Here is a 70,114-nt window from a genome sequence, read left to right on the forward strand (position 1 = left end):
GCCCAGGCAGCGGGCTTGGCCCTGAGCCAGGTTGGGAGGTGGGGAGTGGGGGGACAGATCAGGCTCCATCTAGGGTGGCAGACCCCCGGGTGGCGGTGGGAAGCTGGCCTTAGTGTGGTCCTGCGGGCCGGGGCAGAGTGATGGCCCGCAGGTGTCCAGCAAGGGCCGGGGACCCTTGCAGCACCTGTCGCATCGACCAGGTCCCCCGGCCCCTTCTACAAGTGAGCACGTGTTCTGTGCAGGATCTGTCATTGGCTCCTGCTGGTCTGCCTAAGAAGGCTGCAACTTGCCGGTCCTGCTGATTGGCCCGGAGGCTTTCATGCATGACTCTGATTGGTCAGTGAGGCTCACGCCCTCTTTCCTTGGGTCATACCATAAGGAGAGGAGGCGAGGAGAAGAGGGTATCATTTCGGGACTTTCCTGCCGCGTTCCCTTGACCCGCAGCCCACAGTAGTATTTTTTTATATTAAATAAGTCTGATGTTTATTCACAAGGGGGGTACCCGCGGAGAGAACCAGGGGCAGGTGGACTGGTAGATGCTGCGCCTCCCGCCGAGGTGGTGCGCTCCGGGCTTGCCTAGTCCTGCGGTTCAGGGCTCACTCTGAGCTTCCCACAACCGCTCAAGACTCTTAGAACCTCTGTGATGCTGCCGCCGGCTTTGCTTCGCCGATCCCTGCTGTCCTACGCCTGGAGGGGCTCTGGGTGAGTGAACCCCTCTGCTGCCTGACCCCTAAATGCCGCGGGCAAATCCCGGTCTGCTCGGTCTGCAGCCATGCTCTCCAGGGTCCCCATGGTTCCCCTAAGCTCGGGGTCGCGTCCTGCAGAGCCACTCTCCCATGGAGACCCTGTGGCCCCTTACCAGGTCTCTTTAGAGCAGTGGTTCTCAACTTTCCTAATGCTGCGACCCTTTAATAGTGTTCCTCATGGTGTGGTGACCCCCCAACTGTAAAATTCTGCCACTTTATGACAGCATTTTGCTGTCATGAATCGTAATGTAAATATCTAATATGCAAAATAGCTGATTTGGAACCCCTGTGAAAGGGTCGCTCGAGGTAGTGTCCTTAAGGTTGAGAACCACTGTCCTAGATGGTCAGTTTTCCTTAGCCAAGGAACCCCTGGGTAGGGTGTGGCGCCCAGACTTGTGCCCACGCCCCCTTCCTCCACTCTTCTTCCTCCTAACCCTGGATATTCCAAATTTACCAATTCTCCCTGACCTTGGACAACCTCGCGTTCACATTCTGAAGCCTCCTGACAGCCCCAGGGACCTCTCTAGTCTTCTCCCTTTCTCTTCAATATTGGGCTTTTATGGGTGCCATAATGACTTTTATTACTTGTGATGCGGCTCTGTGAGGCATGGGGCTTGTTCTGAGATTAGCATAAGTTCATTCAGACAAGTTCCTTAAAAAGCACTCTGGAGGCAGAGGCAAGCAGATTGCTGACTGAGTTCAGGTCCAGCCTGGCCTACAGAGCAAGTTCTGGGAGGATCAGGGATACACGGAGAAACCCTATTTCAAACACACACACACACACACACACACACACACACACACACACACACACACACACACAGTGTTTTTTAGTACCTGGGAGGCAAGAGGCAGGCTGGGCTCTGAGGGTTCAAGGCCAGGCCAGCTTGGTCTGTGTAGTGAGTGCAAGGTCCGCCAGGGTTTCATGAGAGACCCTGTCTCCAAAGAGGTGTCTGGCTTCCACTGTATGGACTGCCAGTTTGGTTCAAACATCTCTCTGAGGTGTAGACACAGTCCTGACAAGCTCTAAGGCAGAGAGCGGCTTGCTGTTCAGCCAGAACCTTGGGCCCCTCAGGGATGTGTTCCAAGACTGCCCCATTCAAGCCCGCTGCTTGGGTATTAGTCCCCATTTCTGTCTGCCTTCCTTGTAGAGTTACACAGCACCCCGCACTCCTACTTTGGTTACTATTTGCCTGCTCTGTGGCCTGCGTCCGACCATGTCTACCTCCACTGATTTGTGACCTTTTTGAGTTAATCAGTGGCCCTTTCCCTGCCCCCATGGGATGGCGTGGATAAGTTTCAGCCCTTCTGCATGGTGTGTGAAACCGTTAGGCAAAGGGCATGCATGGGGCTGGGGAGGAGTGTGCTCCTCTTGGGAACTGAGCCTGCAGCTCTTCTGTTTCTTCCTGCTCTGAGACCACCCACTGCAGAGCCCGGATGGAAGGCCCGGATGGGCAGAGCCACCTTCTCATAGAGTCTCAAGTTTACCTTGTCCCTCTCTAGGTGTCAGTGTGCCACAAGGTGCACTTCAGTCAAGGGGATCTGGGTGGGGGTGGGGGGATGATCAGTGAGTGGAACTCAGGGCTCTCAGGAGTTTTTGGGTTTTTTTTTAGATTTTATTTATTCATTTTATATATGATGAGTACACTATCACTGTCTTCAGACACACCAGAAGAGGGCATCAGATCTCGTTACAGATGGTTGTGAACCCCCATGTGGTTGTTGGGATTTGAACTCATGACCTCTGGAAGAGCAGTCAGTGCTCTTTTTTTTTTTTTTTTTTCGGAGCTGGGGACCGAACCCAGGGCCTTGTGCTTGCCTAGGCAAGCGCTCTACCACTGAGCTAAATCCCCAACCCCTGCAGTCAGTGCTCTTAACTCTCTCCAGTCCTCGGGAGTTTTAACTGGGGAGAAAGGTGTGGACCCAAGCACCCTATCTTCTCTTTTGGAACAGTTCTTGTTCTGCAGTAGTTTCAAATATCAGTATCATTTAGCTCGCTAACGAGCATGAGGGACCCCACATTTAGCCTAAGAACTTGTTTTGGGGACCCCTCTGCCTACTGAGCAGATGTAACTAGAGTTACAGTTGGTCTGGATCCAGATCTCTTAACTCTACAGGCCCCCTGAGCTCGTGGGGAGAAGATTTTGCAACCAGTTCTCTGGGCCCTGGTTGCCTGGTTTTTGTACGGTGCGGCTGGCCTGGCAGGGTGCCCAGAGGGGTTTCTCAACATCCGTGGCATTCATTCACCTTTGTTTTTTCGAGACAGGGTTTCTCTGTGCAGCCTTGGCTGTCCTGGAGCTCCTTTCGTAGACCAGGCTGGCCTTGAACTCACAGATCCACCTGCCTCTGCCTCCTAAGTGCTGGGACTAAAAGCACACACCACCTAAACCTGGCTTCCTCTTGTGTTCTTAGTGGATTTGTGGGGTCACACTTAATCCCTGCTTTGATGCCAATTTTGGGGTTTTTAGTTCAAGAGAATGACTTATCAAAGGTAATTGTATTGGTGGGAGTTCTCTAGAGTCACAGGACTCATGGGTAGTCTCTGTACAGGAAGGGAATTGGTTGATGACTTACAGTCTGTAGTCCAACTCCCCAACAGTGGTCAGCAGCAGCTGAGAATGGAAGTCCAAGGATCTAGCAGTGGCTCAGTCCCACAAGGTAGGCAGGTGAAGAAGAGAGAGAGAATGCACAACTCTTTTTCTCAAACACAGACCCTAAAATTGACCCTGGCTTCTCCACTGCTCTTGTGTCCTGTGTCATTTGGGGGCAACTTTAGTTTTAATAGTGGTAGTAATTTGGCATTTTACCAACTGTGAATTCTGAACTCTGTACAAGCCATGCTACATTCACTCTATCAGCCTGGGAAAAGTGGGAGCCCCCCGGAACCCCCATGGTATGGCTTCGCAGCTCCCTGTGGGGGATGATTTGACATGAATTGGTGTGTCTGAGTTATATTCGAAATAAAGACTTGAGAAACGTTTTGTAAATCTCTTGATTTCCGGAACTGAGTGTGCGATATTCAAGTGTGTGTGTGTGTGTGTGTATGTGTGTGTATGTGTGTGCATGTGTGTGCGTGTGTGCTTACGTGTGCATGTGTGCACTCAGCTGGCATTCCTGTGAGTGTAGGTGCGTGCGTGTGTGTGTGCGTGTGTGTGTGTGTGTGTGTGTGTGTGTGTGTGTGTATGTGAGAGAGAGAGAGAGAGAGAGAGAGAGAGAGAGAGAGAGAGAGCGCCACTGCACAAGTGGAAGTCAGAGATACACAACCTTGGGTGCTGGCCATCTCCTTGATCTTGTTTGTGACACGGTGTCATATGTACTTTGCTTGTTCTTAGCTACCAGGTAGGCCAGGTCAGCTGGCCTGTGTGTTTCCTTCTGGGTTTGTACATGCGTGCTGCTCTAGCCAGCTTTACATTGGTTCTGGGGATTCAAACTCGGGTCCTCCTGCTCATGGCCAAGCACATTTTCACTGAGTCATCTGAGTATTCTTGGCTCAGCCACTTGTCCTGCACTGGCGCAGGCTGTGTTGTCAAGCTCTGCACCTTTCCACTATTCCGGGTACATCTCAGAGTCCTGCAGGTGGAAGGTTCCTGACCTCACCCAGCACCCTGCCTCAGTGTCGTCATCTGTAGAATGGGGATAATCCTGGCAGCCATGCTGCAGGCAATGACAAGGGTCAGATGCGAGGGTGTGGTGCTTGCTCTGCACTCTGTGAATACAGCGAAGGACCAGGTGGAGCCTGAGGTCCTCGTTATGTTTCTGACCAGGGTTTAAGTCCATCCTTATCAGCTGGCTCTGGCGCCCGGAAACACTCGGCACCTGGCACACAGTAGGTGTTGAGCTGTTGCTGTCAAAATGGCCTACAATGGAGTTGCAGCTTGGATGCTGGCTCCACTTCTAAGCAGCTCTTGCTCTGTGCAGGGGGTTTGGCTTCTCAGCTCAACCTCAGGTTGTTGTGTGGAAAGTACCAGTCGCTGACTCTCACACAGTTGTCTTGACTTCAGGATTATTTGTTCTTGCAATGCTGGGAGTCTGTGTGTGTAAGGCAGGTAGTTACCATGGGGCTGAATGTCCTGCCCTTTTTTTTTTTTTTCTTTTTTTCGGAGCTGGGGACTGAACCCAGGGCCTTGTGCTCGCTAGGCAAGCACTCTACCGCTGAGCTAAATCCCCAACTACCCCCCCCTTTTTTAAAAAACATTAATTTTGGGGGTCTTGCTGAGATGCCCAGGCTGGCCTTGAACTTGTAATCTCTCTGCCCCAGCCTTGGAGTAACTGGAATTACAAGCCTTCATCACTAGGCCTTGCTTAGCTTGGGGGTGAATGAGTTCATGGATGCTGAGTGGTTTGACACGTGCTTAGCACCCAGAAAATGGAGACTTACTGTAATAGGACGACCCATCTCTCTCCCACAGTCGGCTACCTTGAGTGGCCAGCCCTGACAGAAATACTGAGGAAACCTGGACAGCAGGAGAGTCCTCCAGGTTGGGTGTGGTGGCATATACCTTTAATTCTAGCACTTAGGGGGCAGAAGCAGGCAGATCTCTGAGTTTGAGGCCAGCCTGGTCTACATTGTGCAGGGTAGGCTGGGCTACAGTGTTGGTGACTGTTCATCTGAGGCGCTCTCCTCCTCCATATAGGAAGTGAGTGGTTCCTTTGCACTGTGTGGTCAAGGGATTGACCTGTCCCATCATCCAGGCTAGCCCAAGATAACCAAGATATCCTTTGACCACAGGCTATGTCTCCTGAATCTGTAAGCTTACACCACTCCAGATGAGCTGTGACCAGAAGGAACATTGGTTTACTTATCCATAAAATGGGGTCACAATACAATCTAGTGTGTTGGGAGGGTACCTGTGCCTGGGATGCTCAGGTATAACTGTCAACTTGACACAACCTAGAGACACCTGGGAAGAAAGTCCCATTGAGAGACTATCTGTCTAATTTGGGTTGGCCTGTGGGTACATCTATAGGGGGAATGTTTTACTTGAGTTAATTCTGAAAAGATCCAGCCCACTGTGGGTGGCATCATTCCCTAGGCATAAGCTTGCCCGAGCTGAGCCCAAGTACTTGAACATGTATGTGTTCTCTTCTCTCTGCTCTTGACTGTGGATGTGACCAGCTGTCTCAAGCTCCTGCCTCTGACATCCCCACAGTGACAGACTAACAGAAACCTTTTTGTCCCCAAGTTGCTTGTCGTCAGAGTATTTTATCACAGCGTTAGAAATGACACATGGACAGTACCCGTCCCTCATTCCACCCAGTGCTCAGGGGATGATCTGCGCTGTCTTCCAGGGCATCAGGGTGAAGTGGCTCGTGAAGGCTGCCCCTCCCTGGGCCTGTACTTTCCCCTCCCCAGGAGCCTCCACTGCTACCTTAATTACACCTAATTGAGTGATAAGGGGGATTTGCCTTATCAGGCTCCAGATTACAGGAAAACAGGAGGCTAAAGGGAGCAAGATAGCTTCTACTTTCTTCTCGACCTGGTACTTAGCTAGCAAGAGGTCCAATGCCACAAGCCCAGTCTTGGAGGTGTGCGGTAGGCTCTCACACCCTCACAGCCCGCGTGCATTCGTTGCTCCCTCCCAAGCTCTCTCTCTCTGCTGGTGCTTATGCGCTGAGGAGACCCAGGCTGCTCCCGGGAGCTTGCTGATTGCTTCAGGATCGCATGCTCAGGCTCTGACATGAATCCCCCTGCTTGGCTTTGAGATGATAGAAAGGAGCCCCCTCAGACCTGGGAATGGGGGGCCCACCTGTGAGGGGCATCAAAGTGTGATAGTAGGTCTGAGGAAAGGACGGGTCAGCCGTGCTTCTGCAAGGGATGTGTGATAAGGAATGAGCCTGAGGACTTGTGAGGATCTGAGTCTTTGTTGTAGAAGAAGTGGTTTTAAGTTGAGTCTCCCTCGACCCGGTTTTCATGTTAAAATCTGGGTCTTGGGCTTGCAAACTGGTTTTGCAGGTAAAGGCGCTTGCTGCCAAGTCTGACAACCTGAGTTTGGCTCTCAGGATCCATGTGGTAGGAGAGACCCGACTCCTACAAGTTGGCTTTTTTTGTTTTGTTTTGTTTTGTTTTTTGTTTTTGTTTTTGTTTTTGTTTTTTTTTTTTTGATCTTCACATGTATGCTGTGACACATTCGAAAGAGTCCACCATGCTGTATATACAATTACAACCACGGGCTCACCCACCCAGTGGCGGTCCTGTGCAATTGTAACGGAGTGTCAGGGATGTGGCTCATTGGATGGCGACTTGCGGAACACGCCTGGAGCCCTGACTTCCATCCATAGCACTGGATAAACCCGGTATGGAGAAGCACACCTGTAATCCCAGTTAGCACTTGGGGAGCTTCAAGGCCATTTTCCTCTACATAGTGAGTTTGGAGCTTATCTGGGTTCAGTGCCGTGAGACCCTGTCTCAAAAATAAAAAAGTTTGCTGTCTGCAAAGCAGCCTGTTGTCCTATCATGGTGTGACATTGTCCTGCCTGCCCCTTTTGCAGCATCCCCTGGTTGTGAAAGGTCCCTCGGGAATCGGCTTCCCTCCTGAGGCTTCTGTGTGGGTGTTCTCTGGCGCATTCCTAATGACTAAGTTATTTAGGTGTGTGTTTCTCAGAACAGGTCCCCGGTACTGAAGAGGCAGGATGACTGTGGCTTTGGTTATGGCATGAGCACCCTGGAGATAGATAGCGGGGGAGATGTGGCTGCTGTGTCAACGCTGATGAATGCTGACGGTCCTTTGAACCTTGGACAGGGTGGAGTCAAGCCCTCTTCCGCCCCATCTCCTCCCCTCACAAGTGCTGAGTTTGCTGGCTCAGGCTCTTCCGGGAAATCACGACATCTCCTACCACTAGGTGGGGAAAGGGACCGTGGTCTCTGAAGCTTGCAGGGAAGAGCAGCTTTCTGGCTTAGGCCCTGGCCCTAGAGTCCTTAGGGGGTGAGTTAGACGCAGACCTTGCCCTGTGCTTCCTGTCCACAGCAGAAGGATCGAGGTCCAGGTCCAACTTGGAAATGTGTGAGGTGTAAACCACCTGGTGGGTGGATTAAATCTGTGTTGTTGCTGTGGGCTGTGTGCTGATTGCATGGATGACTGCATGACTGACTGACTGACTGACTGACTGACTGACTGAATGAATGAATGAGGAAAACCATCCTGCCTAGAAAGGGCCTTCAGGAATCCTCTTAGAGCTGTGGTTCTCAACCTGCAGGTTGCTACCCCTTTGGCAAACCTCTATCTCCAAAAATACTTACATTATGATTCACAGCAGTAGCAAAATTATAATTACGAGAGTAGCGACGAAAATAGTGATTTTATGGTCGGGGGTCACCACGCCATGAGCAATTCAATTCAAGAATGGCAGCATTAGGAAGGCTTGAAAACCACTGTCCTGGAGGCCTGAAGTCTTGTGGAATGATCCACCACCATCTTTGTCCAAGCCACTGGAGGGTGCCTGTTAAAATCAGGACAGATCGCTAGCCCAAAAGAAAAAGCCAGTCGGGAGAAAGTCCTGTTATTTTTGGAAGCGCTTGACTCAGGCTCAGCTTGATTTCTGAGCCTCTTCAGGGCCTGGAGACTTTCCAGGAACAGGGACAAGCCCCTGTGAGCCTCATGTCACGGTGGGCCTCTGCCCTGAGGAGGGTGGGCAGAGGTCCGTGGGACTTCTGTTTCTGGCATTGCTTTGGAAGATGGAGGGGTGGGACAGCGGGATGGCGGGAAAAGAGACCCCGTGTGGGTGGGGTGTTTGCTGACTTTTTCCCACCAGAGCTGGGTCTGTCCTGAACATGATCCTGATTGGGGAGAGGTCTTTGGAAACTCCTGAGCTTTGTAAGTCCATCCTGACCCAGTGGGCGAGGAATGACTGGCATGTTCACGCACAAATGGAGGTGACCTTTGATGGTGGTCTGTAGTATTTATTCTTGCGCTGAGGAAGCAGACTCCAGGTCTCCCACAGTGGATGAACTGTGCTGGTGGAGAGGGATCTTGACTGGCTGACTTTGATTTATCTGCTTCTAGAAATGACCAGAAATGACCGCACCACGGTGGGTGGTTGGGTGAGGCCTGGAGGCCTGTAGGACTCAGAACCATGTGGTAGATTTTTACCTTTTCACTGTCAGGCCCTAGAAAGGTCAAACGCCTCTCTCCCTGTTTTCAGCACTACAGAAGGAAGGGACATGGAAGATTCCGGTAGCTTTGCCTTCCTTTAGCTGTCTGGTCTCCATAGTAACCTAATAGGCCTCACCAGATTAGGCTGGGACCTAGGAATGTGACTTTGGGTGTGACAGTGGAGGGAGAATGGACACCTCCCCTCACCACCTCCCTGTGGATGCTTGGAGTTTCCCTCCTCTTGAAGATCAAATGTCTCTCAACCGTATAGGCCTCTTTTGGCCTTTACTCCACCTCTCTGCTCTGTCTTCTTCCTGGAATGTGCCCTCTGGGCCACACCCACCACACATGGGTTTGCTTTCTTTTCCCTCCAGGCTTCCCTGACTAAACCTGCAGGGCCTTTGCACTTCTCCTCATGGGAAAAGGAGAAACACGTGGCCCCTCTCCCTCTGCCCTGCCGCTCTGTCCTGATGAGTGTGGTTGCCCTGGGGGAGGGACAGCTTTCAGCTTTTCTCTGAGAGATCTCTTCATTTTGTCTAAGTGCAGTTCAGGCCACTGTGCTCCCGCAAAGCGACTCTTGGAGAGGGATCGCTTCTCTGCCCTTGTAAACTGTCCCCTCAGATCACCCGGCTCAAGCGTCATGCACGTGGTAACCTACCCCAGCATCTCACACATGGTGCCTGGCTTGGTCTACACCAGTGGATCTCAACCCTCCTAACGCTGTGACCCTTTAATATGGTTCCCCATGGTGTGGTGCCTCCCCAAACATAATTTCTTTGCTACTTCATAGCTGTAATTTTGCTACTGTTATAAATCATAAAATATCTGGTATGCAGGATATTTGATATGTGACCCCAATGCGGTCATGACCCACCTGCCGAGAACTGCTGGTCTGGACTCAAATTCAGGTTTCTCGTAATTTCAGCCTTCAGTTGGCCATTTTCCTTATGAGGTGATCAGCTGACTTACTCCGTCAGGAGCAGCTATCTGGACAGCTGGTGAGGCCTGCCCTGGGGCCTGTGCTCTGTTAGTATTGCTAACATTGAGATGTCCTCTGCTGTCCTCATTTGCAGAAAAAATAGGCCCATGGGGGTGGTGGTGGAAAGAGGGGCATCCCACATCTGGGAAAAGGGGCGGGCCTTCAGTTCTGGAATGATGATAGCACCCCCCACACACACACACACTGCTGGTGCCTGTCCTTCTATCTTCCCCCTCTTTGCACTCCTTGACAAGGAAGGAGACAAGGCCACTCACCAACCAGGTCTCAGGAACAGGACATTGGTTCTCCGAACCAACCCTGCCTGTTGTTGCACCCAGCACCTAAGCCAGTCCTCCCAAGTTCCTGGTCCACATTTGATACCCTTGCCCACTTGAGTGCCAGCTCTCTGCTGAGGGCATCTTCCTGGCTTACACTGAGAGACTCTTACTCTTCAGTGTGGAGAAAGCCTGACTCTGTGGAGTGGATTTCAGACATATCCAAAATGACTTCACGGGGTTGGCGGCCTCTCATTCAGTAGAAACAGACTCTGAGCAGACAATGCACCTGAAGACCCACAGGGGTAGAGTTAGGATTTCTAAGTCTTAGACCCACAGCCAAGTGTTTCCCCAAACCCTGAACTTGCTTTGGGTCAGCCGGGGTCCACCCATGGAGACACAGGGACTGACAGTAGTTGCTAACCATTCTGCTTCCCTCCCCATGCTTGTTCCATTCCCAGGCTGCGGTGGAAACATGCCTCCTCTCTGAAGGTGGCCAATGAGCCCATCTTAGCGTTTACTCAGGGCAGCCCCGAACGGGACGCACTGCAGAAGGTAACAGGGAGAAGGGGGTGTCCCCAGGGTGTGAGGGGCATGGAACAAAGAGAGACAGGAAGTTCCCATCCACATTTCTGTCCCTTTTCCTAGGCTCTGAACGACCTGAAGGACCAGACAGAAGCCATCCCCTGCGTTGTTGGGGACGAGGAGGTGTGGACCTCTGATGTGCGGTACCAGCTGTCGGTAGGTCTGACAAGAGCTCAGCCTCACCTTGCCCCCCAGGCCTCCCCCTGGAAGCTCACGGACCTGGAGCTGTGGTCTCTGCCTGTAAGGGGCATTGTCCCCCCCCAAATTTTGAATTCTGTGGATGCCTAAAAGTTCTAGAATCATAGGGTGCCATGCTCGGTCCATTGCTGAGTCGTGTCTACAACAAGGAGCCTGGGAAGGGTGTGTGTGTCCCTGGTGGCTTCTTCCCATAGGTCAGTCCCCAGCTGGGTTCAGCCCTCTAGAAAACAGCATGGCTGTCAACAGACCGGGGAGTTCACAGGTCTCATAGTCAGAGGTGGGGAGAGGGAAGGGCTAGCCTTTTTGCCAGTGAGTCTACTCAGAACTCCAAGCGCACTGTACACTGGATCCAGTTTGGAAGAACTAGCCTACCTCTCTAGGCACACTCCCACTAGCTTTGTGACTCTGAGCACAGGGCTCCTATGGAGGTCAGAGGACAACTTTGTGGGGTTGTTTCTCTCCGTCCACCTTTACGTGGGTTCTGGGGGATTGGAGTCACATCGCCAAGCTTGAGTGGCAAGCGCCTTTACCTACTGAGCTGTCCCACTGGCTTGTTGGAAGAGAGGCTGGCCGGGTGCACAGCTTCTAGGCCTGGAGAGCCAGGGAGGAGGAGGAGGGAGCTGCTGTGGCTTGGTGCCATAGACGGGTAAGTTGGGTGGGATTCAGGCAAGTCGGAGTGATCACAGAAGCTGATAAGGAACGGAGCAGAGTGCTCGTGGTCTTGGCCTAATTTATAAACTGTGACACCCCGCCCTCCCTCTTCCCTCTTCTTTCAGCCTTTTAACCATGGACACAAGGTGGCCAAGTTCTGTTATGCCGACAAGGTGAGTCCCCAAGTCCCCGATGACCGTGGCTGGTCCAGCAGGTGGGAGTGGACTGCACCACCCCTCTCCCGACTCTGAAGTCTTTGGCCTGAGTCTGCAACAGAACCAGACATGTACAGGTTGACTCGAGCCAAACCTTAGCTGTATTGATCAGAGTGGCAGTAGCACCAAATATTCCCATTAACATGCCCACCGCTTGGAGCTGACCTGGGGAGGGGGTCTTTCAGGGATGGGGTGGATTCTGTAAGTCAGTCCGAGCAGTTAGAGCAGTTAGATACGTAGACAGAAAGGCAGGCCGAGAGTGAGAGCCCATGGGAGGGGCTAGTGAGGGGTAATGATGGCTGGTGGCGTCTGGGTCCCCTGTAGCTAGTATGTGTATCAAGCTGTGGTTCTGACCCCAAGGGTTGAGTGTCAGCGGTCCTGAGGGTGTGGTACCTCCTTAGTGGGGCAGGAGCCTCAGACCTCAGAATGACAACAGGACAGGCTGTCTGTAGCAGTGGGGGACAGGACTGGGGGCCCTTCTGCTGGTAGCCAGTGTCCTTCTGGTCCCCCTTCTGTGCCCTGCTGTGTAAGGCAGAAGGCAGCCCTTTATCCCTCTCTCTCCAGGCCTTGCTCAACAAAGCCATCGAAGCTGCCGTGCTTGCCAGGAAAGAGTGGGACCTGAAGCCCGTGGCAGACCGGGCCCAGATCTTCCTGAAGGCGGCAGATATGCTGAGCGGGCCCCGAAGGGCTGAAATCCTTGCCAAGACCATGGTGGGACAGGTGAGGATGGACAGGCCCAGTCAGGCTGTCATACTCCACTCCTGTCACCAGACATTAGCTGAACAGCTTCTGCGTGCCAGGAGCTGTCAGAGACTTGGAGATGTTTCCCAGAAACAAGGCCGAGGAGTCGGGAAGTGCATAGGTTACCAGACTTGGCTGATTATGGTGAGCCCATGTGTCCTGCGATGGCCCATCATGTCAAGTTCTCCATCCTGCTCTGGGCCACGCCTTTGTCATTTCAGGATCATTAGTTGCCTTACTAGTAGGTGAGCCTTCTGACATCACTGTATGGCACTGCCACCTACAAGGGTGACAACCTGGGACACGTGGGGCTCACAAGCTGCAGGCTGGAACTTGTGCTAGTCTCTCTGCCTTCAGATCAGCCAGGTCCCTGTCGCCCCCTCAGTGGGAGCTCTTAAAGAACCACAAAGTTGCTCCAGACTCAGGGACCACCAGGGTCTCTCCCAGGTTCTCACCCCATTACCTTGGGCCCCTCTACCATTGCTCCGTCACTGTTTCCAGCACTCTTCTGTTTCCTGCCAGGCTGTTCTGCCTGTAATAGAGTCGGGGAGCTCAGGTCTCCTCTGCCTCTGCCCAGCGTTCCCTGCCTAGAAGGGACTCTGACCATCTGGTCTGGCTCTATTTTGTCCCCTGAGGGCCATTCTGCTCCAGTCCGGAGCCTTGTGTTTGGTGTCATTTACAGTTAAATCTCAGGCTGTGGCATAAGTGAATATTTACCGCCTCTGTGAGAGGTGTCTTGCTTCGTCTTCCTTCACCTTTAAATTGTCAAATGAGACATGGGATTTGAGAAATGGGTTTGTCAAGTGAGCAGTGCACTGGGCTGAGGAAGGAGCCCTGGAGAGAGAGAGGTTCATTCTGCTCTAGGAACTGCTCACCTGAATTCCTAAGAATTAACAGCCGCCAAAAACACCAGGCTGCCCACCTGCTCACCCAGCTCCGTGGCAAGAGCGCCCCCTGCTGTGTGGGATTGGGATAGCAGCTCCTCACCTTCCGTTCAGCATTGAGCTTGTGATATGAGACATCCTCTGGAAGCTGGATATGTGGGCTTGTCACACTGGGGTCCCCTTTTCATTTGGCCTGAGATTCAAGGGATTCTAGGAAGCTCTCTGCAGGTCCTAGCCTCCTAGGCTACACACTCTACCAATATGCCAAAGAATTAAGAGCCACTACCATTGTAAGTAGGTCCAGTGTGTATTTGTCTGAGGGGAGGTTCGGATGCCTGAGAATCAGGTCCTTTCCCTCCTCAGACCTGGGGCCAGGCATGGTCAGCCCACTGGAGGTTTTTGTTCTCTTCTCTGGGCTGGCTCTGTCCTGTCTGATGTCATTGACCCTGGGCCACCGTCCTAACAGGGCAAGACCGTAATCCAAGCAGAGATTGACGCCGCAGCCGAACTCATCGACTTCTTCAGGTTCAATGCCAAGTTCGCCGTGGAACTGGAGGGGGAACAACCCATCAGCGTGCCACCCAGTACCAACCACGTGGTGTACCGGGGACTGGAGGTCTGGCAGGGCAGGCAGTGAGCCACAGGGACTCCTGGGAATGTTGAGCTTCGCCTCACCACCTCCCTCTTCCTCAGGGCTTCGTGGCGGCCATCTCTCCCTTCAACTTCACCGCGATCGGAGGCAACCTGGCAGGCGCACCGGCCTTAATGGTGAGGACGGGGGACAAGGGCCAGTTAGTCACACCCCGGATCTCAACGAACCGTATCTGCCCTTAGTCGTGGGAGAAGTACAGATGAGAGGAGCTGAGGCTGTGGTTTTTCTTACAGCCTTGTCCATTTGTGAGAGACCAGGGCAGAACCCAAGCTCAGAGGCACAGTTTCCTCCTCTGTCAAGCAGGAGCAATGGTTGTGCGTGTGCATATTCGAGAGGGGGGGCGGGTGGACTCACACCATCAGCCTGAGAAGATTGAGATGTCGCTAGATGCCAGGCAGGTCCAGCGGAAAGTGAGCCATGGATCAGATCGGACGGCTGCTGCTGGGGACCTGGAGGGCTCATACATGTGGCAGCCATTGACGCTGTGTACTGATGATGTCAGTTAATTCAAAAAGCAATGAGAGAGGCTGCCCCTGTGCCTCTTTGCCGGGTGCCACCTGAGGTGCACAGCATTGACTTGTGGAGGAACAGATAGGGATTCAGAGGCTGGATGGTCTTGGAGCTGAAGCTCAGAGATGAAAGCCACAAGGTCTACCGCCATTGTTGAGTGAAGGCTCCTGTACCAGCCGGAATGCCCAGGGGGATCCAACAGCCCGCCAGGAAGACAGCTGGTGTTGGCCCAGCATCCTGGACCGTAGGCATGGCGTGTGTGTGTTCTGTGTGCATGCACAGGGACAGCCTCGTGCATCATGGAGCAGGCCCTCCTGGTGCTTACGATGGTGCACGTGCCCTGACCCAGCACACGTGCATGTAGTCTGTGTGTACTTGTCCAGCCACACCCAGGAATGGCCCAGAACACTGGAAACAGTTGTAGCCTGGAGTGAAGGCAAGGCTTGGCCCAGGCTTGCAAGGAAAGGGAGCCCAAGCCAGAGTCAGAGGTGAAGACTAAGGCCTCCATGGCGGGGGCCTCTGGAAAACAGTACAGACATTGTCTCAGTGAGCTTAGGTGGGGCGTGAAGTGCGTTCTGGGAGGGGTGACCATGCTGTGCAGTGGGGTACATCCTTGGTATGGTTGGTGTCCTGCGGCCGCCTTGTGAGTCATGGTTGACACCTTTATGACAGGGCAACGTGGTTCTCTGGAAGCCCAGTGACACTGCCATGTTGGCTAGCTATGCTGTCTACCGCATCCTCCGGGAGGCCGGCTTGCCCCCCAACGTAATCCAGTTTGTGCCAGCTGATGGGCCGACATTCGGGGACACAGTCACCAGCTCAGAGCACCTCTGTGGTATCAACTTCACAGGCAGTGTGCCGTAAGTCTCCCAGGGGTGGGGTAGGGTATGGGCTGTAGGGACATGAGCTGTAAACCCAGCGCTCACACACACGCTGACCTTACCCACTTCCTCTGTGTGAGCATGGGCGAGCCTCTCTGCACCTGATTTTTGTTTTTCCACCTGCCAAATGAGAGTGGAGGGTCCCTGTCTTGGTGAATATTTATTTGAAAGGCAGGGAAAGGAGAGTGGAGAGCATTGGAAACACGGCCCGTGGCTGATGGCAGCCTTCCACCACAGAGGGCATGAACGTGTGAACTAGAGACAGGAGATGCTGGGCCTGCTTCTCGGAGAGGGCACTTGGAGACCAGGCAGAGATGAGGAGGTGGGAACGACGGGGTTATAGGAAGGAGGAGACACTAAGGAGCCTGCAGGCTAAGCCTGCGACATGTTGTTAGAGCATGTCCCCTGGGCCCGGAGGGTTGGACACACAGTCTGCACTAGGCATCTGCACACAGACTCAGCAAGTGTCTACCAACCCCTGAGGAACACAGGGCTCTGTCAAGGCTGGACGTAAGTAAGCAATGAGGTCAAGGTCTCGCTCACCATCCCCTACTCCACTTCCCTTGGTCCCACCTTTCAGATTCAGCCCAGCAGCTCCTTAGGAGCCTTCCGAATCTGCAGAGGTTGCACGATGAAGGTGGTGGGAGACACGGAAGGTTCTAGGGAACGGTGTAAGCACTGTCCTGTTTCAAGCTGGGGTTGCCCGTCGCATCTAGGAGGGGCTGGCTTTATTTTCTTGAATTCCTAACAGCCATGGCCCGGACATGTCTAATTGGGAGTGTTTTATATTTTAAATTTATATGGTGTATGTTCCGGTCTCCCTGGGCCTGCACGTCTCATGGTACCATTAGCTAGAGGTAGATAACACTTTGTAGCTCCGCCAGTCCCACTCCATACCTGGGTCTGTGTATCCCAGGTTTGCCTACCGCTGGCTCGCCTCCCCTGTCTGTACTCTGTCCTAGGATCTGGCTGGAGCTGCTCCAGAAGCTCCAGGGATGAGGAGAATAGCCATGGATTATGTAGAGGTCTCAGAACCTATGGCCGTCTGCAGCTGGGGTCTGGGCCCAGGACATTCTGGCCTCTGCAGAAAGGGTATTCATTATTCAGGGGGATTGACAATGTCAGGACATACAGTTGGGGGCAGTCGAGTCATGGGTAGGTTGTTGACTGAGGATCCTTCTGGGTATGTGGGTGGAGTTGACTGGGACAGCCTGGTGTCCCATTTAGCATCCGCAGCCCTTTACTGTGTGGCACCTGCAGTGGCTTCTCTGCACCTTATGTGCCCGGATCGCTGGTGTGGGTGGTAGCTTGAGGAATGCTGACAGGGCCTTTTCCCCCAGAGACCTGCTCTGCCAGTGCTCGGGTCTCTGCCTGTTAGCAGGCAGAGTGGGCCTGGCCCCCTGTTTGCCACGCTCTGGCAAGCTGCTAGGCTGAAGGTAGCAACGTCATAAATTACCATTAGCTGCTGTGCAAGGTGATTAGCATTTTTATTGTTTTGTGGTGTTGAGGTTGGTCACAGTTAAGCCCCAGGAGGAGTCTGTGTCTCAGGGGCGGCAGGTCGGGCACTCTCAGGGTTGGTTCGGGCCGTTAGGCCTGACCCTGGGTCTACGATGCCCCCCATACCCACAGGGGTGTGTATCGCTTGTGAAGGACTGCAGTGTGCCCAGCGTGAGGCAGAGTCTAGGCTCACACTGGAATCACCCCAGGTGGAGCTCATTCTTGTTGGTGAGGCACAGAATTGGGGTCTCGGTGGCATTAAGTCATGAGCCCAAGGTTACATAGCCCCGTGTCATAGCTAGGACGGGCGCTATCTATTTTCACATCTGGGCCTTCTGGGTGCCACCCCACCCCTTACCACAGCTGCCACCACCCACTTAGTTTCTCCTGGCACTACCGTGACCCCTGGGCACCCACTCTGGCATTTCCCCCAGGTCTTTTAGCCCCTCCTCTTGAGGCTCCTTGACACTCTCTACTCCTTGATTCTAGCACCTTTAAACACCTGTGGAAGCAGGTGGCCCAGAATCTGGACCGGTTCCGTACCTTCCCACGCCTGGCTGGAGGTAAGTCCCGCCCCTCACACACCTCCAGGGACCCCCCCTTCCTGGGCCATTATGAGCAACCAGTAGATAAAGAAGGGTGACCACCAGGATCTTCTTGGGATGCTGGGAGCCAACACTGGGGACTTCTCTGTCAGCCTGTGCAGTGACCTTCTTTCCCCGCCCCCGCCCCCACTCACACCCCCACCCCCGGCCGCCTCAGGAGCCACTCGAGAGCTTGGAACACCTAATCATGCCTGTAGTGGGCACTGAAAGCTGTGTTCCTTTAAACTTGTCTTGGTAGCACACATGGGTGGGGCCTGCTGTGTGGATGGCATGGGTCTGAGCAGGAAGGAGCCAGTTTGTGGGTGAGGAGGGGGACAGGAGAGGAGGAAGCTGGCTGAAAGGCCAGCCTGTCGTCGACAGTGGTAACTCTCCTCCTGAGAAACCATTCTCTGATCACAAAAGCTTGGTGCGTGTTGTGTGAGGCGAAGCTGATGGAGTCTTCTCCTGCAGGGCGCCTCAGAGCTTCCAGCACTCCGTTTATATGCTTTGCGGGCATAACCTTAGCTATGCAGTGTTTCCCAAACCCCCTGGGCCATAGAACCCCATTTTGTATAGAACCCCATTTTGCCCAGTCCCCAGGGGCCAGGGGTTGTAGAATACACTTCAGAACGCACTTCGCTGAGACTTCAAAGAACTTCTGACTGGGGTGCATTTGACAGTAGAATCCGGGGCTGACGGTTCAGCCTTCAAACCCCTAGTGTGAGGTGGGGCTGTGGGAAGGCCCTTCCTGAGTTCGTCAGCCTCTGATGTGTGCCTGGGTTGCCCATGGCAACTGAGCTTCCAAGTCCATCTTGGGGCGTGGCCCAACCTGGAGCCAGTGGCTGCATCGAGGTCCCTCAGTTAATTCTTCTTTGAGATGGGGGCAGGGCAATGGAAGTGGTCTGAGACCTGGGGAGACAGCTCAGGTGTGTTCTTTTGGCTGGCTGACGTTACCTGTTGTTACTGAGCAGGTAAATTGAGGCAGGGTGGGGGTGTGCTGTGACCTGTTTGAAGGTCTTCTGTAAAGGAGTAGGTGGGCTTCCATGGGAGGTTTCAGGAAAACCTGGCCCACCTTTAGGAAAGGGTGGGCCCTTGGGAGCTTGGTTTGCAGTGCTCGCCCGTCGAGTCTGGTTTCCTCAGTGATGGAGAGTTGGGACCAATGCCCTGTTCTCCTGTCCCCTCCCCCAGCCTCCCTGCCAGGGATGGGAGTGGAGCAGGCCTGGCCCGTGACTCCCCAGGATGCTCTCTATTCCGCCTGCCTCCTCTCCTTGTCTGCTGTTGAGTGTGGGGATGCGGGTTGGTGTGGGCGGTGGTTTGGGCTGCACCCAGTCATGTCCACACCCCGTGCTCTGCAGAGTGTGGCGGGAAGAATTTCCATTTCGTGCACAGCTCGGCCGACGTGGACAGCGTGGTGAGCGGGACGCTGCGCTCGGCCTTCGAGTATGGCGGTCAGAAGTGCTCAGCCTGCTCGCGCCTCTACGTGCCACAGTCTCTGTGGCCACAGATCAAAGGGCGACTGCTGGAGGAGCACAGCAGGATCAAAGTGGGCAACGTGAGTGGTGCCTAGACTCACACAGCAGGTGGCTGATGGGATTGGAGGCCACTCGCTCTCTCCAGCTCTTTGAGTGCCTCCCTGCGGCTCTCTCTGCCTCTCTGAGGCTGGGTCCTTCCCCTTGGGGCTCTGCGCATGCGGGGTGGGGTGCATGTAGGAAAAGGGATCCTGTCTCTCCCTATAGTGTCTCCTCCCCCCCCTCCCTTTCTCCCTCTCTCCCTCTCTCTCTCTCCTCTCTCATCTCTCTCATCTCTCATCTCTCTCATCTCTCTCTCTCTTGTCCCCAGCCTGCAGAGGACTTTGGGACCTTCTTCTCTGCAGTGATTGATGCCAAGGTAGGGGGGCGAGATGCAGTGCATTCTGGGGGAGGGGTGGTGAGCACAGATCTAGGACAGAGGGACAGGTTGGTCAGTGTTGCTTGTAACTATATGTGTGCCTCCCCTGCTTGGAAGAGGGCCGGATCATCCAAGGAAACACCCTTAAACCAGGCTCAGCAAGCCCCTAAAGTGTGTCTGTGTACACGCACTCATGTATGTGCACATGCAGGCCCACAACGTGTGTACTTGAGAGCACAGCTCTTGGACCATTGTATAGGTGGCCTTGAGAACACATCTCTGTGGCCACATGCCTGCCATCATAGCTAACCGTGTGCTTAAATGTAAACACATAGCTGTGTGTGCACCTGCACCTTTCTGTGTGCTTATCTCGGAATATGTTGGTATGTAAGGATAGCTGTAGTTTGACCACACACGTGCATGCCCACATGCTACATAACACATGCTTATACACTCATACCCAGATTCCAAAAAACACAGCATACTCACTCATACACACACCATAGACATACACAACATACACATACATGCACATATCGCACACGCACTTACATGTAAATGCCACTCAACCACTACATCACCAGGGGCACATACTACACATGCATTCTGACACATACATACATACACACACACACACACACACACACACACACACACACACACACACACACACTACATGGACTCTCCTCTGTGTCCCTTCCATGGTTTAGCCAGACTTCCAGTGTCTCCAGCCCTGCCCCCTCTCCCCTTTAGGCAGAGGTATTTTGGGGTGAGTACGGGGTGTGGTGGGGCAGTGGGTGATTGTCTCTGACGCCCCTGCTCACCTGCCCTAGGCCTTCGCCCGCATAAAGAAGTGGCTGGAGCATGCGCGTTCCTCGCCCAGCCTCAGCATCCTGGCAGGCGGCCAGTGTAACGAGTCGGTGGGTTACTTCGTGGAGCCGTGTATCATTGAGAGCAAGGACCCACAGGAGCCCATCATGAAGGAGGTGACTGCAGGGGGCTGTCCTCATGCTACTTTCTCATGCTGTTCTGGTTTCGTGGCTGGGGGGGCAGCTGGTAGGAGTGGCTCCCAGCAGGAGTGAGCTCAGGAGCTCGAGCCTGTCCAAGACTCTGTCCTTGTCGCTGTCAGTGCTGCCTGTGGCCATCCTAGCACCCGATTGTCACAGCTGCAGCTCCTGAGGGATATGGCAACTGTGGGCTCGCTATGGTCTGGCCGTGGCTGATGCCTGAGATGGGATGCGGGCACAGGGCCAGAGAAAGCACATCCTTAGTGGGAGAGGGGCCCTGGGGAGGGAGACCGCCTTAGCATTTGCTGTTGAGTGAGCCTCCTGCCCTCCTCAGGGCCTGGCTGCTTTACCTTTCAGGTAAAGACATGGCAGGGAAGCCAGAAGATTCTGGATCTTTTGCCAGATGCTCAGGAAGCCGGGCACAGAGACCAAAGGGGACCTGGAGGAATCTTTGCCCCTGCTCAGGGCTGTTGTGTGGGCCGGGATGGTGGAGAAGGTGACAACTCCTCTCCCCTTCCCCCTCTCCCAGGAGATCTTCGGCCCTGTGCTGACAGTGTATGTGTACCCGGATGAGAAATACAGAGAGACGCTGCAACTGGTCGACAGCACCACCAGCTATGGCCTCACGGGGGCAGTGTTTGCCCAGGATAAGTGAGTGGCCTCAGCCCTGGGAGCAGTGCTGCCGTGCAGGCCTCGCCAGTTCAGCTCCCGCCTCACCTCCTGGATGCAGTTTCTGCTATCCCTCTTCCACCTTCCCTCAGAGCTTTTCTTCAGCCCTCTTAGCTTAGACCTAAAGGCAGACGGCCCCAAACGGGCACACAGCAGTCTAGCTTGTTAGGTACATAGCTGTCAGGAGCCACTGGTGACCACTGTCTGAATCTCCAGGGACAGGCCTGGGGAGCTCATGATCGATCTGTTGGGGGCCTCACTGAGCTAGGTGACCACTCTGCCCTGTGCTGCAGATTTGCTGCAGTGGAGACGGATCTGACGTGGGTCCTGTCACCCTAACTTTGAATTTTTATATTTTCTTTCCTCTTTGGCCCTGTAGCCACTCTGTCTGCCTCACATAGAAGGGGGCTGGAGCCCAGGAGGAAGCGTAGGCTCTGGGTCTTTGTTCTGTTTCAGTGAAACGGATGAATTAGACTGGGGAACCCCCCCATCACTCCACCAGTCATGGCCTGACCCCCTGTGTATCTGCCTCCTGGTGGCTCCAAAAGGCCAGTGAGCTGATTCCCCTCCCAGGGCCCACTCTAGCAGCTGGTCAGTATTCTGTTCCTAACATGGCTGCCTGCTTAGTGGGAGCCAGTGTGGGCTGTAAGAGGGATTGAAGGCCACACTTGAGTCTGGCAGCCCCTGCGATTGTTGTCCTGTCTCCTAGAACAATTGTCCAAGAAGCCACGAGGATGCTGAGGAACGCTGCTGGCAACTTCTACATCAACGACAAGTCTACTGGATCTGTGGTGGGCCAGCAGCCCTTTGGGGGCGCCCGGGCCTCAGGTGAGTGGGTAGCAAGTTCTGGTCAGAGGCCGTAGGTCACACCTTGAGGTTGTGAGTTGGAATAACAGCTCACTGTGGGGTGTGTGGATGTTCAAACGCAGGCTTTTCAGGAGCTTTGGAAACTAGGAGTCCATTCTGTTGTATGGGGAGGAAGCTGAGGCACGGGGAGGGCTGTGGCCTTTAGCTTCTGTGCCCACTGGTCCACCTCCAGGCTCAAGATCACCTGAGTCCAATAGGGGAAGCTTGGGCTCAGGAGAGACAGTGAATTGTCAGCAGCTACTACTGGCTAGTGGTGGCCATGGCCAGAGCAGGTTAATGGGGAACGTGATGTTTCTATCCATTTATGTGACATGTAACGTTTAAGTCAGCTAATCTGTCTCTTCAAATATCTGTGTGTGTGTGTGTGTGTGAGAGAGAGAGAGAGAGACAGACAGACAGACAGACAGACAGACAGACTAAAAAGCATTCACAGCCATTACTTCTAGGTCTTTGAAATATATAACATAGTTGTCACCCACACTCACACCATGGTGCAGAATGCAGTACCTCAGGACTTACCTGTTCCTGTCTGCAATTAATAGCCTAGCGACCATTCTCATTGCCAGCTCCTACGAGGTCAGCTCTTTTGGGTCCCAAGAGAGCGAGAGCGCATCATTCTGGTGTTTCTGAGCCTGGCTTATTTCACATAGCTCATCGGCTCCCAGTTCCCTCTTCACGAGTGAATAATATTCCATGGTGTGTATGTACCACATTCTTTTCAAGCACGCATCAGTCAGTGGGCCACTCGGTTGTTCTCTTTCCTTGGCAGCTTTGCAAATAGAGTGGAAGTGAACGTTGATGCACAGATAACTTGTCAGCGTGCCCACTTCGTTTTCTTTCCTGGTTAAATATTCAGGAGGGGATTGTTGTAGTTTTTAGAGAGCAATTTCCAAAGCATTTCTCATGATCCTTTAATAACTTGCCTTCCCTGTGCAAGGTGTGAGTGTGTGTGTGTGTGTGTGTGCGCGCGCGCACGCAGCCTACATGCATGCATGCAGTTCCTGCATTTGTGTTGGAGTCTCCCTCTCCCTTTGTGTCTGTTAATATCTGCTTTCTGTGTTTTGATGCTCTGATATTGGTTGCCTGTGTATTTACAGCTGTTATTTTCTAGTCCTGGTTTCACTGCCTCCTCATTCATAACCTCTCCCTCCCTCTCGCCTCCCCATCCAGTTTTAGTTTAAAGTTCATTTTATCTGTTGTGAGTGACCCCTGTGTCTTTGAGATTTCATTTATATTTCTTCCTGTGTCTTCAGGGCGTGAAGTGAGTTTCTATTAGGCAATGTATAATCCGGGTCAGGTACGATGGCACACGCCTTTAATGCCAGCCCTTGGAGGGCAGTAGCAGGTGGATCTCTGTGAGTTCAAGGCCATCCTGGTCTACATAGAGAGTTCCAGGCCAGCCAAGGTTGTGTAGTGAGACCCTTTCTCAAAAAAACTTTGATTTAATTAATGAGAGAGTGTGTGTGTGTGTGTGTGTGTGTGTGCATGTGTGTGCTATAGTGTACATATTATGTCACAGAACAAGTTGTCGGACTTAGGTCTGTCCTTCCACCATGTGGGTCATGGGGACCAAACTTAGCTCACTAAGCTTGACGGTGAGCACTTTTACCTGTTAAATTGTCTTAACAGCCCAGGGTCTTGCTTTTTTTGTTTTTTTTTTTTTGTTTTGTTTTTTTTTGTTTTTGTTTTTTTTTTTTTGTTTTTGTTTTTTTTTTTTTTTTTTTTTGAGACAGGATCTCACTATGTAGCCCTGACTGGCCTGGAACTTGCTCTATAGACCAGGCTGGCTTGAACTCAAAGATACACTTGTCCCTGCCTCCCAAGTGCTGGGATTAAAGGTGTACACATTTTTTTAGGTAATTAAAAAATTGTGTGTATGTATGCAAGTAACAGGCCACGTGTGTGTAGTTACCTGGAGGATCCAGAAGATGGTGTTAGGTACCCTGGAGTTGGAGCTGCTGGAGGTTGTAAGCCACCTCATGTAGATGCTGGGAACTGAACTCTGGTCCTCTGGAAGACCAGCAAGAGCTCTTAACTGCAGAGCTCCCTCTCCAGTCTGGGTCTTGGTTTTTTAAAACCATTCACTCACTGGGACTTTTAATTGCAGAATTTAACCCACTTACATTTATGTTGATTATTGATAGCTAAGGTTTGTTAACTTAATTTTATTATAATTCCTTCTTTCTCTCTTACCTACTTCCTGTGGTCAAGTGATAGGCTCAAATATTGTGTTTTAATTCTTGGACTGTCTGTCTGTCTTTCATTTCTAAAGAACGGCTTGGCTGGGCAGTGTTGGTTTTGGTTGGTTGGCCTTTTATTACTTTGCTGCTGAGAGTCTCAACCTCTCATCTGCCCTCCAGCCATGCATACTTGGCCCCCAGCTGTGCACACTGGGCCCCATATGCTCAGCAAGCCCTGAGGCTGTGAATGTCTTTAGTTGTTACTTCTCCAAGCCTTCAGCAGGGTGCAGTTGTGGACAGAGCCACCATTCACCCCTCTAGCTGTCAGTCCTGTGCTATCCCATTCACTGTGCTAGCCTGCCCCCCACCTACCAGCCACCTCCCCCCCCCCCCCCCCCCGTCTCTCTCTGTCTCTGTCTCTGTCTCCGCCTCTCTGCCAAGAACTATTGTGTACTTTCTTTCCCACAGGAACCAATGACAAACCAGGAGGCCCCCACTACATCTTACGCTGGACCTCACCCCAGGTCATCAAGGAGACTCATAAGCCCCTGGGGGACTGGCGATACTCCTACATGCAGTAACCCGGCCCAGCACCTCTGTTGTCAAACCATCTGTCCATCCAAATGACAGACATCTCTGCACTGACCCCCCTGCTCCCCAACCAGCTCCTCCTGGACTCTCTACAGCTGAGCTGGACCCTGCCCTGGCCACTGGGTACCTTTCCTTGGAATCAGGTGCCCAGTCATTGGCTTTGGTCATATTGGAGAGGATGAGCCAATCTACCCAGAAATCTCATCTGCTGGGGAACACCCTGGTACCTGGCAGGTTCTTCCCCTGACTGCTTTTCTTGCCTCATCCTGGACCGGGTGACTCAGAGGCCCCGAGAACAGAGAGGGATATTTTCAGGATCTTGTCAGGGAAGGAGACAACGCTGGTGTCCTGTAGCCTCACCACTCAAAGACTCCTGACCTTAGCCTTGTCCCCTACACATGTCCACTGAGATAAGACCTTAGCCAGATGTCTGTCCGGGCACCAGCTGGCTTTGCCCTTGGTCTGTGCTAGCTCCTCCTGCAGGTACTTGTGTCCAGCCATATGCCTTAGACCCATGTGCCTTCCTCCAGGGTGCCTGTGCATCCCTGAGACTTCATCCCTCCTGGCCACCTTCTGGGAGTGACCAGTCATGGTCACCCCATACAGTCTGAATCTGGGAAGCCTCGAGATGGGCCTCCATTCCATACTCTTGTGCGATGCAGCCAGCCCAGAGGTAGCCAGGGTGAGCTCCTGCTTGGGTCCCTGATAATCAAATGTTTCCAGTGGCTTGAGAGCATGTGGGGTTTCCTTTCAAGGACATTTGCCAGGGGTCCGCATGGAGCTGGTATAGCTGTCACCAAGGGCTACCCTCATCACTCTCAGGGGCAGGCACCAGTACCAGGCCGGCTCTGTCCTGCTTCCTTTCAGGGTCCATGTTGCTTCCCAGGGAGCAGGGCTAGACTGCAAATGTCCCGATTCTGCTGGTTCTATACTGTGAGGCGCATTTACTGCCACCTGAGAAAATGCCAGATACCTACTCAAAGTGGCCACGGAGGGAGGTGAGGGGCGCACTGGATTCTCATTCCTAATCTAACGAACTGCCAGCGACTTGTCGCATGGTTCTGTGTGATGCCACTGGAGGGAGTAGTGACTCCGGTGCCCAGTGGTTGGGTTTAAATGGCTTTTTGTCTCCCCCACCCCCCAAGGTGGTCACCCAAAAAAACCATGTAAATTCTCTAACCTTTCATGTCTAAAATGGTGACGATTCCCTCATGTACCCGGAGGATCATTGAGCTAATCCCTGTGGATTTCAGATAAACGATTGGAAATGTCACCTGTTTGTTTCTCAACCCTGTGTGCTGATCTTATGTGTCAGCTTTGCTGGGCCACAGTACCCAGAGACCTGGTCAACCATTGTGGAAGGTGCCTTGAATGAGAGTAAAGTTTAAATAAATGAGCTCTTAAATTTTTCTCCTGTGTGTGTGTGTGTGTGTTTTTTTTTTTTTTTTTTTTTTGCATGTTCGTGCATGTTTGTGCAGGTGCCCACAGAGGCCAGAACGGGTCAGAACGGGTGGATTGGAATAGTCAGGGCTGGTGTTACAGGCGTTTATGAGCTGTGTGCAGTGTGGGTGCTTACCTTTAAATTCTAGTTGCCTGATAAAGCAGTGAGCGCTCTATCGGGTGGGCCATCTTTCTAGCGCCAGCATGCTTGTTTTGAGACATGGTCTTACTATGTAGCCCAGGTTACCCTTGAACCTGGTGGCTCGGCCGTCCGAGTTGCTGGATTTACCGGCCTGTGTCTCCAGGTCTGACTTTAAGAAGCACAGCAGGCATTTTGTACTGTGACTGGGCCTTATCTATTGAATGTTTAAATAGAACAGTGGATGAGCTCGCCCAGTCGGGGAATTTGCAGCAGAGGCTCCCTGATTTCCTGGCCTGCCCCATTCATCTTCCCACTGTCCTTCTCTTCAAACCTACCTCCCCATCCTACACATGGATTCTGTGTCCCCTGGAGAGCCTTGGCTAACACACACGTCAAGGACTCTGTCTCCTTACTCTTAGCCCCACCAGTAGGAACAGCCTCACCCGCTTTGTATAGATGAGGAATCTGGGGCAGAGCCGACACAGCACTTCCCAGGAGAGCAGGGATGCTGGGATTCGAATCCAGACCTCCCTACTGTACTCCTGTGTCCACCTTGGGGAGACCCATTCAAGTGGCCCTTGGAACTGGTTCCTACAGAAGGAGGCAGTGAGGGGCCATGCCTATAAACAAAGCCCTCAAGCTCATTGGCCACAGTCACTCCTTTGTAGACAGCGGTAACACGGGTGCGCTGGCCATGCCTCACAGAAGGGAAGGATGGCATCTTTAGCTCTGTTTTTGGACGAATGGTGCCAATCTCTCACAGGGATACCGAGCAGCTTTTACAGCACTGAAGATGGACCCTAAACAAAGTTTTATTTTCCCAAATGATTGAATCTGTTCATGCCTCTTTACCAGTAGCTGGGGCGTCTCCACCCTTTGTGTTTTCTGGTGTCAATTCCTTGGGCTCTGTGCTTTGGAACCAGCTTGATGAGTTCTTCACTAAGTAGCTCCTGAAGGGCCGCCCTGGCCACGGAACCTCGAATCTCCAGTCTCTCGGAGACCACAGCTGAGGTAATAAGCTATAGTAGGGGACTTCCTTACCGAGTTTATCATAAGTAGCTTTGTCAAACAGGACGAGATTGCTCAGCTTGTCTCTAACTTTGTCTTTGGACCACTTCTTTTTGGCCTTGCCACCAGATTTATTTACTGGGTTTTTGTCCTTTTGGCCCACTTTCCGGCATCTTTCTTCTTGTCATCCTTGGGTGACATGGCGAAGCTCAGAGGGTAGTGTGGACCGTGACAGGTGAGCACTGTGCCACTGAGCCACACCCCATGCACTTCCGGAAGCACTTCTCTACAGCTGATCATACCAGGACAGTATTTGGTTTCTGTGGCAGGACTGGCGGAGGTCAGGGGTGGTGGTGAGCCTAGGGGGAGGCAGATCTGAACCCGAGTCTCGGCCTGTAGCCTGCATTCTGGGCAGTCTGCTCCATAAGGTCACTGGCTTCTGGGTTCCTATATCACTGCCACAAATGACCCTTCCAACTGGGGGAGGAGGGGACTCAAAGCCACCACCTTGTTCCCTTAGGCTTGAGGCTGCCGTCGGCTCTCAAGGACATGATTCCTGGATGGGATCCCTGAGGCTGCTTTGGATGGTCCTCAGTGTCAGTCCCCGTGTGTGCACGGTCACCCGCAGAGCCCCTTCATTTCCCTGCGGTGTACCAGAGACCCAGCCGCAGCCCTGAGTCCAAACAGGAACCATTTGACTGTGGCCGGACGTCGCCGCGGCCCGCTACCTCATACACTGTCACTCAAGCATGTGGTCTAGGGAAATGAGGGACCAGCTGCTGCCTCCTGGACACCGGGCAACTGGGAGCCTCAGCGGGATGGGGCAGAGGAGATGACAGGGTTTACACCTGCTCCTACCCAGCCTTGTCTTCATGTCCTTGGTTCAGGCATCAGCCCAGCATGGTTAGATTCTAGGCCAGGCTGGCCTGGAGCACAGGCTGTGTGTTGGGCACTGGTCTAAAGGCTTTAGAGAATTTAACTTGGCTGGCAAGGTGACTTGGGGTAAAGGCATTTGCCACTAAGCCTAATGACCTGAGTTTGATCCCCCTCAATGCACAGGGTAGATGGCAAGAACCCGTTTGTGCAGCAGCTCCCGACCACCATGTGAATGCACACATGCACACATGCACACATGCACACATGCACACAATAAATGTACCACAAATCTGATTTCACCCTTCATAGCGGCTCGTAAAAGTGTGCCCTGTCCCACCCATTTCCCTGATGAGAACCCCGAAGGACAGGTGGCTGCCCGGGTACCAGTGTTGCAGGAGATGATGTCTTGAGCTTCAGTTTACACCCCTGGATGCTGAACCAGAGGACACAGCTACCGCGTCTTGTACAGGCTGACCGATGGTGGAGTCTCGATCCCTGAGCCTCCACCCTCAAGCCTGTCACTTCTCAGTGGCTGGGGACCAGATGAAACATGAAGCAGCAGAGTCCTGGGGTGTCAGCCTCAGAGTGGGACACTTGGTGACTAAGGGTCATCCAGCTTCAATAAAAAAAAAAAATCATTCAGTCTTGGAGGCTGCACATCCAGTGGGGATGGGGACCCGTGTATGGGCCCCATGATCCCGAAGCCACAGTATGATCTCAGTTCCACGGCAGCCTGCTGTAATGGCAGCGGGGGCTGTTGTATCTGCTTCTCACAGATGAGAGACACTGAGGCTTTTGGGACAGCAGTTTGCTGAGGAGTGGGGAGGAGTGGGCTCTCATCTAGAAAGCACCTCGAGAGTCTGCAGAAACCTTAATGCCTTGCTCATTACCTTTTTAGATCTCTCTCTCTCTCTCTCTCTCTCTCTCTCCTCTCTCTCTCTCTCTCTCTCTCTCTCTCTCTCTCTCTCTCTCTCTTTTGAGACAGGGTCTCAGGTAGCCAAGGCTGGCCCTTTCCCCTAGTTTCCTTCCAGTCGCTGTGATAAAACACTGAGCAAATGCAATGACTCTTTGCAGCTTATAGGTTATCGTGCATCTTGGAGGGGAGTTAGGGCAGCGGCCTGGAGGCTGTGGAGGACTGCTGCTTATTGGCTTGCTATCCGTGGCTGGCTTTGTTTGCACCTCCTACAGTAAGCCAAGCCCCCCCCCCATATTGATCAAGAAAAGTGCCCTAGAGATCTACCCATAGGTCAGTCTGATGGAGACAATTCTACATCTGAGGGGGGCCCCCCCTTCCCAGATGACAATGTCAAGTGGACGAAAATGAACCAGCACCCTGTACAGCCAAGGCTCCACCTCCGGAGTGCTGGAATGCCAACCTTACATCACCATGCCAACCAGTCTGGAGATGTCTTAACATCCCATGAGGCTGAAGTGGAGACTGAGCCCGTGGGGAACCAGTGCAGATCTCCCCAGTACTCTACCCAGTGTTTGAACAACAGGCTCTGCAGTGAAGAAGTCCACACCCTGCACCCTAAGCCAGCTCAGCGCCCAGTGTGTGCAGGAGGAGGGTAGGTGGGGAGACCAGACTGAAGAGATAGGGAATAGGGGTCACAAGGGCACCGTGAGGATGATGGTTGGGAAAGGAGATTGGGATATCCCAGTCTTCTCTATCCATTGGGTGGGTGGGGGCAGCTCTGGGCTGCATGCCTGCTGGTATTCCTTCTCTTGTATGCCAACCAATGGACGAGGTTGGGCTCACTGTGCCCACGGCTATCTCCTCTGCCTTCCTTATGCACTTTGCATGTCCACCACGGCTGACTGTCACCTTCACAGTCAGTGGCCACACAGGTATGAGCTCAGGCAGAAGGCCGGGTGCAGCCATGTCGTAAAGACGCATTGTTCTCCTGTGCCATGTGGGCCCCCCTGGGCTCACAAATATATCCTGCTCCAGTCTCTGTCCCTTGCCCGGAGCCCTTAGGGATGTCCGCCCATCCCCGGGCAGAATTGTCACTATGTAAATGTCTGTGCAAATGCCTCGGTGTGGACTGACCTGCTCCATAGTGAAGCCGGGCATCCTCTACGGCTGTCACTTTGCTGTCATGGGTCCCCAGGCAAGGACACTCTGCTTGCTGTCTCTCCTGCTGCATGTTCTGCCTAAGCCAGGCAAGCTGGTAGAGAACTCTGACTTCCACCTGGCCGGGGACTACCTCCTGGGTGGCCTCTTTACCCTCCATGCCAACGTGAAGAGCATCTCCCACCTCAGCTACCTGCAGGTGCCCAAGTGCAATGAGTGAGTTCCCGTGAAGTCACAAGTAGTGATGGAGGGGCAGAGCAGAGAGTGGGGACTCTAGAAAGTACAGTGCTTAGGAGGCCAGGACAGGGTCCAGAGTGCATCTGCTAAGTCATTGCCCCACAATCCTAGATCCTAGTGCCCCCTGCATGGTCTGTGCACCAAGCCCCAACCTAGATCCAGCCTGCTATCTCCCAGTGCCCCCTGCATGATCTGTGTGACAGCCCTCCAATCCTAGATCCAGCCTGTAGCCCTCAGTGCCCTCTACCCCCACCCCTCCTGCACCATCTGTTGAAATTTTAAGCGGTTGTTTGCAATCCGGAGACCTGTTTTGTCCCTGTGTTACATCCCTGGAAAGACTGGGTGTTTAAACTCACTGGGTCACCATTGAAGCCATCCTTAGCCACTTTGACAAACGGGGGAGCCCCCACCCCCAATAAGACCATGTCAAAGTGTTGTCTAGACATCAGGCTCTGCCTTGCCAGGCAGAAGGTGGCGTTTGGTAGTGAGCTCTGAACTGGACACTGGAGGAGAGCCTTGCAGTTCCCAAGTTGTGGTTGGGGAGACACGGAGTGCTTTGGGGCTTGGGGAGTCCCCCTTCCCCTTCTGTGAGCCATTTGGGGTGACAGCACCACTTAGAGACTGAGTGCATATAGGAGTCATCCTGGTCTTGCTCAGAAAGAGAAACATTCTGGGTGATGGGGAAAGGGGGGTGGGGTAGGAAGGGGACAGGAGGGGGAGAGGGGAGAGAAAAGGGGAGGGGAGAGGGAGGGGGAGGGGAGAGAGTGAACTAACTAAGAGCCGACTGTGGGAATTCACTACTTAGACAATGAAGAGGATGCTGTGTGGACCTGAGGCTGGGGAGGCTGGGGCAGGGGGAGGCTGGGGAGACTGAGGAGGCAGAGGAGGCTGGGGAGGCTTGGGAGGCTGGTGCTAAGTGCTCTGATGCCTGTGATGATGAGGTCAGTGCTAGTGGCAGAGAAGTGGTGATGTCGCTAGCAATGCTGACTATTGATAACAGTGGTAGTTAACATGGGTGTAGGGATGATGTTGGTAGTGGTTGTAGTGGTTACAGTAATGGTGGTGATGAGGATGGTTGGGAGTGATGGTGGTAGTCATGGTGGTGGTGGTGGTGGTGGTGGTCATGGTGATAGTGGTGGTGATGGTGGTGATGGTGGTGGTAGTGATGATGGTGGTGGTGGTGATGGTGGTGGTAATGATGGTGGTGGTGGTGGTGGTGGTGGTGATGGTGGTGGTAATGATGGTGGTGGTGGTGGTGGTGGTGATGGTGGTGATGGTGGTGGTGGAGGTGATGGTGGTGATGGTGATGGTGGTGATGGTGGAGGTGATGGTGGTGATGGTGGTGGAGGTGGTGGTGGTGGTGGTGGTGGTGGAGGTGGTGGTGATGGTGGTGGTGGTGGTGGTGGTGGAGGTGATGGTGGTGATGGTGGTGGTGGTGATGGTGACCGTTTTAATAGTTATAATGATGGTGTTTTGGTGGTGGTGGTAGTTGCAATGCTGTAGTAAAGGTGCTGGTCATGATATTAATGATAATGATGGTTTGGGCAGTAATGTTGGCGATGGTGGTGGTGGTGCTGATGTCATTGTTGTCGGTGATGATCACAAACATATGGTAACAATGGTGGTGGCGGTGCTGGGAGTGTGGGACATGCCAGTGACAGCGGGGATGGCAGTGATGGAGGAGGTCACTGTGGGTGTGAATGGACAGTGGTAGGGATCACAGGGATCACAGGGTCATAGGGACGGTAGTGACAGGAATGTGGTTGCCAGAACCTTTTAGAGTGTCCCTTGTCATATTTTCTCATGCGGGGAACAGAACAGCCATCTGTCCTAGTCCCCTCTCCCTGTGGACACACCCCTCTCTGTGTATGGCCCTGCAGGTTCACCATGAAGGTGTTGGGCTACAACCTCATGCAGGCCATGCGTTTCGCTGTGGAGGAGATCAACAACTGTAGCTCCCTGCTACCCGGCGTGCTGCTCGGCTACGAGATGGTGGATGTCTGTTACCTCTCCAACAATATCCACCCTGGGCTCTACTTCCTGGCACAGGACGACGACCTCCTGCCCATCCTCAAAGACTACAGCCAGTACATGCCCCACGTGGTGGCTGTCATTGGCCCCGACAACTCTGAGTCCGCCATTACCGTGTCCAACATTCTCTCTCATTTCCTCATCCCACAGGTGATGCCTGGGAGATGTGACAGGGGAGAGTGAGAGGGGCAGCTGTCCCGAGGTGGGAAGCTCTTCCTCCCTGTTAGGCATGGTGGGAACATGAGTAGGGGCAGACAGCCGTTTAGGCTTAGGACTGACTTACTGGGAAACCTATGACAAATCTTTTCATCCTTCTGAGCCTTGGTTTCCCCATCTGTAAAGTGGGCTGATGAAACTCCATCCCAGGACTGTCTGTAGGTTAAAGTGGTCAACCCGAAAGAGTTTTCAGCACACAGTAGGTGGTCTGCAATGTTGTCATTACCACAAAATGCATCTTTCTCTAGAATGAGGACTAAAGAGCAGGCAGTATTAGCTTGCTCAGTTGCCTAGCACAGGGCCTGACTCACTCATAGTAGGCCCTCAAAGAGTGCCACTAGGGCCTGGGGAGATGGCTCAGATGGTAAAGTGTGCAGGCATGGGACCTGAATTTGAATCTCCGGCACCCACATAAAAAAATCTGGACAAGCAGTGAGGGAGAGAGTGTGGAGACAGGGGGATTCCCTGAGCTCACTGATCAGCCAGTCTTGGCAAACTGGTGATTTCCAGGTTCAGTGAGCGAGGCCTTATTTTCAGAAATATGGTAGCGAGTGACTGAGGAAGATGCCTAATGTTGACTTCTGATCTCCATGTGTGTATAGATATGTGAACCTATACACACATGTCCACAATACACATATGTGTGTGTACACACATATACACACATGCACACATATACACATGTGCACACATACACATATTACACATGTGCATGCATGCACACATACACACATGTGCACACGTACACACATACCCCAAAGTGCTGAACATCTGCTATTATCTTTTAAATGTGGGGGGTAGGGGAATGGGTCAAGAGACAGGGTCTCTCTACATAGGCCTGGCTATCCTAGAAATCACTCTGTAGACCAGGCTAACACTTTGAACTCACAGAGATCCACCTGCCTCTGCTTCTGCTTCCCCGAGTGCTGGGATTAAAGGAATGGACGGCTGCTCCTGGCATCTCTTAAATCTTTTTGGATTACATTTTCACTTATTGGGAGAGAGTACATGCATGTGTCATGGCATATGTATGAAGGTCAGAGAATGGTGTGGGAGTTGATTCTCTCCTTCCACCGAGTGAGTCTTCAAAGACCAAACTCATCCTCAGTCTTGACAGCAAGTGCTTTTACCTGTTCAGCCGTCTTGTGAGGCTCTGACAACTATTGATCTAATTGTCACCAGCCGCGTGGGTGAAAGTGCCCAGTCAAGCACAGGTATAGGATATTAATTATAAGTCAGATTGTCACACAGTAAGCTGGCACAAATATTGGAATTGCTGCAGCAGCTCTTACCTTGCAAAGTACCCAGAGTGGGGTCAGATACTTAGTAGGTGCTAAACAGGTAGTAACATTTTGATGTGCTATGTCTGGTCCAGGGTTGAGTTCATCCATTTATCCATCTAACAGATATTTCCTGGATACCTACTGTGTGCCAGGGATGGTTGTAGGTGCTAGGGAATCAGCTGAGAACCAAGCACAAACCCCTGCTTGCATGCAATCTGTCTTCTATGGGAAGACACAGAAATGCATATGGATGAATGAATGATAAAGAATGTTAGAAATACTATGGTAAAATAGCCAGGGGAGGCCAGGCATGGTAATGCACACCTTTAATCTCAGCACTCCAGAGGCAGAGGTGGGTGGGTCTCTGTGGGTTCAAGACCAGCCTGGTCTACAGTGAATACCAGGACAGCCAAGGCTACACAGTGAAACCCTGTCCCCAAAAGCAAAACAGAAAACAAAACAAAACAACAACAAAAATAGCCATGGGTGGGGGTAGAGGGTTTTGGGTGGAGACTGAAACAGGCTTGAGAGATTGGACGTTTCAATGTGGTGATCAGATGGGTTTGTGCAGATCACAGGGGAGGTGTGTGGGCGAGCAACCGAGAGGAGAGCATTCCAGGTTAAGAGTTAGCAGATGCCACGGCAAGAGGCACCTGATGGGCACAGTGAGCAGAGCCAGGGCCTTGAGAGTGGTGACTGGGATGGAGTAGAGATCACTGATGGGTCTGAATGGACACCCTCAAGGGACATCTGAAGGAACTGGATGGGCGTGTGTTGTGTGAGACAGAGACACCATCACAGTTTTTGACCTAGAAACTGGAAGGGATGGATTCTTTCCATGAGGGGGACCCTGCAGGCAGTGATCCTCGAAGAGGCGAGTCTGGAAGCTTGGTTCAGGTTGTCTTCATCAACCTGGATCAGACTTCGGGAGGATAACACCAGATGGTTCATCGTCAGCGTGTTTAAAACAATGGTGCAATCTGGGAAAGGTTCCAGGCAACGGTCAGTTCCATTCCAGATGCACAATAAAGCTTAAAGGGCGAAAAGTCAAGTTTGAGATGGGAGGTGGACATTCCCAAATCCAAGCCTGAGGTTCAGGAGGGAGGTTGGGGTTGGACGATGGGGTTGCAGGCCTAGAAATGATCTTTGTATAAGAGGCTGCATGAGTCTTGGAAGGAAGAAGGTGTGGTGGGAGAGAAAAGAGGCTGGGAGCCTCATTTGGGGGTACACTGAGGTCACAGCAGAGGGTGTATGGCTGACAATGAGGTGGGAGAAGCTCAGTCAGGGTTGCTAAACAGGGAAGAGACAGATGTTACCACCTAGCCAGGGTGTGACACGTGACAGGTGCACTAGGCGAACACGGGATGTCATGTGGGTCACCCAGCCAGGGCACGGTGAATAGTAGGACCTTGCATTTACTGAGGTGGCCATGATGATGACAGCATAGACACACTGGGTGTGTACGTGTCACCAGGGTAATGTCAGATGGAACCCCTCTGCTAACACCTCTCTCTGGCAGATCACATACAGCGCCATCTCCGACAAGCTGCGGGACAAGCGGCACTTCCCTAGCATGCTACGCACAGTGCCCAGCGCCACCCACCACATCGAGGCCATGGTGCAGCTGATGGTTCACTTCCAATGGAACTGGATTGTGGTGCTGGTGAGCGACGACGATTACGGCCGCGAGAACAGCCACCTGTTGAGCCAGCGTCTGACCAAAACGAGCGACATCTGCATTGCCTTCCAGGAGGTTCTGCCCATACCTGAGTCCAGCCAGGTCATGAGGTCCGAGGAGCAGAGACAACTGGACAACATCCTGGACAAGCTGCGGCGGACCTCGGCGCGCGTCGTGGTGGTGTTCTCGCCCGAGCTGAGCCTGTATAGCTTCTTTCACGAGGTGCTCCGCTGGAACTTCACGGGTTTTGTGTGGATCGCCTCTGAGTCCTGGGCTATCGACCCAGTTCTGCATAACCTCACGGAGCTGCGCCACACGGGTACTTTTCTGGGCGTCACCATCCAGAGGGTGTCCATCCCTGGCTTCAGTCAGTTCCGAGTGCGCCGTGACAAGCCAGGGTATCCCGTGCCTAACACGACCAACCTGCGGACGACCTGCAACCAGGACTGTGACGCCTGCTTGAACACCACCAAGTCCTTCAACAACATCCTTATACTTTCGGGGGAGCGCGTGGTCTACAGCGTGTACTCAGCAGTTTACGCGGTGGCCCATGCCCTCCACAGACTCCTCGGCTGTAACCGGGTCCGCTGCACCAAGCAAAAGGTCTACCCGTGGCAGGTAGGTCCTAAACTCGCAGGGGCTGACTCCACCATTGCCATGCTGTAGTCTGGGCAAAGGGTACAGGAAGCCACAGGGCATCCCCTAACTCCAGATGCCCAGCAAGCACAGGGTCTGAGTTCGAATCCCCAGCACCCATGTAAGAAGCTGGACTTAGCTGTGTGTACGTATAAACCCAATGCTGGGGCGTGTGGAGACGGGAGGTTTGTTGGTGTTGATGTCCAATAATGGGGCTCCAGGTTCAGTGAGAGACTCTGTTTCCAGGGATTAAGGTGGGAAGGGAAAGAAGACACTTAATGTCCTCTTCTGGGCTCTGTGCTGGTGCATCGGCACACTACCCACCCTGTACATACGCTACACACACACACACACACACACACACATACACACACACACACACACACACACACACACACACACACACACACAGAGAGAGAGAGAGAGAGAGAGAGAGAGAGAGAGAGAGAGCAGCCCAACTCTGTTCTATTTCAGCCACGTATCCCATAGCTGCAGAACCTAAGCCCCCCAGTCCTAAGTACCTGTGTTTTGAAAGGTACAGTTCTTTGAAAGGCGTTTGGCGGCCCACCGCGTGCCAGCTCTTGAGTGCTGAGATGCAGGTACCCCGTGCCACTGTTCAGGGCACACGTGCACTTGCCATGCGCTCGCCAGGATGTGTCCTCACGGTTGTCGAGGGAAACTGAGGCACAGGGAGCCAAAGTCACAAAGCCAGCTAAGAACTGAGCTAGGACTGCAGTTCAGCCTCAGGCTGCTCTGTTGGGAGCACGTCTGAGCTAGCACCAGTTTGGGGAGCTGACCCCCTGGTTTAGGGGTGTGGGAATGATGGGTGGGGGGCAGTTCCAGCTGATGTTTGCAGTTGAGAGAGCTCCTGAGGGATGCCCCAGGTGACTCCTAGGAGAAAGGAGAAGAAAGCATTATTCTCAGCTAGTGTTTCCTTTTTAAAAAAAGATGTATTTATTTTATATAAGTGCACTGTCGCTGTCTTCAGACACACCAGAAGAGGGCATCAGATCCCATTACAGATGGTTGTGAGCCACCGTGCAGTTGCTGGGATTTGAACTCAGGACCTCTGGAAGAGCAGCCTCTTAACTGCTGGGCCATTTCTCCAACTCCCATTCTAAGTCTCTCTCTCTCTCTCTCTCTCTCTCTCTCTCTCTCTCTCTCTCTCTCTCTGTTTCTTTGTTTCTTTGTTTCTTTGTTTGTTTCTTCCTTTCTTTCTTTCTTTCTTTCTTTCTTTCTTTCTTTCTTTCTTTCTTCCTTTCTTTCTTGTATACTGTAGCTGTCTACAGTCCAGTAGAGGGCATCAGATTTCATTACAGATGGTTGTGAGCCACCATGTGGTTGCTGGGAATTGAACTTAGGTCCTCTGGAAGAGCAGTCAGTGCTCTTACCCGCCAAGCCATCTCTCCAGCCCCCATTCTAAGTTTCTAATGCAGGTCCAGAGTCCAGAAACTGGAAGCTTCTTCTGTCAAGAAACTATAAGTCCAGAGAGATTGAGCAGCAGGGCTAAAGCCTCACAGGGCTACAGTGGCCAGGTTGAGACCTAGCTCCAGGTACCTCAGGTTCCAGAGTCACCACCTGACAGTTCCACGTCCCCAGTGCTCCCATTAGGCAGGTGTTGAGGCTGGCGTGCGGGTGGCGAGTGGGGTAGACAATCAGATGTCTGTTCCCGTCTGGTGCCAGCTCAGCTATTCTTCTTTCTGACCCCTCCAGCTACTCAGGGAGATCTGGCACGTCAACTTCACGCTCCTGGGTAACCGGCTCTTCTTTGACCAACAAGGGGACATGCCGATGCTCTTGGACATCATCCAGTGGCAGTGGGACCTGAGCCAGAATCCCTTCCAAAGCATCGCCTCCTATTCTCCCACCAGCAAGAGGCTAACCTACATTAACAATGTGTCCTGGTACACCCCCAACAACACGGTCAGCCTGGAGGGTAGCTAGCGCCTGGGTGCTTGTCAAGAAGGGGTTCTAGGGATGTGTCAGAAATAGCTGGAGGGGTCTCCATTTTGGGTTGTGGGTCCTTCTTTGCTAACTGAGAGCTATGGAGTTGAAGGGGCTTTAGCTCCGGGAGACGGGGAGTCAGGGGCTTCTGCTCACAGCCCTGCGCTGAAGTGCATGTGGCTCCAGGATTAGCCTGAGGTGATGGGTCAGGCACGTTCCTTGATGCTACCACTGAGCAACTGGTTAAAAGCACTTCATGGGTGCAGAAGCTCAGGGTCTGAGGACACAGTCTGTCATGGCAGGAGAGCATGGCCTCCGGAGCCTAAGGTGGTGGACCCCCATCACATCCCCAGACAGGAAGCAGAGAGATGGGGGGGCTGGTGCTCAGTTCACTTTCTTCTTTCTATTCAGGCTAGGACCCTAGCCCATGGGATGGTGCCACCCACATCCAAGGTGGATCTTCTCTCTGCTAAGATTTTCTAGAGACACCCTCTCAGACATACCCAGAGGTTCATCCTTTCAGATCCTAAATTTCACCAAGTTGAGAGGATAACCCATCATCCCAGGGACTGAGGCTACTGCTCTCCCCATTGTATAGGCTAGATCACCGAAGGCACAGAGAGGTTGTACTATCTCCTTAACTCCACACAGCTTGTCTAAGGTCAAGGTTTTCTCTGCATAGCCTTCCAGCTATAGCCAATCACCATTGTTGAGTCTGTGGAGTGAGTCAGGTCGATGTCTTTCTGTTTTCTTGAGCTGGAACCACAGACATTCTTCTCGGGTTCTGCAAGCAGAAGCCAAGGGGGGAGGTGAGGCTGGTCCCTGCAGAGGCCAGGGACCTGCTTGGCCTCTCTCCTGTTTGGCAGCTTGCTGGGACTCCCTGGCTCTCCTCAGCTTGTGGGTGCTCCACACTGATTTTTGTCATCTGAGAGTCTCTCTGTGGTCTTGTCAGTTTCCACATATCCCCTCTGTGTAAGAATCCCAGTTCTCTCAGATGAGGGACCCTTCTTTTCTTTAATTATATAGGCAATGACCCCACCATAGAGTCAAGTCATATAGTTAAGACATGGGTATTAAGACCTATGAGGTCGGGGCTGGGGATTTAGCTCAGTGGTAGAGCGCTTACCTAGGAAACACAAGGCCCTGGGTTCGGTCCCCAGCTCCGAAAAAAAAAAAAAAAAAAAAAAAAAGACCTATGAGGTCTTACTCCGTCTACATTCCCATAATGCACAGCTTGAGGCATGGGTCATGTGTGATAGATTATCACAGACATGCCTCCAAGTACAAGACTGGGGAATAAGGAAAGCTTGCAGCAGAGGAGAGGAAAAGCCAGACCCAGGGAATGTCCTCGAGTCACACACTGCTGTGGCCCACAGTAGCACCATCTTCCTGTTACCTTCCAAGGATCTGCCTCAGAGCTGGGTCCCAAGGGAGAGAAATGTGCAGCATGGATTGCCTGGATCCCATCCTCTGGTAGCCACAGGTTGCTCTGTGGAGTGCGAAGCCCTTGGAGTTCCAGGTCTCAGGTGCCTCACAGCTCCTGACGGACATCATCTTATACCGTAGCCCCATGGCAGAGAGTAGAAGGCACGGCCTACTAGCTGAGGCGAGGTGCTAGCCAGTGATGACTGCACAAGATTGTCCTGCTTGAGGCTGGAGGATCACCGAGCCTTTACGATATTAGGCAGCCCCGTCTGTGCAAAGGGGACATTTGGTGGACAAATGACAGGCAGTGACCATCCCTCTCTTCCACCCCATTTTGGAGTCCCCCTCCTTCACTGGCTGTGGCTGCTCTGAGGGACTCCATAGAATAATGGTAACCTCCATCCTAAGGTCCCCAGCCCCCCAGCTGCCTGACCATAAATGTCCCCAAGACAGAGGCATAAAAGGGCTGTCCTCAGGTGCCAAGCTGCCTACCCTGCATAACCCATGCAGCTTCTTGTGAGAGCCCAAGCCCCCTCCTTCTGTGACCCTCTCATCCACTGGTGGGAAGACCTCAGAGGAACCAGCTGGTTTGCTGTGGATATGTCTCTCCAGTGGGGACCAGAATCCCACCACTATGACTCTAAGTCTAGTGAACACCAGTGATTTTAGGTCCTTCCTTATTTTTTTGTTTGTGTGCTCTATGGGGATGGGATCAAGCCCAGGGTCTTACACATGCTAAGCAAGATCCCTATTAGCTGGTTGTATTTTTCTCTTCCTCCTTTACCTCTCCCCTCCTTCCTTCTCTTTTCCTTGTTGACAGAGTCTCTAACCCAAGCTGGACTCAAATACATTTTGTAACTGAGCATGAAATTGAATATCTGATCTTCCCGCCTCCACTCCCTAAGCCCTTGGGTTATGGAGGGATGGGTTCAAACCCAGGGCTTCTTGTGTGCTGGGTAATCACTCTGACAACTGAGTTACCTCTCCAATCCTCTTCTTTGGTTTTCTTATGTAGTCCAGGATGGACCTTGTGCAAGAGCAGCCAGTGCTCTTAACCTTTGAGTGGTCTCCCCAGCCCTTCCTACTGTTATTTATCTAAGTTGGTTTTTCTGTGTTTGGAGAACATGACCACCCTGATTTTGATCCTTTTAATTTGGTCAAACCTTACATTGTAGCCTAGCACGGACCTAATGGGAATGCTCACATGCATTCGGTGAGTAAGGTACTGTGTTCTGCTGCTACAGAGCAGAGTGTCCTGTTACAGTGTACTGTTAGAGTGAACTGTTAGAGTGTTCTGTTAGAATGTCCTGCTAGAGTGTCCTGTTAGAGTGTCCTGTTAGAGCGTCTTGTTGCAGTGTCCTGTTAGAGCGTCTTGTTGCAGTGTCCTGTTACAGTGTCCTGCTAGAGTGTCCTGTTAGAGTGTCCCGTTAGAGCATCCTATTAGAATGTCCTGTTAGAGTGTCCCGTTAGAGCATCCTGTTAGAATGTCCTGTTAGAGTGTCCTGTTAGAGCGTCCTGTTAGAGTGTCCTGTTAGAGTGTCCTGTTAGAATGTCCTGTTAGAGCGTCCTGTTAGAGTGTCCTGTTATAGTGTCCCGTTAGAGCACGCTGTTTCATGGTATTGGTCAAGTTCTCTACTTTTTTGTGGATCCTCTGTTTAGTTCTATGTAGTTATTGAAAATATGATGTTGACATTTCCACCCGTTATGATTGAGTACCACACAATCTCTGTTTTCCCTCCATTCTTTCTCGCTTTGTGTACTTTTAGGTCTCTCTTGTTAGGGCCGTATGTGTTTACGCAAGTACCTTCATACTAGAACGCTCTATGTATTCCTGAATATCCTATGCATGTATCCACCTGTATCTTTTGGGGCTATGTTAGGCACCCCCGGCCCAGTTCTCTGAGGATCTGAGTTGCTGTTTCCCACTAATTCCCAGTTTGCTCTTCTGTCTTCTCACTGTGGGGACTCTAGGCTCTCCCTGACCAAGCTAGAAAACAGCCACCCTCAGTGAAGCTCCCCTCTGTAGCATTTTTGCTTTAGTATCCTTCATGGCATCTATAATGGTACATCTTATTCATGAAGACACTGCTTTCACTATAGCAGGGCTCTGCGTTACCGACTTTGCTGTCACACCCCAACATCTGGCATCAGTTTGTGCTCTAAGTTCCTGTGTGTGCAGGTGTGCATACATGTGTGTGCAGGTGAGCGTGTATGTATGGACACGTGGAGGCCAGAGATTAACCTTCGCAGCTGCCTGGATTTTTTAGACAGGGTCTCAGACTGGGACCTAGGATTTGGTAATTTAGCTAGGCTGGCTGGGAAGCAGGCCTCAGGAATCCTCCAGCCTCCAACTACCCAGCACCAGCATCCGCAGGCACGAACTACCACACCCCGGCTTGTGACCTCAGTTCTGGAGATGGCCTCAAGCTTTTGTGGGAAACACATTGCCAATGGAGTTATTTCTCCAGAGTCACCATTCGTGGAAGGGTGAATGAAAGCCACTGTCAGGTCTCAGGGTGCCAGGCAGGCCCGATCTGGCTACTCAGGCACTGGTAAGAGAGCTTGAGTTCAGAGGTGGGAGGGACCTGGCAATGTGATAAAGGACACATGTGTGTCTGTGCTGAGAGCAGTGTACCTACACAGTGCATGGTCATGTTCTTGGTGCAGAAGTCCCCATACGGCTCAGGGAGCCCAGTAGTGGGTTAGATGTTTAATTCTTTTAAATCGATGATAGTGGTGGTGGTTATGGTGGTGGTGGTGGTGGTGGTGGTGGTGGTGGTGATGATGGTGGTTGTTATGGTGGTGGTGGTAGTGGTGATGGTGGTGGTGGTGGTGGTGGTGGTGGTAATGGTGATGGTGGTGGTGGTATTGGTGGTGGTGGTGATGGTGTGTGTGTGTGTGTGTGTGTGTGTGTGTGTGAGCATGCATGCTGTGGTACACACATGGAGGTTAAAGAACAACTTTGTGAAGCCTGTTCTCTTCTCCCACCTTTACATGGGCTCTGGGGATTGAACTCAGGTCATCAGACTTGGCTGCAGACATCTTTCCTAGCTGAGGTATCTTAGCCCATAGATGTTTACTTTGGACTAGCGTAAGTCACTCAGGCTTCTCTGTGAAGTGCTAGGGAGGTGACAAGTTATCTAGATATGCCATCTGATGGCCAGGTACAAGGAAGGCCTGTACCCAACCCAGAGCTGTGGCTGCCCAAGGCATCGCCCCTTCTCCTACCTCTACCATGGTCTTATCCACATGTGGCTCCCTCATCAGGCTCAGACGTGACACACCCCTCATCTTCAGTCCCAATGTCTCCTCCGTGTATAGCACATCCCTTCATCCTGTGCTTGGTGACCTCTGTGTGCTGGGCTCCTCTGCGGTAGAGACAGTAGGCACGGGCACTGCCCTTGGGTTCTAGCTCACCTGAGATCCCGGGTCTTCAGAAGGAAATAACCAACCAGGAGTCCTAGCTGCAGGTAACATGGAAACATGGTAACAGAATAAATAGTGACCGTTCAGGCAAGGATGGATACAGGGTCTCTCAATAGCTTTCAACCCTCCCCCACCAAGATGGCCACGATGTCCTCTTTGTGATAAGATGGCTACCAGGACCCTGGTTATTGCACTCTATCTCGTTAGCATCCTCTGAAGTCTCTCTTCACCCTTCGGTGCCTTTACCAGAGGGTGGAGGCCTGGGTTAGGCCACAGACAGGCGACACTGAGAGAGTCCTGCAGAGATCCAGTTCTAACAGCAGTTCAGACAGGATCAGGCTACCTTCTCCTGAGGAGCATCTTGCTGGGTGTGGGAGAGAGCAGGGGCCTCCCAGAGGGTGAGGAAAGAGGACTGAGAGTCTCTCGCCTTCCTCCCTCCAGGTCCCTGTCTCCATGTGTTCCAAGAGCTGCCAGCCAGGGCAAATGAAAAAGTCTGTGGGCCTCCACCCTTGTTGCTTCGAGTGCTTGGATTGTATGCCAGGCACCTACCTCAACCGCTCAGCAGGTATGGGTCCCATCAGCCCCGCTCTGAACTTCATTAGCAGATCTCAGGGCCTCAGTTCATGGCTCAGCGTCCCCACTCTGTCCTGGAGTTTTCAGGGGTCCCTTCACTTTGTCAGGGTCTCTGAGGGCTTCCCCAGGGATGCAAGTATCCACAGGCTAGAGACCAGGCCTGGTGCGTCTTGTGGCTTCCCATGAAGTGAAATCTCCAGTATAGGTTTCTGTGTGGTACTTCAGGACCAGTCCCCACACTGTGTGCCAAGCAGGTCACCCACTGGGCCACCTCCCCAGTCCCCATTGACTGAATTCTTGGTTGAAAGCCACTCTCTTTCTAGACCACTGACTCCAGTGTTTAGACTCACATCAGTGTTTAACACACTTCAGGGTTGAGTGAAAAGCTCTCGCCTGGCCTCCCTGATTAAAAACTAATTGGTGATTTCACCTCTGAATAAAAACACTTGTTGTGTGCCCAGCAGCAAGCAGGGCCCTGGCTAAGTGCTGATCAAGTGTGTGGAAGGCTTCTGGTGGCCTGTCATAGCCTCAGTGGTCTGTAGACAGGGGACAGACTTTACTGGTCTCTGGAGCTCTCCATCTCTGGTACCCACCACAGTATCTATAGACTCTCAGTGCTCTCTGTGGGGTCGGGGAGACACGGTTGGTAAAGAGCTTACCTTGCAAGGACATGGGTTTGATCCCCAGGATTCAATGTGAAATGGAGCCAAACATGGCAGCGTGCACTTGGAACCAGTGTTGGGGAGGTCAAGGCGTGTGGCTCCCTGGGGCTCATTGGCTTGCCAGTTTAGCTAACTTATTGAGTTCCAGGCAAGCAAAGAGAGCTAGTCTCAATAAGGAACGAACGAAGGAAGGAAGGAAGGAAAAGGAAGGAAGGAAGGAAGGAAGGAGGCATGGCATTTGAGGAACAATACTGATATGGTCCTCTGATCTGAACACCCATGTATACACACATGCACATACACATATGCACACACACTATATAAACACATAAAAAAAACCTCTCACCCCCGCTGAAGATGTGGTTACAGGTCTCTTCCCCTAGAGAACGATATCTTGGCAGAAAGGTCTTGAAATTGGTGGGTTCCGAGCAAGGAGACATGAGTTTAAGTCCTGATTTGGTAACTTACCGGCTTTGTGACTTTGGAAAAATGACTTAACATGGCTGGTCTCCGTTGGTCCGTGAGATGAGGTGGCAGGGAAACTTTGCTTAATCGTGGAAATGATAGGAGTTCTTTAGCCTCTCTCTGCCTCAGGGTCCAGGCCCAGAGAACACAAGGAAGGGGGGGGGGGGCTCGTACATGGATCCCACTGACTGGGGTTGCTGTGGGCTCTTGCAGATGAGTTTAACTGTCTGTCCTGCCCGGGTTCCATGTGGTCCTACAAGAACGACATCACTTGCTTCCAGCGGCGGCCTACCTTCCTGGAGTGGCACGAAGTGCCCACCATCGTGGTGGCCATACTGGCTGCCCTGGGCTTCTTCAGTACACTGGCCATTCTTTTCATCTTCTGGAGACATTTCCAGACACCCATGGTGCGCTCGGCCGGTGGCCCCATGTGCTTCCTGATGCTCGTGCCCCTGCTGCTGGCGTTTGGGATGGTGCCCGTGTATGTGGGGCCCCCCACGGTCTTCTCATGCTTCTGCCGACAGGCTTTCTTCACCGTCTGCTTCTCCATCTGCCTATCCTGCATCACCGTGCGCTCCTTCCAGATCGTGTGTGTCTTCAAGATGGCCAGACGCCTGCCAAGTGCCTACAGTTTTTGGATGCGTTACCACGGGCCCTATGTCTTCGTGGCCTTCATCACGGCCATCAAGGTGGCCCTGGTGGTGGGCAACATGCTGGCCACCACCATCAACCCCATTGGCCGGACCGACCCGGATGACCCCAACATCATGATCCTCTCGTGCCACCCTAACTACCGCAACGGGCTACTGTTCAACACCAGCATGGACTTGCTGCTGTCTGTGCTGGGTTTCAGCTTCGCTTACATGGGCAAGGAGCTGCCCACCAACTACAACGAAGCCAAGTTCATCACTCTCAGCATGACCTTCTCCTTCACCTCCTCCATCTCCCTCTGCACCTTCATGTCTGTGCACGACGGCGTGCTGGTCACCATCATGGACCTCCTGGTCACTGTGCTCAACTTCCTGGCCATCGGCTTGGGATACTTTGGCCCCAAGTGTTACATGATCCTTTTCTACCCGGAGCGCAACACCTCAGCCTATTTCAATAGCATGATCCAGGGCTACACCATGAGGAAGAGCTAGCTCCGCCCACCGGCCTCAGCAGCAGAGCCCCCGGCCACGTTAATGGTGTTCCTCTGCCATTCTCTGCAGCGTAGCTATTTTTACCCACATAGCGCTTAAAATACCCATGATGCACTCTCCCCCGACCCCCAAGCCATTTCACTGGCCAGGACCTACCACCCACTTATAGATGAAACCACCAAGGCGCCCTATGGGGCTCCAAGGATGGCCTACCACTGCCATCTGGTGGTCACAGTGAGCACCTGCGGGCCGTGGCCCATGGCTCCCAGCCAGCTGGTGGCTAGTGGCTGTGAGGCCAGATGTCTGTGTATCTGAGTTCCTGGGAAGCAGAGACTGGGGCTCCTGTGTTCTAATGGTCAGATGGGCATCATGGGCCCTTCATTATTGCTTACGAATAAACTTCCCTCCGGTGAAATCAATGTCCCTTCTTGATGTCAGAGGTTTCCTGAGAAAGGGCATAGACTCGGTCTGGGCATTCATTGTGTCTGGGTGACGGTGGGCCAACATGTCTTTAAGTCTACAATTGCCCACCTCTGAAGTTGGAGTCATTGTAGCAGATGTTGACGTTTGGAGACTGAAGAAAGGGAAATAGAAAGGAAGCTGGCATGAGTCACTCTTCTGGAAGAGATGTGGGGAGAGTCACAGCATGGTTGCCTGATTGCAGAGAGAAAGAGAGAGAGAGAGAGAGAGAGAGAGAGAGAGAGAGAGAGAGAGAGAGAGAGAGAGAGAGAGAGAGAGAGAGAGAGAGAGAGAGAGAGAGAACTCATGATATAACACAAAATAAGGTTAAAATGTATACAGCAGGTGCTCAGTAAATGCCAATCACTATAAATTCACATGCCTCTGAAACCATCAGAGTAATGTAAAGTTGTGCTTTGTGTGTGTGTGTGTGTGTGCGTGTGTGTGTGTCTCTGTGTGTATTTGTGTGTGTATTTGTGTGTGTGTATTTGTGTGTGTATGCGTGCCTGCAGACATGTATGTGCAGGTATACCTATACATGTGTGTACGTGCATGTGGAGGCCAGAGGAAAACATTAGGTGCTATTTATCAGAAACCATAAGATGATGGTGAGGTTAAATCCCTTAAGGGCCTAGCACTGGCTGATGGGCTAGGCTGGAGGCCAGTGAGCACTAAACATCTGCCTGTTCTATCTACAAGCACAGGCTGCCATGCCTGGTGTGGAGGTTTGAATGGGAACAGCCCCCATGGGCATATAGAATTAAATGCCTGGGTACCAGAGATGGAGAGCTCCAGAGACCAGTAAAGTCTGTCCCCTGTTTGGGAAGGTTTAGGGGTGTGGCCTTAGAGGAGGCGTGTCACTGGGGGCGGGCTCTGAGATTTCAGAAGCCTAGGCTACTCCGACAGTTAATATTCTCTGTCCTTGCTTGTGGTCTCAGCTACTGCTCCAGCGTCTGGCCTGCCTGTCTGCTGCTATAATCTTCACCATGGTGGTCATGAACTCTGCTGCCGACCAGAATCTTCTTGAAAGAAAAGATTTACTTATTTTTATTTATATTGGTGTTCTGCCTGCATGTGTGTCTGTGTGAGGGCGTCAGAACCCCTGAACCAGAATTACAGACAGTTGTGAGCTTCCCTGTGGGTGCTGGGAATTGAACCCAGGTCCTTTGGAAGAGCAGCCAGTGCTCTTAACTGCTGAGCCATCTCTCCAGCACCCCCTCCAGAATCTCAAGTCCCAAATTAAATGCAATCTCCTACAAGTTGGCTTGGTCATGGTATCTTTAGCACAACAATAAGAAACTAACTAGGATTTCTCTCTCTCTCTCTCTCTCTCTCTCTCTCTCTGTCTATCTATCTATCTATCTATCTATCTATCTATCTATCTATCTATATTAATTTAATGTATGTGTGCTGTGCTCTGCTGCATATGCTGCATGTACATCCGCCTGCCTGAAGAGGGCATCAGATCCCATCACAGATGGTTGTGAGCCACCATGTGGTTGCTGGGAATTGAACTCAGGACCTCTGGAAGAGCAGCCAGTGCTTTGAACTGCTGAGCCATCTTGGTCTCTCATACTTGTGTGGCAAGCACTTTAGTGACTGAGCCATCCCCTAGACCATACTTTTTAATGTCTGTGTTTCAAAAACTTCCTGTACTAGAGACCACAGTGCCAACCCCTGTGGAAAACCCACCCTTCTGAAACTGTTCCCCAGCCTTACCCACCCCAGCAAATAAGGCTCATAGTCTTAGAGATCCAGAGCCTGCCTGTTGTGGCCACCTTGCCATTGGGCAGCACTCTGCCTTGTGCACCCTTATTTCTGGGCAGAGTCCTCTGACCTTGCTGTATCCGGGTTCAGGCCTGATCCCTCCATGCTCACCAAGGAGACAGAGCTCTAGTGTGAGCTTCCAAACTGTTCTTCAGAGAGCCTGAGCTGCCAGCTCAGAGGCACCCAGATCTCAGACAGGAGTGCAGGCACTGGAGTTGCAGTTTGGGGCAGGACAGAGGTACAAGCTTCCTGACACGTGGAAGACCCGGGAGAGGCTTTTCAAATCTCCTCTGGGAGTGATCACAGTTTCCCAGGAGTCGGGAGGTGGGGCCCCGTGAGAACCGCAGGAAGAAAGATGGGGAAGCAGACTGCGAAGAGGGACAGCTGGGACCGAGCACAGAGGCTGAGCTCTGGGTCTCCGGACCTTGTCCTTTCTGAGTGGCTCTGCCAGGGCTCTGGGCACAGTATCTACCCTGCATTTCTTCTCTGTCACCGGAGAAGACATCCTTGCACCCTTCGCTCCTTGTCCAGCTGCATGTTCCCATAGTCCTCAGCGTGGGTCTCATGTAGGGGCCAGAGATGGCTAGGGGAAGAGAATGAACTAGGTAGCGTTTTTCTTTTTTATTAATCATTCCATTCGTTTACCTCTCAAATGATATCCCATTTCCCGGTTCCCCCTCCACCAATCCCCTATCCCATGATATCCCACTTCCGGGTTACCCCTTTACCAGTTCCCCATCCCACATCTGCCCTCCCCCTTACCCTTCACTAGATAGCATTTTTCAGACGAACCAAACATACCTATCGGGTATGCTTATAAACGGTAAGAGGACATTTCCCAGATGAGTCTACTCGGCCCGAGGCTGAATAGCCCCCCTATAGAGATCTGCAGACAGGAGAGCCGAGGACACTGCAGCTGCTCAGACCAAGAGGGACCAATGCCGCAGCCCCAGTCTGAGGCTAAAGGCCGGGGCACCCCTGGCAAATGTGGGTCCACATTCAAGTTCAAAGGCTAAAGGAGCTGGAGTTGGATGACCGGATAACCGAGATGTACTCGCTCAAGGATGGCTAAATGCGCACTGGCTTCCCTCTTCCATGCTTCATCCTTGCCCGTTCAGTATGCCGGCCCACCTATCAATCATCTTCGGATACGCCCAGAACTGTGCCACCTGCCAATCATCTCTGGAAACGCCCAGAGCTGTGCATTACCAACTTTTCAAGGAGGTGCTTTTTCTCTTCCTTGCTTGCTTCCTTCCTTCCTTTCTCTCTTTTCTTTTCTTTCTTTTTAAAGATAGATTTATGTATGTATGTATGTATGTATGTATGTATGTATGTATGTATGTATGTATGTATGTATTTATTTATTTATTTATTTATTGTAAGTATACTGTCACTCTCTTCATACACACCAGGAGAGGGCATCGGATCCCATTACAGATGTTCCTGAGCCACCATGTGTATGCTGGGAATTGAACTTGTATTTGTTTGTTTGTTTTGTTTTGTGAAACCAGGTTTTTCTATGGAGCCCTGGCTGTCTTGGAACTTACTTTGTGGACTATGCTGGCTTCAAATTCACGGAGATCCACCTGCCTCTGCCTCCCAAGTGCCGTGATGCAATCAGACCAACCATTCAGCAGACATTAAGAATGTGGGGTTTTTCTAGAGGTAAGGTCTTTGTTGATGTTCCTTCTCTGTCCCCTCCAGACTTCCCAGGGGAGCTTGGAGCCAACACACAGAGGCCTGGCTGAGCCCTTAGCTTTTGTAGGGCCTGGTTCTGGCCATGACTATGTCCTGTCTGTCCCCCTTGCCTGAGGGACCAGATTTTAGGAGCACAGGGAGTTTTAATCTCTTAATTCTTTCTCTTTACATCGTCTATGCCTTGGCTTAATTTTCTTTTTAAAGAGCTAATGGCCTCATTTCTGAGTTCTGGTAGAGGACCACCGTTAGTGGAGAAAATCTCAGAACCTCACTGAGCTCAGAGGACATCTACTGCACACCTGTGTAGCTGTGATGGAGGAGTCTTAATCCTTTCTTCCCCTCCAGAGGTCATTGAGGACTCCCTCCACTGTTAGACAACTATTGTGTGTTGTGTTGTGTCTATATATATGTGTGTGTGTTGTCTGTGTGTGTTGTGTGTACATGTGGTATGTATGTGTGTGATGTATGTGGTAGCTTGTAGGTATGTGTGTTGTATGTAGGTGTGTGTATGCATGTGTGTGGTATATGTGTGTAGGTGTGTGTGTGGTGCATGTGGTGTGTATGGTGTGGGGTGTGTATTGTGTGTTTGTGTGTGATGTAGTATGTGTGGCGTTTGGTGTGTGTGTATGCGTACTGTATGCAGGTACATATATGCACACGTTTGTCCACAAGCATGTAGAAGCCAGAGGGCCACCTCCCGTGTTGTTCCATCATGTTTTCTCTTCAGCCATAGCTTCTCACTGGCTGGAACTCACCCAGTAGCCCAGGTTGGCCCACAAACTCTAGGGATCGTCCTGTCTCTGCTTCCCCAGTGTTGGGATTACAAGTGAGTCTGGTTTTTCACACATGCTCAGGTCCTCATGCTGGCAAGGTAAGCCTGTTACTGGCTGATTGCCCCCCCTCCACTTCCCCCTAGACTAGAAGGCAATTCCTGGTAGGTCGAGTGAGAGCCTGACTCTGGGGTTCCTATTTAGGGACACTAGCTGTGTCATTTGGGAAGTATAAGCTTCCTCATGGTGGCTCGTCCTCTGTGATAGCAGATGGAGTCTTCTTTGAAGGAGTGTCCTCTCTAGTACCTTCCATGACTTCCACTGACCTCCCAACACCTCCTTATCTCCCCAAATACCCAGAAGTCCCTGCTCTCAGAGCCAGAGCCCTGTGGGTAGCACCCTATTCTGGGGTGTTGGTGGGGAAAAGGTGACATTTTCTTCATCCAGTGGTTGGTTTCAGGGGTAGGCACATGACCTGGGTTGGTCTAATCAGAGGGACTCATGGGATTTGTGCTGGGGCAGTATAATAAAATAGAAAGGCCACAGGAATGGCTGGGTCAGTTTTCTCAGTCAGGCTTACAAACTCCTCTTCTCTCTATGTCCTCATGGTGGACTCACCTCCCACTGCTTACTATGGCCACATGGACTCCTCTGCAGCTCCCAGTCTGCCACCGTCTTGAGGCCTTGGCACTGACTATTTTCTTCTCTCAGAATGCACCTCCTTGATAGCCTTGGTCCCTTGTTTATCTTCTTCCTCCTGATTGTCAGCTGTCCTTCATCCATCACAGGATGAATGAATATTTGACTACCTTGCTGTGTTCACCTGCCTCGGGATACAATAAACACAAGCACACAGGGGCTCTGCCTCTCGGGCACCTAGGAGAGCACCCTGGCCAGAATAAAACCTTGTGAGTGTTGTCAGGAGTGACAACAGGTGGGACTGGGCTGTGGGTTCAAGACCAGCCAACCCAGTAGCTGCTCTAGAAGGCTGGAAGAAATGGCCAGAAAGAAGAGAAAGAAGAGTTCACCGGGGTTGGGGAGATGGCTCAGTGGTTAAGAGCACTGACTCCTCTTCTAGAGGTCCTGAGTTCAATTCCCAGCAACAACATAGTGGCTCACAACCATCTGTAATGGGATCCGATGCCTCTTCTGGTGTGTCTGACATACATTAAACAGATAAATAGATAGAGTTTACCTGTGAGAGGGGATTATAGACATTCATTCATTGAACAAGTGACAAATGAGTACTATCAAAGATTCAGGCCCTGCGTTGCATCAAGGATAACTGTCACCTAAGAAGACAATCCCTGTTCCCAGTACATAGCACACAGCCCACACAGCCTGGCACCAGCCACCAGTGTGGGGGGAATTCGGGGAGTAATGGAAGCACCAGAGGGGACCCTTCGCAGGCCAAGGAAGGCTGTTGATACGTTGACAGCTTGCATCAGGCAGAGGGCAGAAGGAATGGGCAGTGGCTCAGAGCCTGATGGCTTGAGTTTGATTCCCAAGAATCCCTGAAGCAGCAGAAGAACTCCACCTCTACACACATGCACATGCGAGATAGGCAGATGTATTTCCAAAGAAGAAGGAACAGGTGGGTGGCCGACCTAGGAAGAGAGCCAGCCTGAGCAAAGGCCCCGTGGTAGGAAGACGCAGCAGCCTGGAGAGCAGAGAGTTAGGGAGCTGAACCTGAGAGAGCTGAGGTGAAGGAGGAGAGGCAAGGGGAAGAGATAGACAGAAATGTGAGACAGGTGTGTGTGTGGGGGGGTGGGGAGGAGCAGGAGAAAAAAACAGGGCAGGGGGAAGGAGAGGCAGAGGTGTGAGTGCCACAGGACAGCTGAGGTCTTCAGCAGCACACCAGCCCCCAGGGAATCCCTGACAAGTGTGATTCAGACTCTGTCCTGAGAGAGGGCACAGGGGTCTTTGGGAGAAAGGAGCAGATGTGTGGTGGTGGAGCCCAAGGGATGAATGAGTCTGGGAGACCCTTGAGGAGTGGGCTACTAGGTTTGATGGAGCCATTGATGGTTATGGGGTTGGGGCCGCATCAGTTCTGTGGAGGAATGAGCTGCAGGGGATGAGCTAAGGAAGGGATCATGGCTTCTGGCTATCTAGGATGGTTTTTGTGGGCTTTGGGCTGTCCCAAGCCTTGAGGCATGCTCGACACCCAATCTAGGATGCTGGTGCATGCTCAAGAATTTCTGCTGGCCTCTCAGCGCAGTGCACTGATGCCATATAGAGAGGTCTAACAGATGCCAGCATCCCACAGAGCACTTAGGACCTCACAGGCCAATAGCCACCTAGGATCTCTTGTGCTGCCCAGTTCTTGGGGTATGAGCAACAGGGTCAGAGCCTCTCTTGCTTCAGCTCTTCAATCCTAGGATGGGGACACCCAGTGGAAATGTCTAGGATGACAAAGCAAAGGCAGGTCCGCTTCTGCGACTGGGGAAGTGGCTGGCCATCCTCCTTCCAATGATGATGTATGGCCCATCTGCTTCCACTTAGCAGCTCCAGGCGCCTAATTGGCAGATCAAACAGTCTGATGTTCCACGTTAGATAAGTTGTTAACGCATACTATGGACACTGACAGCTTCTGGATGCATTCCAAGTCCCATCCGACCACCACAGGAGCCGGGTGCTAATACGAACCAGGCCCTGTATGCAGAAGTGAGCGGACTGCGAACAGTTTTGAAGAAGGGCCTAGGCAGATGCAGCCATGGCTGCCTGGGAAGGGTGCGGGAGTCGCCAAGACTTAACTGTGGATTTAAACAGAACAGACAGGAGCTCTCAGAGAGGATACAGTCTCCAGTGGCAGCTGAGGACTTCAAAGAACCCCTGGATCCTGCCCTGATAGAACGATGAGAGGAGTTGCTACAGATTAGAAGCAAGGAGTGTCTGTGACTTGCAGGGCTCTGGCTACGTGGCCATAGCTTCATCGTCTGGGAAACCAGAAAACAATCCTGCTACACCTGAGGGAACAGATTGTCTCAGTTCCCTGTGTGTCTGAGACACAGTGGGCCTGGGCATGGTTCTTATCTGCCAGGAGTTACCTCTGAAATCACTGTCACGGAAGCCTGAGTATAGAGTCACAGTGTTGCCCCTCAGAGTCACAGGGCCCCCCTCGCAGAGTCATGGTATCCCCCCCCCCAGAGTCATTGTCTCCTCCTCAGGCAGTCACAGTGTCCTATAACAGAGTCAAAGTATCCCCAACAAGGAATCATTATAGGATTCCAATTGAAGATTCACAATGTCTCCCTTATAGAGACTCAGTGTCCCCTCAGAGTCACAGTGTCTCCTCAGAGTGTCACAGTGTCCCCTCATAGAGTCACAGCATCCTCTCACAATCATAGTGTCCCCTCAGAGTCACATTGTTCTCTTCACAGACTCACAGTGCCCCCTCACAGAATCACAGTGTCCTCTCACAGAGTCCTAGTATCTTGCACAGAGAGTTATGGTATTCCCTTACAGAGTCATAGCATCCCCTCAGAGTTGCATAGTCTTTGCAGAGTCATAATGTTTATCTCAGAGTCACAGATTCCCCTCAGAGCAACAGCAGTCCTATACAGAGTCATAGTATCCTGTCACAGTGTCCTCAGTACAGAGTCCCAGGGTGTCTATTACAGATTCACAATGTTCCCCTGCAGTCACAGTAGCCCCATACAGAGTCATAGTATCCTGTCACAGAGTAACAATGTCCTCTTACAAAGTTACAATGTTTTCTCTCAGAGTCATAATGTTTCCACAGAAAGCCACAATGTTCCCATAAAGAGTCACAATGTTCCCACAGAGTCACAATATCCTCCTCATAGAATCAAAATGTCCCCTCTCAGAGTCACAGTATCCCCTTACAGAGTCACAATGTCTCCTCTCAGAGTCACAATGCCCTCCCCAAGTCACAATGGTTTTATTTCCCCAGAATCACAGTGTCCACTTCATAGAGTCTTAGGGTCCCTCTCACAGAATCATAGTGCCCCCATGTGGTGAACTGAATGCATTTTACATTATGATATGACTTATAAGCCTATTGGGGCCAGGGAGTGGAATGCGGTGGTTTGCATAGGAATAGCCCCCACAGGCTCATATATTTGCATACTTTGTCACCTGGGAGTGGAACTATTTGAAAGGATTAGAAGGATTAGGAAGTATGGTCTTACGGGAGGGAGTGTGTTACTGGAGGTGGGCTTTGAGGTTGTAAAAGCCCATGCCAAGCCCAGTCTCTCTGCCTCTGCCTTTGGATCAGGATGTAGCTCTCAGCAATTGCTCCAGCTTTATGTGTACTGCCATGCTTCCTCTCATGCCAACAATTAACTAAGCCTCTGAAACTGTATGCAAACCCCCGATTAAATGCTTTCCTTTATAACAGTTGCCTTGGTCAGAGTGTCTCTTTATAACAATAGAACAGTGATTAAGACAGACGTAGGAACCAGGGACCAGAGTATTGCTGGATATTGCCTAACCATGCTGTTTGTTAGACAAGCAAGAAAGACAGTCCTGAGGGTGATTTGAACTGAGAGGCCCAGTACAAGAAGTTTCAGAGGGGACGAATATTAGGAAGTGGCTTAGAGACCTTTCTTATGACATTTTGGCAAATAATGTGACTGCTTTTTGTCCTAAAGATCTGAGGATAAATCGAAGAATTTTGGCCTAATAGCATTGGCGGAGGAGATTTCAAGACAGCTTCATATTGACTCTGTCATGTGGTTATTAGTGGTCACTCTTAAGAAGATCTATAATAAAAAGGAGGAAGCTGAACAGCAAACACAAGATGAAGAGCTTGAGGAGAAAAGGCATACCAGGAAGTACAATGGAGCTAAGTTGAGTCATTGAGGAGAAAAATGTTTAATGAAAAGTTTGATGTTAAATGGAGTAAAGGGAGTGGTGACCTCAGGGCAGGACCCACCCAGCTAAGCTTCCAACTTTAACAGAATTAAGGAAAATCTTATGCAGTGAAGAAAGCCAGGGGCAACAGAAAACTGGTGCAAATGTAACTGAATGAAGGGGAGCCAAGTTCCAGCCCCAGCAAGCAGTAGAACTTGGCTGGTTCTGGTTTTAGAGTCAAGGGTACAAGAAATGGTTATGCAATCTCCCTCTGTGACTAAGGAAAGCTGCTGAGGCCAGGCATGTGTCAGGGGCATCCCTGCATGGAGGCCCAGAGGGGCCATTGTGTGAAGCTGTGAAGATGAAGCCTGGGTTGCCTTGGAGACCCCAGATGCTGAAAATGCCAGAGCCATGGGATGTCTGCCCAGAAAATCTGAAGATGGGGTATGGAACCAGCCCAAGAGAGAGAAGTATGTTGCTATTAACAAAGCTGACAGGAGTTGGAGATCTGAATAGAGGTTTGCCATCAGACATCATCATGCAGAATATGAAGTTTGTCCTTCTGGGTCTTGGTCTTGCTTTGGTCCACTATTTCCCCATTATGCTCCACTCCCCCCTTTAGAATGGTAATGGATATTCTGTGCCATTGTATGTTGGAAATATATGATCTGCCTTTTAATTTTGATTTTATAGAGGATTACAATTAAGAATTTTTTATGAGTCTCAGGGGAAAAAAAAAAACCCAAACAAAACCCGGACCTTTAAATAGTGTTGAGGCTGTGAAAGACTACAGAGACTTTTGAAGTTGAACTACACGCGTCTTGCATTATGACATGGCTATAAGCCCATCAGGGCCAGGAAGTGGAATGTGCTCCTTGGAATAAGAATAACCCTCATAGGTTCATGTATTTGAATGCTTAGTCACTAGGGAGCAACGCTGTTTGAAAGGATTAGAAGGATTAAGAGGTATGGCCTTGTTGGAGGAAGTGTGTCACTGGGGGTGGTGGGTTTTGAGGTTTCAAAAGCTCATGCCAAGACCATTGTTTCTCTCTCTGCCTTTATATCAGGATGTTGTTCTCAGCTAATGCTCCAGTGCCATGCCTGGAGCCACCATGTTCCTCACTGTGATGAAAATGGACGAAGCCTTGAAACTGCAAGCCAGCTCCCAATTAAATGTTTTCCTTTATAAGAGTTGCCTGGTCATGGCGTCTCTTTAGGCAACAGGACAGTGACTAAGACACCCCCTCGCAGAATCACAGCGTGCACTCAGAGTCACAGCGCCCCCTCACAGAATCACAGCGTCCCCTCACAGAGTCACAGGGTCCTCTTCACAGAGTCATGGTGTTCTTTTACAGTCACAGTATCCTCTTTCAGAAGTTAAGTGTCTCTCTTCAAAGAGTCACATTGTCTCCATCCTTCCCCAAGCTTCGTTTTACAGTGAAGTTAACGCTGATTAGAACTATTATTTTTATTTTAAAACTTTTAACTCATTAATTTTTGTGTGTGCGTGTGCAAATCTGTGTACACACGTGTATGATTTTTTTATTTGTACACAAGTGTATACATATTTGTGTGTGTGTGTTCCTGAGCACATATGTGTGTGCATATGCATGCATGTGTGTGCGTGCACATGTGGGCACTTCTAAGAGAACTCTTGACCATTGGTGTGTGTGTGTGTGTGTGTGTGTGTGTGTGTGTGTGTGTGTGTGTGTAACTCAGAGAACAACTTTTGGTGGTTTCAATAGGTTTGGCCCCCATAGTCTCATGTGTTTGAATACTTGGCCCATGGGGAGTGGCACTATTAGGAGATGTGTACTTGTTGGAATAGATGTGACCTTGATGGATGGTGTGCATCACTGAAGGGGAGAACTTTGAAGTCCTCTATGTTCATGGCTGCCTTCCAATCAAGATGTAGAACTCTCTGCTCCTCTAGCACCATGTCTGCCTGCATGCTGCCATACTTCCCACCATGACAGTGGACAGAACCTCTGAACCTGTAAGCCAGCCCAAATGAAATGTTTGCCTTTGTAAGAGTTGCCTTGCTCATGGTGTCTCTTCACAGAAATGAAACCCTAACTAAGACAGAGCTCTTGGCTGAGGCTTCTCTCCTGAGGCCTCTCTAGATCCCAGGATCCAATTCTGGTGTTCAAGTCTCCACGCAGACATTTCTCTCCGCTGAGCTGTCTAGCTACCCCAAACACTATTTTTAAAATCGCAGAACTGTACAGTTGACCAGCACAAAGGTGCACAGCCTGTGAGAGCATACACAGTTCCATTGTCTCTGGCCTGTTTCAATGCCCAGTTGCTATGGCGACTCCTGTCACTCAATCATCTTCATCATCAGATCAGCTGTTATGTTGTCCCAATCTGGGTGTCCAAGTCTGTCTGACTGAAGTAAACCAAACGTGATGCTTAGAATGGCTAGGTGATGACAGCATGTCATAATTCCCGTGACCCAGGGGCTATGGCCACCCCTGAGGGAGCTCTGAGCTCAGGTGACGGGGTACGTGTGTTAGCATGTGCTCACATGTTTGCCTCATGCCCTGTGAGGCTCAGTTTTATACCTTTGACAATCATGCCACATATATACAACTGTATGTTATTGTATATCACGAAATTACATTGTGTGGGTTTGTGAGCATGCACCTGTGTGCATGGAACAAGTGTGGAGTTTAGAGGATAAACTTGGGTTAAGGGGTTTCAGCTACACACACACACACACACACACACACACACACACACACACACCTGCCACCATGTTTTCTTTTAGACAAGGTCTCTAATTGGCCCATACTTCCTGTTGCCGTGACAAGCACCACGACCTAGCATGATCTACAGCAGAGTTTATTTTGGCTTACATTTCCTAAGGGGAAGTTCATAATGGTGGTGGAGGCATGGCAGCGGGTGGCCCGAACAGGCAGCTGAGAGCTCACATCTTCAACTGCAAACACAAAACAGAGACACTGACAGGAAGTAGGGAAGGCCGTGACTCTTGAAGCCCTCCTCCAGTGATGTGCATTCCCCACCAAGGGTGTACCACCTCCTTAAACAACGCCATCAACTGGGGACTCTCCAGGAGTGTCTCGGTTCAGTGTCACCCACATGGGGCTCTCTACTCTCTGGTACAGTCCTTCCTAGATCCTCCTCAGCCACCCTGGGCTGTGGATTATAGTGGAGATGCTAGTGGTGTGTTTAAGTCAGCTAGGTGGCCATAGGGACATGACAGAGATAGTCATGGGTGCGTTGGGTATGGTGTTGTTATTGGTGAGGTGAAAGTGTTGTTGGTGAGAATGATAATGGTGCTGATGGTGATAGCGGGAGTGATGGTGATGAGGGTGGTGATGATAAAGTTATGGGGACAGCGGTGGTAATGGTGATTGATGGTCGTTGTGATGGTTCGTATATGTTTGGCCCAGTGAGTGGCACTTTTAGGAAGTGTGGCCTTGTTGGAGTAGGTGTGTCACTGGGGGTGTGGGCTTTAAGACCCTACTCCTAGGTGCCTGGAGGTCGGTCTTCCACCAGCAGCCTCAGATGAAGATATAGAACTCTCAGCTCTGCCTACACTATGCCTGCCTGGATGCTGCCATGTTCTTGCCTTGGTGATAATGGACTGAATGTTTGAACCTGTAAGCCAACCCCAATTAAATGTTGTCTTTAAAAGAGTTACCTTGGCCATGGTGTCTTTTCACCATGTGAAATCCTAACTAAGACCGTGGTGACAGTGACAGCGGTGGTGATGGTGATACCCAGTATGACTTTCAATTTTTCCAATACTTATTTCCCTTCACTGAAGTGGAAACTCAGGTTTCTTTGGAAAGTCGGTTGTTTTGCTGGGGCAACCATGTGAAGGAATGTTTCGTTAAAGTGGACACAGGTGAAAGGTAAGGCAGACTCGTGAAGGAACGTTTTGCTGAAGCAGACACAGGAGAGAGGATGCTCTGCTAAAGCAAGCACGTGAAAGGACACATGCTGAAGGATTCTTTGCTAACAACATGCATGTATTAGTTTGTCTTACATTGCATAGTGAGCTGCAGTTGTCAGGACTCTATAGAGAGAAACACACCAAAAACTTCTGGTGGTGTGCTGCAGTTTCTTGCCGCTTCCTGGGCTGGACTTGGGCTGATTGGCAGAGTGGTGTCAGCTGAGCCAGATGCACGAGCTGAGGGAAGACCCACGGAGGGCACGTGATGTTTGGAGAGAGTGTGAAAAAGACTCTATGGACAGGGACAGGAGCTGAGCTTGGCCGGCTGATAGAGCTGGCCGTGCAATGCTTCTGGGTCTTGTGTTTTCCCTATCTTCGCTTTGCTGAGAGAGGCACAGCCGAGAACTTCTCCTGGCATCCCTCCTAGTCTCTCCTGCTTACTCGTGCCGAAGCTGAGGGCTGGCTGTCTGTGCTAGGTAGTGGATTTGTCTCTGCATTGTTGATTTGTGTTTGCTATCCCGACTCCACCAAACTGGACTGCTGGTGTATTCGTGAAGTGTTTTCGAGTGGATCGAGCTGCTGCCGTCTGCTAACCTGTGACCTGAACTGCTGATTCCCAGACAACACAGATGGGAGTTGCTCCCAAAGAACCTTTCTAAACAGCACCCCCTCCCCCGTGGGTGGTGGGCTACAAGGGAAGTTAAAGCATTTAAGAACCATCATTAATAGCGTGGGGGGCTGAAGAGATGGCTCAGTGGTTAAGAGCACTGACTGCTCTTCCAGAGGTCCCGAGTTCCAATCCCAGCAACCACATGGGGGCTCACAACCATCTGTAATGAGATCCAATGCCTCTTCCGGTGTGTCTGAAGACAGCGACAGTGTACTCACAGACATGAAATAAATAAATAAATCTTAAAAAAATAGGCATAGAAAAAATTAAAGTTACACTTCACAATTTCATACATACTGTCTTAGTTAGGGTTTTACTGCTGTGAACAGACGCCATGACCAAGGCAACTCTCATAAGGACTACATTTAATTGGGGCTGGCTTACAGGTTCAGAGGTTCAGTCCTTTGTCATCAAGGTGGCATGCATCCAGGCAGGCATGGTGCTGGAGAAACTGAGAGTTCTACATCTTCATCTGAAGGCTGCTAGTGGAAGACTCATTTCCAGTCAGCTAGAATTAGAGTATTAAAGCCCACACCCACAGTGACATACCTACTTCAACAGGGCCACACCTCCCAACAGTGCCACTTCCTGGCCCAGCCAAGCATATATAAACCATTACACGTGCATACAATGTATTTTGATCCTATTCACCCCTATTGTCACCCTATGCTCCTCCCACTCCTGCTCACCCGGTTCTTCCCAGGCCACCCCCTCCTATTTACTCAACCAAAGGGAACAAGGGAATCAGGTTTAGGGAAGGGGAGAGTTTTGGACTGGGAAATCGGATCCTGGGTTAAGGCTCATGCCAGCTCCTCTCCAGCCTCAGTGACCCCTCTGTCACAGGGGTGGTGCATTTGGTTATCTTCCTAGTTGCTAGGGCAGACTTCCTGGTAAGACGTGACTTAAGTGGGAAGAGGGCTTATTTGGTTCATGGTTTAGTCCAGGATGTGCAGTCCATCATGGTGGGGAAGGCATGGCGGCAGGAGAAAGAGGCGGCAGGCCACATAGCATCTGTAGTCAGGACCCAGCAAGAGATGAATACTAAGCTCATTTTCGTTCTACTGAGTCCAAGATCCCCGGGCATAGGATGGCACCGCCCACAGGATGGCACCGCCCACAGGATGGCACGGCCCACAGGGTGGATCTTCACAGGCCACTTAAATTTCTCTAGAGACATGTCCAGGAGTATGTTTTCACGATTTCCAAACCGGTCACGTTGATAATGAGGACAAACCTTTCCAGGCTTGCTGGACCGTGGTGTCTCTGCAGTGTTCAGCGAGAGCCCTGATCATGGGTATCTGCCTCTGCGGGTTTACATGTTCCCTGCCCCAGGGCCTCCATACTTCCAAACTACTTCACCCTACTGCCAGCCTCTTTTTGCCAGTCAGTCCTCGCCTGAGAACATGAAACAGAATTAAAATTTGAGAAATATGTTTTGAATGAAATTCCATGACCTCTTTACTTAGCGCTGGACTCAGTTTCCCCAGTATGCAGGATAGGTGGTCCCTGACTTGGGTAGAGCTCTTCCCAGGTTGCTCTAAAGACAAAACTCATTAGGGACCACAGGGCTGGGACGTACCTGCAACCCCCACTGGTTCTCAGGGTCACGCCTTGACCTCTGGGGTCCTTCTGGGAAGTGGACTCCATCGGACCCCATGTGTTCCCTGAAGGGCAGTCCCAGAAGCTGACAGCAGATGGCGATGTTGGTCTCATTCTTGGACCTCTCAGGTTCCCTTCTCCAGGGACTGGAGGGCTGGGACAGACAGAGACACAGACACACACACCCATACACGCACACAGGACATGGAAAGACATGGGAGAGCATACAAACTTTTGTCTTTTAAAGTGTCATGCAAATGTGCAGCCTAGTAAAGTTCTCGTACCTCACGTGTGTTTCTACATGTCACTGTGGTGTCATGGCCAGTGTCAAACTTGACATATGTGAGCAAGAGAATTGGTTTGGTAGGATGTGTGGGCGCACGGGTGCCTGCATCTGTGCTTGTGTGCATGGAAGGCTGCAGGAGTGTGAGGGGATAGGGGTGTAAGGACCTCTTGTGCCATGGCCCTGTGTGTGGAGAGATATGTGGATGGATGCCTGTGTGTGCACATGCATGCAGTTTATGTGTGTGCTTGCGTTTGTGTTTATGTGTTTCCTGTGTGTTTGTGTGCATGTACATGTGTGTGTTTATCACAACCCTTTCCTAGATGATGACAAGAATCAAGACCAAGGGACTGAACAGGTGACTCAGCGGTTAAGAGCACTGGCTGCTCTTGCAGAGGGCTTGGGGTCAATTCTAGCACCCACGTGGCAGCTCACAACTGTCTATAACTTCAATCCAGGGGATCAAATGCCCTCTCCTGGCCTCCAGGGCTCCTGCACATACATACATACTTACATGCATGCATACATACATACACACACATACAGGCAAAACACACACACACACAAACACATAATAATAGAAAAATTAAAAAAAAAACTTCAAGACATGTAAACAAGTGGCTTGAGGAACAGGCAGTATGAAAGTCAGGCTTGAGCTGCCATTGGCCTCTGTGTAAGAGAATAACCACTTCAGGCTGACCCAGTACCTACCTACCCCATCCAAGTGGACAGGCACTAGAGTCTTCCAAAACCAGCAGGGGACAGCTGTGATTGCTATGGGTGACACTAGTGCATCTGTGTGCTGTGTGTATCTGATGCCCTATTTCACAGATAGGAACACTGAGGCTCTAGGTGGAGAGGAATTTGCTGGCGTCATTGGGAAAAGAGTGTTAGTGTCTTGGGTGGAAGTCCCCACCATGAGACCCACCCTCATTCAAGCCAGTGCACAAACAGTGCTGAGTGAGGGTCGTCTTACCCAAAGCCAGGTGAGCAGCAGCTGGCATGTGCGAGACTGGATGACACAGGGAAAGTGACTCTGGTCTGAGGGCTGGTGTCAGTGTTGGGTCCCGTGGGATGAGGTGGGACAGAGGTATAGTTTGTGCAAAGCACCTTCCTTCCAGAAAGAGCCATGAGTAGGAGGCAGGCACTGGCCAAGCAAGACCCAGGCCCTCCTCAAGGGATTTGACCTCAGGATAGCAGGAAGTATGTGTGTGTGAGTGTTTTATATGTGTGTGGTATGTATCTGTATTGTGTGTTGTGTGTGCATAGTATGTTAAAGTATTTTTATATGTGTTTTGTGTGTGTATGTGTGTTGTGTTATAGTACACATGTGTTATATGTATGAACATTGTGTGTGTGGTATATGTATTGTATTGGGTGTGCTGTGTGCATGGTATGTTGAGTGTGTGTTTTATATGTGTGTGTAGTATATGTGTGTTGTGTTGTATGTGTGTATAATATATGTGTGTTGTGTGTATGTGTATAGTGTGTATTGTATTGTATGTGTGGTGTATGTGTGGTATATGTGTGTGTGTTGTGTGTGTGGTGTGTTGAATGTGTGATGTATGTATGTGTGTTGTGTGTGCGTTGTGTGGGTGAAGGTTGTGTGTATATTTTAATGTTGTGTGTTGTGTTGAGAGGCGTGTGTGTGTGTGTGCCCGTGTGCACACGTGGGCATGTGCTGCATGGGCTAAGAAATGTCAGCAGAAATGGTCCATATCTGATCTGAGCCTGACCCATCCCAAGATGCCAGGCCAGCATGGTGACACACACCTCTCAAACTGCCAATCAGGAGGCTAAGGCAGGAGGGTCTTGAGTTCAAGGTCAGCCTCTGCATGGAGGGAGTCGGAAACAAACAAACAAGGAATGTAGTTACAAGAATGTTGGGGGGTCTGATGGTTCTGCGGCTGCTGTCCAGCGTGCAGCAGGCATTGTGAAAAGCAGCATACTTTTGGGCCTAGACAGCTTGGCTACATAGAGAAGGTAGTTTGAACTCTGGGTCCCTGTATACGATTCCCTCTGGCCTGTCCCTTCTGTGTATTCCTGTCCTTAGACTACTTCTGTGGTCTCTTTGCTACTGCAGAGCTTGGCAGGGGTTGTCTCAAGTCTAGGCTGAAGGCTGAAAGCCCAGCTTTCCCCTTCTGTGTTTCCGAAAGACTTCATGGCTACTTCTCAGAGCCTGACAGGTGATGAGGAGGTAGTGGGGACCCATGGGATGTGCACAGCCCATGACAGGTCAGCAGGGCTGTGAGAGCTGACTATTGGTCTGCACTGAACTGTGGTGTCTCTGAGAAGTCTAGAGTCCCCAGGGTGGGATGAGCTCATGGGATGTGGGAAGTACCTGGAGAGGGTGAGTAGGATGTCTTCCCACCTGCTCCACAGAGAAGTGGCTTCTGTGGACAGTGCCAGGGTTAGCCTAAGACCTCTTCTGCTACTTACCCCCCACACCACATCTCTTCTTTCTCCAGTCCCCCCTTCAAAGCTGCCTTAGAAGCTTCCCAGCATTCCTTGCTGTCTCCTTTACATATTAGAATGTGAGCTGAAGCAACCTTGCATCTCTGGTACATTGTTCTTTTCTCCATGCCCTCCGGTCCTCTGAGGGACACACGAGCAAAGTGGCCACATGAGCAAGAGCCCAGGAACACCTGGGGGCTGTTGTGATGTGATGAACGGATGTTGTGACCCTGTTCCTACCCCTGCTCCCAGCCCCGCCCCTAGCTCTGCTTCCCCAACTCTTCATGGACAACCACTCCTGCTGGGGGAGGGGGTTCTTCTCATCTCCCACACCTATCTCTGCCTAACCTCTCCCCCCACAACTGTGCTCACACAGTGTCTGGTGGCTGCTGGGAGAGACTTGTAGATGGTCACAGGTTTGACATTTCGGCATCGATTCTCTGTGCCGGGGACAGTCACTGGCCAAAGCAATCGATTCTCCCTGCTCCATCACCAAGCACCATCTGTCCAGAGCACAGCCTCAGCTCCATCATCCTTCAGGCCTCACACGGGGGCTGCTGGTACCCTGTCTTCTAGGACACTATCGGCCCTGCTCCCTACTGCAATCCCCTCCAAGGCACAGAGGACCTCAGCTTCTGGTCACGTGCTTTTCCCTGGGTCCTCTTGTACCAGTCACACCAGTTTGCTCCTAGATCCTCCGGGCCTTTGCACATGCCTTTCACCAACACTTCCCAGTAGCAGTGCCAGCATATCGCTCTCCTGCCCTAGCCACTGTGCTATTCAGGTCTCGGCTGAGCTCCCTCTTGGAAGTCCCACTGGGAGCTGGATTGGAGGAGAAGCAGAAAGTAACAGTGCGGCTCTCCATGAGGCTTGGGTACCTGTGGCGGGGTCTGCCACGGACAGCGTGTGTGGTGCTGGCCTTGCGGCTGCGGCCATCACTGAGGGTGACATAGGTGTAGGAGACAGCAGGGCCCTTGGTGCTTTTCTTGCCTCAGGGATAGTTGACTGTGCCAAGGAACGTTGACGACACGCCCTGACAGGGTTTAGGGTTCCATCTGTCAGGGCATGCTCAGCCACTGTGGGCTTTTTTTCTCCCTCTGTTCCATTTCTTCACCCTCCCCAACCCTCGGTCTTTCTTTCTTTCTTCCTTCCGTTCAGGGGTTTCATGTATCCCAGGCTAGCCCCAAACTTACTATGACCTTGAGCTTCTGATCTCTTTGCCCCCACCTCCGGAGTGTTGTATACACATTGGCCACCACACCCCTATGCAGTGCTGGGGGCAGAACCGAGGGCTCCCTGCTTGCCAGACAAGCCAGCGCTCTACCAACAACACTATGGAAATACATGCCTATGCTTTGGGCCACCCAATTTTTGAGCAAACACGGGTATAAAGGAACCGTGAATAAAGAATTCACACGCATAGAGTTAAACAAAGAGGCACGTGATCAGGTGTGGTCCCTGTTTACCTAAGAACAATACCACCAGCCAGTGGAGGGAGACACATGGGGCTGAGTACCCAGAAAGGTGCCAAGGATGGGGGCCTCCGGGTGACCCTGTTTCCAACACACAGTAGACTTGGCATGGACATCCTAAGATATGACCTGGCTTCACAAGATAAATCTGTCTTAGGTCTCAGCTCCCGGTCTAACCTCAGCTCACCCGACCGTCTGTATTTTCCTGGACTGGATCCATCCCAAGAAACACCCAAGGGCTCCCCAGGCGTTTGATTCCTTCTTGTCATTTAGGTGAGCCCAAAGAGTAAGTCTTGACAGTTCATAGCAAACAGGTGACAGCCTCACAGAGGGCACCTAGGAGGTAGGAGGCTGGCATGTGTCACCGAGGGATGAGGTGTATTTCAGGGCATTTCCTGATCACATGTTATGGTTTCCACCTTCCCGTTTGCATGTTACCATGCACCTGCCTCCCACCTGGGCCTGTTACCATGCACCTGCCTCCCACCTGGGCCTGTTACCATGCACCTGCCTCCCACCTGGGCCTCTATCTTGGGAGCATGGCTATCTGAGGGCATGGAGCCCTCACTTTGCAGTCTCCACACGAGCACCTTCTGTTCTGATCTCCATATGCAGGAAGTGAGTGGCAAACAGAGATCATTCATTGCCTTCTCCAAAGTCACAGCTAGAGGAGGCAGAGAAGCAGTTCTGGAAAGACAAGGAAGGAAAGTTGCTATGCGACCCAAACCATGACTGGAGTTGACCTCAATGGAGTAGCCACAAACTGAGCAGCCGAGGGCAGGGAAACAGGGAGAAAATGAACCATTGTAAGCAGACACGCCAGAACCTGTTCACTTCACAGCCAGAAGTCCTGGGTTTGAATCCTAGCCATGCCACCTGGTAGCTGTGTGACCTTAGGCTACCTGCTCACCCTCTCTGAGCCTTGGCTTCCTGTCTGCAGAATGCAATTGATGGTGGAGCTGATGCTTCTTGTGAGGATTTAGTGAGCATGTGCAAAGGTGCTTACTGTGATGTGCTGCCCTCAGTCATATCAGACTATTGTAGTAGGAGTGACCTTGCTTTGCAGGCAAAGGAAGGAAGAGAGGAGGGAAGGTCGATCCAGCCAGGGTTTGTGCCCAGCCTGGCTGGCTCCATGCCTGCCCAGCCATCTTGGCAGGGGAATGAGGGGGGGATTGGAGGTCTGTGTGTGTTGGGGGGAAGCAGCCAGCCTGACATAAGGCCCTCAAGAATGTGATCTGCTTCCTCCCAGGCCCCTGGGAGCTTGGTAATCCTGGATGTGGGGAGACAGCTGCTTGGCCAGCCTGGGGGGGGGCTTGGGGGAACAGGGGGGGTGAGGGGGTGGGGCTTGGGGGATACCCCTCCTTCTTGCCTTTTTCTGCAGGGTTGAGGTTGTAGCTATTAACCCTGGCTGTCCCGGAGCCGGGTGGTGAGGTGGAGAGCTGCAGTCAGGGTAGTACGTTGGACATGTCTGCCATGGATCCTGTGGCAGAGCCCTGCCTTGGTAGTCTGATGTGACCAGCTGGGCCCCTGGGGTGGTGCCCAGTGCCTACCCTCCTGAGCATGACAGGGGAGGGGGGTTTGTTTTTTCACTTTATTTATTTGTGCTGGAGGGGGATGATGTATGTTTAACACACAACATTTGAAGGTCAGAGGACAACTCACAGGAGTCGTCTCCTTCGACAGTGTGGAGCCTAAGGATGGAGCCCAGGTCCTCAGGCATGGGGGCTGCCATCTTTACTTGATGAACCCTCTTGCTGGCTCAGGGAAGGAGGACTTCCAGCAGGGTCACAATTGCAATGGGCCTCAAACACTAATCCCTTTGCTACACAAAAGGGGGAAACTGAGGCCCAAATGGGGATGGCCACTGGCTCGAGGTCACTCAAAGCTGTCCTGAGTTGGAATCCAGCCCTAGTGCATGCTTCTTGTCTACAGAACCAGAGGCTTCCAGATGCCCGAAATTCACCTGCCCTTGCTGTCCCAGATGGTGTGTCAGCCACGTGGCTGGTCTCATACCACGTCACCATGGGTCACGTGTCACTTACACGGGGTCACTTGCTGCCTACCGTTACTGCCACCCTCCGACTCTGAAGCACGTGGGACTCTTGACTGCACACTTCAGACTTTTACAGCCTCTGTTTGAGGCTCTGCAGCTCCCGAGCCTCCATGCACACGAATGGCCTCCCTCTAGAGGTGAGCCCTGAATTTCAGTGACATTTCTCTCAGACACACAGCAATGGTGTGTGCATTCTCAGAAACAGTTAACGCTCGCTCCTTCAAAGGCCTAAGGTCTCCCACTGGCTGCGGGAGTCACCCTAGTTCCGTTCTGCACCCTCCTGTGCACCCAGAAGTGAACTGAGGTTGTCTCTATGGCTCCCAGATCTTGGCTCTGGCTTTGCCTGGGAACTGGCCGCCATCCCTTACCTCGTTGCCTGTGGGCCTTCTTGCTGGACACTGTCTCCATTCGTGTGCTTGCTTCTCTCCACTCTCCATGGTACCTCAGGGGTACCTGTGAGAGTCTCTGTTGCCTAGCAACTTAAGAGACTCTTCTAATGGCTCCACACTTGGAGCAGAACCAGGAGACTTCTGGGCCAGCCCGTAAAGTCCCTGCTGACCTGTCCCTGCCTCATTCCCTTATTCTAGGCATTCACCACTTCTCTGGTTGCTTCAGATACAGAACACCTACACCACCCCAACCCCGGCGCCTCAACCCCAGGACCTTTGCACATGCTGTTGCCTCTTCTTCCTGGAGCAGTTTACCGCACCTCTGTATGGTTGTCTCCCAGTACCTGAGCCAGCCCTAGATGAGCACCCTGGCGGTCTGTGTCTCATTGCTGCTCTTCACACAACGATGACCTCTGACCACCACGCATGCACACAGGCCCCCCTCAATGAACACTTTCTTCACAGCACTGAGTAGCATCTGAGATCATTGAGTTCATTTCTTTTCTTTTGTTTTTTTCAGAGATTATGGTCTGCCTCTGCAGCTTAAGACGAGAACATTCTGAGGTTGAGGACTCTATCCCTGCCAAAGGGCTCAGTCCTGAAACAAGCCAGAGACGTGCACGACAGATGCTCAGCAAGTCAGTGATGAGCTGAGCATGTGACCAAGGATGGCGGGAGGCTGAGGGTTCTGTCCCCTACTCCCTGCCCCCTGCAGCTGACTCTGCCATCTGACTGGACCCTCCTTCCCTTCTTGCTGTCGATAAGCGGAGGACACTGGGGTCTAAACTCCTGGTGCCCCAAGGCTCCTGTTCTTGCTCATTTAGGATGACGGTCTCACTGTGTTTCCTGACCTGTCCCTGCATCCTGGAGCTCTGCAGTCCTGTGGAGACAGTAGGCGTATGCGGAAGCATCATGCCATGCCTGCATCCATTCAGATGTGGACTCTCTGCAGAGGAACGCCAGGCATGGGGTGACACAGACACAGAAGAGGACCACCGGGAAGATGTCTCTGTGGGAAAAGCTCTCCGCACAAGCATGAGGACCTGGGTTTGGATCCCCAGCATCAACCAGGTGAAGCAGTGTTCATCTGTAACCCCAGCCGTGGGGGTGGTGACGGGAGGAGCTCATTGGCCAGCTCGCAAGCCAATCGCGGAGCTCCAATTTCAGTGAAAGACTCAGCCTAAAACAAAAGGGCAGAGGATCCTGGAGAACGCTGGATGTCAACGGGCTGGCCTCCACAGCACGCATGCGCAGTACACAAACTCTGAGGCGCTTAAAACCCAAGCTGATGAGACGGTCAGTGAGTAAAAGTGCCGACCGCACCAGCCTGAGGACCCGAGTTCAATCCCTGACCCACATGAAGGTGGAAGGAGAGAACCTGGCCTGGGAAGTTGTCCTCTGACTTCCACGCGTGCACTCTGGTACTTGCTCACCTCGTGTCAGACACTCATACAAACAAAACAAAACAAAACAAGTAAAAATGAGAGCTTGCAGCTCTGTAGCCATTCCCTCCAACTAAAACACCCCCTTCTGGAAGAGGAGGTAGAGTCCTAAGATTCTTGAAGCCTAGAAAGTTCTGGGATTCCCTAGCCCCGCCCAGCCCCGCCCCGCCCCGCCCCGCCCCGCCCCGCCCCGCCCCGCCCCGCCCCGCTCTGCCACAGGCTGCATAGGCAGTAACTGTTCTGCAGGAAGAGGCTCTTTGGTGGAGCTGCCTAGAACTTGTGCAGGAAGCTACAGATTGCAGACTTTCTGATTGTCACCCTGCTGGGGGGCTGCAGGGGGAGGGGCTTTCCCATGATGCAGCTGTCTGTGGGGC

The 70,114-nt window shown here is 51.8% G+C and overlaps 2 protein-coding genes across 2 annotated transcripts; both read left to right on the forward strand.

Moving 5' to 3' along the window:
• The first annotated feature begins 613 nt into the window (after positions 1-613).
• Aldh4a1 (aldehyde dehydrogenase 4 family, member A1) lies at positions 614-26,098 on the forward strand. Its single transcript, NM_001134698.1, has 15 exons — positions 614-702; positions 10,552-10,645; positions 10,739-10,831; positions 11,650-11,697; positions 12,304-12,459; positions 13,831-13,980; positions 14,058-14,132; positions 15,199-15,386; positions 17,394-17,467; positions 18,844-19,040; positions 19,328-19,375; positions 20,209-20,361; positions 20,912-21,033; positions 21,761-21,879; positions 24,567-26,098. The coding sequence occupies exons 1-15, from the start codon at positions 644-646 to the stop codon at positions 24,677-24,679; spliced, it is 1,689 nt and encodes a 562-aa protein (NP_001128170.1). The 5' UTR covers positions 614-643; the 3' UTR covers positions 24,680-26,098.
• A 4,125-nt stretch (positions 26,099-30,223) lies between these two features.
• Tas1r2 (taste 1 receptor member 2) lies at positions 30,224-46,362 on the forward strand. Its single transcript, NM_001271266.2, has 6 exons — positions 30,224-30,445; positions 32,347-32,647; positions 35,516-36,292; positions 38,024-38,233; positions 43,547-43,670; positions 45,019-46,362. The coding sequence occupies exons 1-6, from the start codon at positions 30,255-30,257 to the stop codon at positions 45,945-45,947; spliced, it is 2,532 nt and encodes an 843-aa protein (NP_001258195.1). The 5' UTR covers positions 30,224-30,254; the 3' UTR covers positions 45,948-46,362.
• The last annotated feature ends 23,752 nt before the right edge of the window (positions 46,363-70,114 follow it).

This window comes from Rattus norvegicus, chromosome 5, assembly GCF_036323735.1.
Source record: "Rattus norvegicus strain BN/NHsdMcwi chromosome 5, GRCr8, whole genome shotgun sequence".
In the NCBI taxonomy this organism is placed as follows: Eukaryota; Metazoa; Chordata; class Mammalia; order Rodentia; family Muridae; genus Rattus; species Rattus norvegicus.

Bases quoted from the DNA above. Each gene is read 5' to 3' on its own strand.
- Aldh4a1 (NM_001134698.1), top strand. From the start codon at position 644: ATGCTGCCGCCGGCTTTGCTTCGCCGATCCCTGCTGTCCTACGCCTGG. The intron at 13,981-14,057 runs GTCTGGCAGGGC...CCTCTTCCTCAG, and splicing joins TGGTGTACCGGGGACTGGAG to GGCTTCGTGGCGGCCATCTC. The intron at 19,376-20,208 runs GTAGGGGGGCGA...CACCTGCCCTAG, and splicing joins CTGCAGTGATTGATGCCAAG to GCCTTCGCCCGCATAAAGAA.
- Tas1r2 (NM_001271266.2), top strand. From the start codon at position 30,255: ATGGGTCCCCAGGCAAGGACACTCTGCTTGCTGTCTCTCCTGCTGCAT. The intron at 30,446-32,346 runs GTGAGTTCCCGT...ATGGCCCTGCAG, and splicing joins CAGGTGCCCAAGTGCAATGA to GTTCACCATGAAGGTGTTGG. The intron at 32,648-35,515 runs GTGATGCCTGGG...TCTCTCTGGCAG, and splicing joins CTCATTTCCTCATCCCACAG to ATCACATACAGCGCCATCTC.